Genomic DNA, 72,089 nt, shown 5'->3' with positions numbered 1-72,089 from the left:
TCACAATAGTCAGCTCACTTACTCTCCTAGAGGACATCTCATTCTTACTGGTGAGATCACTAACCCGAGCCTCTAACTGTTCCTTCTCTAGTCTAAGCTCCTTCACTTTCTTGTTCATTGCCTGGTTAGTAGCTAAGATCTTGAGGCTTTTTTCATACATCCTATCATAGGCTATTTCTAGATCTTGCTCACTTCCACTTTCATCGCCAGATTCTTTACTACTATCTAGGTCCTCTTCCCTATCACTCCCCTGTTCGGATCCACTTTTACCCCTTGCAACGAATGCCACATATTTTTCACTCTTCCCACGGGTAGATTTCTCACTCTGATTGTCCGAGCTAGACTCGTCATCAGTGAGAGTAGTATTCATAGCCTTCTCTTCAAATCTCTTAGCACTAAGGCACTCATTCCTCACATGACTGAAATCACGACAATTATGGCATCTCACAGATTTGGATTTCTTCCTAGATTTACTCGGGCCACCTCTTTGTTTCTCTTGAGGCTTCTTTTTATTCCTAAACATTTTTCAAAATTTTTTAGTTAGGTAGGCCATATCCTCATCATTGGGTGAATCAGAATCAGAAAATTCCATCCGGATATTCCTAGTGGTTTTCAAGGCTATGGATTTTTCTTTAGCGGGATTGTCTAAGGTCAATTCATAGGTCTGGAGTGATCCAACTAACCCCTCTACCTTGATAGTGTCTATGTCTTTACTTTCCTCAATTGCCGTGACTTTAGGCCTAAAACGCTCAGGTAAGGATCTAAGAATCTTTCTCACTATCTTAGGTTCAGGGACTTTCTCACCTAGGTTGAAGGATGAATTTACTATGTCATTTAAATTCGCATAAAAGACATCAAACATCTCATCGTCTCTCATTCTTATCTCTTCAAACCTAGTGGCCAACATTTGCAGCTTAGAACTCTTGACTGCCTAAGTTCCCTCATGTGTGGTTTCTAAAATATCCCAAACTTCCTTTGCTACCTCACACATGGACACTCTACTAAACTCCTCGGGAGAAACTGCAATAAATAAGGCATGGAGGGCTTTTCTATTTAAATTACAGCTATCCAATTGAGCTCTAGACCAGTTCTCGACAGGGGTGGGAGTGACTACACCATCTATTGTGGTACTAGGTACTGACCAACCATTTACCACAATCTGCCAAATACGCTCATCTAAGGATTTCAAAAACACCATCATTCACACCTTCCAATACGCATAATTGGTCCCATCAAAGTGGGGTGGCACATTCAACGGCATACTCATCTAGACTAATGTAAGGTCAAGATTCGCACTTAGGCTCTGATACCACTTGAAAGTTCAGGGAACGTTCTACAACCACTTGAAAATTCACAAAGAACGTAATGTTACGTCAAATTCAAGTTTTAGATATTGCCAAATTTACATTCCAATCAATTTATTATTCGACCTCACTGCGGAATTAATTAATCAAAGCAACATGTCACTTTAATTAATTGTCTAGTTGATTAAACATACAGTCCAGTTAATTCCTATGTTGAACTGCCGATTTGCGTAAAGTAAATAAAATAATACAAAACACAACTCACAATATGATGACGGAGAAACCCCAACGTGGATAAAACTCCGAGACCAAGCCAGTAAGTTCCACTATACCAATTCAGCAAGTACAAGTTCTGCCAAACTCCGTACCCAGTCAGACCCGCTGTTCCAGTCTCAAGATCTACTACCGTAGATACTACTAGTCTCATGCTAGCTTCTCGATCTACCTCCTGCAGCCCAATTTGCGATCCAATACAACCTCCTGGTCTTTAACTAATTGTATCACCAAGTGGAATTTCAAGAACCTCCTATTCTTGTCCAGTTTCTGCACTTGTCGTCCACCTCCCTCAATTTCCCTTTGAGAGAGTTCCTTCCTCAATAGATGAAAAAGTACCGGTGTTTTGTTTTCACAAACTTGATGATTTTCCCCAAAATATTGGTTCTCGAATCACAAGAATAAGATTGATGAATTCTCCAGTTGGTTGTGTTCTTGGATCTCTTCACAACGATATGAAAGTGTTCTAATATGAAAGCACAATGAAGCAACCCCCTATTTTCGTTCACGGCCTTTGTATTTATAGTTGGGGGGCAATTTGGAGTTCTAAGCCATGTCAAACTTTCCAAAAATCGAAAATACGATTTTCCATATAACACTGTCGCTCAAGCGAAAATCGAGCGGAGAGCGAGCGACAGTACTTCACTCGAGTGAAGTCGGGGCAAAGAGCGAGCGACGTTCATTCTACTTCTTCTCACTCGAGCGGTGGCAGGGTGAACAGCTAGCGAACCTCCTGCGCCGTGTTCTTGATTTTGACCTAACACTCAAACCCTAGTCCCTGACTTTTATAACATTGTACAATTGAATCCCTGACTTTTACAAATTTACAATTTAGTCATTTTGTCCACAGAATCGCCAATTATACCTTTAGACCTAACACATGTTGGTCCCACACTTGTTTAGTATTGAATATTCCAAATGCATTTGGGAAATTTCATGTTGGTCCCACAGTTGTGAATGTTTTTCAAATGCAATTTGAAAAATTGCATGTTGGTCCCAAAACTGAATGTTGTTTATTCCAACACCAATTTGAAATGTTGTATGCTAGTCCCAAAATTATTTTCTTTTGGAAGTTGATTATTCGAAATTCCATTTAGAAGATTATAAATTGGTCATGCATATGAGGATGCATGCGAGACCCGACTTCAATTCTGAAAATTACAAATTGGTCCTTCAAATATTCTTGATTTTTGTGTGCAATTAAAATTAATTTTCAAATAGTCAATAATTTTTTTTTTTTGGATTCAATAAAACTCTGAAACTTTTTATAAAGATTAAAAATATTTGTTCAGTGATATTTGCCTAGTGGGAGAATTTTTTTTTTTTTTTTGAAATGTTCCATTTTTGGAATGAAAAATACTCCGAATGTATTTAAAATACCACATTTTGCATACGTTCATGAGTTATATGGGTCTTGATTAGGTTATGTGATCCATTATGACTTGTTTTCGATTTTGTGCTTGATCATATATTATTAGATTTATGCACACTTATAGCATCCTTAGAGGGAAGGCTAGAGAAACAATAGTTATGAGACTTGTCGAAAAGCTACGTGCTTACTAAAATTTAAAATAAATGGATCTAAAATGTAACCTAGTGGAATATGTGAATATTTTTGGGGACATTTTATGGCGATAAGCAAAATATGAAATTTCTGATGTTACTGCCCATTCGTTGGGATTGTGTTGTAACAGATATTAAAGCATGGTTGACAATTATGATATATGTCATAATTGCACATTATGAAATTATATTATTGGATAAATGTGCATATTTATGGAAATACATTATATCCATTGACTCGTGTATTGTTATAAATGCTAAGGTTAGTAGAATTAGTGAGATTCTTACTTAGACCTATTGATTGTTAGTTGAGTGATAGTTCGATGATTAGAAGATTTAGATAAAATCTCACCAAGAACTATTTGATTTATCAACTGAGTGGGAGTTCTGAAGTTGGAAGAATTAATGTGATTCTCACTTAGAATCCATGAAATTTTGCATTATGAAATTAAGTTTATGATAGTGAAACAATAGGATTGTAGACGATGATTGGAAACATAGTGAACTTTCGACTTTGTGCCTAACGTTGAATTATCTAGACGTTAATTTGCATTAACGCAAAATTAAATATGTGCATAAATGGGCATTGATTGAGAATAAAATGTCTCTAAAAATCTAATAGATCATGAAATTAAAAGCTATATTAATTAACCTTAATAAAGGTAATAAGCTAAATACGATAACATTTGGCATGATAAGGTTTTTAAGTGTACTAGAAGGACTGATGCTTTAGAGAGCACCAACCACGCAATAGAAGACCTTATGTAGGTCATACTGCTCTAGAAACTAAAGATCAAAACTTTGTCGAGTACGGGAAAAATGTGAATTTTAGTACTCCAGAATTTAAGTTGTTAAGTTCTGTTATAAATGATTTTTTTTTTCTCGAATGTGACTTAGTTGGTGGTTAACATAGTGTTAACATTTTCATTGGTCAAATTAATTTTAGATGAGTAGTAAGTTCAAACTAATCTCTTCTCAATATATGGAATTTTGAAAGTCATTGTGACTTACAAATTGAAGAGTCAATTTTCTCTATTGACACTACCCACTATCTGAGTTAAAAGATGTGCGACTTGATGTTGCTACGTCTCGAGGACATGCTTATGTACCAATGTTCTAGCTTGTATAAAATTTTGAATCTTAAGCATTGAATGAGCTAGAACAAATGCAGCATAGATGTGGGAGACTGGTAAAAGGACTAAGAAGAACTATCAGATAGTAAGTGAATGAAAGTTGTTTTGGTAGAGGATCAACGTTATAAAGGTTCAAGTGCTTCAACTATACAATTTGAATCTCTTAGCTCGAAAGCGGTTAAGTTAAAAGATATTGCACTTGAATATATTCCTCTTAGTGTTGTTTACATGTCAACACTATACATATTGGGTCTTATCTTGTGTGGATAGTGGATTCCAGGTTTAGAAACCCACTTTATATGAGATCAAAACGTATATTATTCTATTGTTGAGTCTTTGTCTTGACACAAAGAAGATATATACAAATAATGAAGATGAAATGGATGTTTATATGACTGATACTGTAATTTAGTGTTGCAAAGTGGAGAAATTGACCTCCGATTTGATATTAAGATAATATCAAACATTCCACTAAATTTGATCTCAGTTATTGTTCTTCAAAGAGTGGTCTCTTACTTGGACTTATATGTAGTAATTCTGTTCGTACTCATAGTGGTGATGTTTATTGTGGTTCTGGCTATTTGTATAAAGGTTTGAGATTTTGAGTTGAGAAAATCATTCAAAGTTGTAAGAGTTGAACTTCCATAGAAAAAAATTCATCTGAATTTCTTTGTGGACCTTGATTAAGAAAGATAGAGATGAAATTTCACTTTTCATTACATTTATAGATGGATCCAAGCACTTCAGTTGTGCGACTGATTTTCTTAAGCTGAAAATATTGTATTGATTTGGACCTTTTCGAAGTCAAGTAGAAAATCAGATTGTGAAAGCGAAGTTTTTGAGAATTATCTGATAGCGTGAATCTCTATTGTGAGATATCAACGATCTATGTAATGAAAGATATTCTTATTTGATGGACTATTCCTTAATGTCCAATAATTATAAAGTGTCTTGGATTGAAGGAATAAAATATTGCTGAATATGATAAGATTTAAGATATGCAGTACAACTTACGTATTTGCTTTTGGAAAAAGTGTTGCCTAACTACAACGTATCAGATAATGGAGTTCTCTCAATGTTGGTAACTTCAGAATATATAAGTTTTGGACACGTATATAATCGAATGTGGGTTATCATAGACTCTTAATTGACTATATATGTTCTCGATAATGAGTATGTGAACATGAGTATGTCAAGAACAAGATATGTCTCGACGACATACATGTAGTCCAAAAAGGTACTTAAGTGAAATTTTTGGACGGATATCGAGTCATAAGATATGACATTTGACATTTTTCCCAGTGAGGGAGAAAAAGATTGGAGAACATCGTTGAAATTCATATTATATGTATTGATGAATCAGTTTTGAATATATAAGAAATGATTCAAACTTCCGATTCAAGTGGGAGTTGTTTTCGAGTTGGACTTTTCTATCCAAGTGGGAGCCATTTAAAAACTGTCTAATTTTAATGATTCTTGATTTCAAGTTGGATCTAAAAGCTAATTTAGAAAATCAAAAGAGAAATTTTGAGAAAAGTGATAAAAGTGTATATATGGAGTATAAAATTTCAACCTAATCTGGGATATGGTGAAAGTTCTATTCAGACATTATTTTTACTGATAATATTCAGGTTCTTGAAAGTTTAGTGGAAGACTAATAAGTTTCTGATAGATAAAGCTTATTTTTTAAAAAGGTTATACTCAATGTGAGTGTATTGAGCCGGATAATTTTTTTCATAACGATGAGATTCGCTTCTATACATCAATGATCGCCGTAATGGTATGTTTAAATTTAGAGTTACATCAAATTGACCTAGAGACTGTATTTTTTATTCGCAATTGAAAAATGATTAAAGATATCGACATAAATCGATTTTTAGATTTCATGTTAAAGGTTTTTTTTTTTGTATTGTGGTAACTTCACAGTTACACGCATGGCCAAATACAGTTATCTCGACAGTCGTACTTGAGTTTATAACGGGGTTAAATCTTGTACAAGAATTTTTTTATATGGACGAAAATTACTGTGTTTGTATAAAAGGTCTGATGGTAGGTTGTAATTCTGATATTGATATTGATGACATTGGATTGGCTAAGCATGATAAGGAGTGTACAGAGACCATTTTGAAATGATTGTCGCCAATTATTGGGACAAAAGACATGGGTTTAGGAAATTGTTTGATTTGTGCTAAGAATACTTTTAGTATGTTCTTGCTCTATTATAAGAGTTTTATACTATAAATGCTCATGTGAAATTGCAACTGTGACCATATAAGTCTTCATAAATGTCCAAAAACTTCATAAGTGCACAAAGAAATATTCAGAAAACCATATCTAGTACGATTAAGAGTTAGGAGATAAAAATATACTATGATATATACTTGTCCTAACAATGGTCATGCCATAGATCTAATCAGTAGGTGTCAATATTATCTTTAGAAAATGTATTGTGATACCTGAAAGGTGCTGCCGTCAGTTATTATATTTCGTTGTCAATGGAATAACTTGTGATTGGAATAGATATACAATTGTTAACTAAGAATGAGAGTTAGTCAAGCACAATTAGTTATTTAACTTGTGCACTTTTGCTATATAGAGTAACAAAAAGTATATGTTGTTATGTATATCTTGGCAGCTAAAGAAATTGTTTGGTATGGATGTATTGAGCATATAATAATACTGGTTGAGAATATGAGATTCATGATAGTTACGTAACTATCTTATATGTTAAGATCTCAAATATCAAGATGGAACCAAACACTTAATGGTAATTATGTGAGAAACATTAGCAAAGAAAGTGTCTTTACAGTATATCTACATAAATGATGATATGTAATCATCATACTCTGAAGATATTTAGAAATATATTTGTTGATAATATGGAATCTCTAGAATTTCGTAGAATATGATACTTGGTGTATCAGACAAACTCTTGATTGAGTTTTGTGTGCCCATAGATGAACAATTTTGGATTTATGTGTAATCTGATGTTGAGATTACAAGATAAATGATTTGTATGCACATAAAAAGTATGTCGAACGGGTTGAGATTGGCTTACTCACACAAGCAATCGCCTTAGACATTTTAAGATGTGCTGAGATGAGACACATTGATCATGTTGTATACATGATCCAGTCGCCTTGATAGTGATCATTTTGTTTACATGATCCAGTCGCTTTGATAAGGCATCAAGATGATATTACAACAAGTAATCGAAATGGATTTCACTATCCATTAAACTCGTTTAGCAGCCAGATCGAGTTCTCGATTTGAGAATACCTGGAGGAATGAACATAAGGAGAACTCAAGTTAGATGTCGAGGAATGCTTGAATTAGGATCTGTACGATGTTATTTATTTACAAAGAATATGACATACGCCCTACGAAAAGGAGAAAACATCGTAGCATGTGTTTCATACCGCGTGTGCTTTTACGACCAATATTGGGTAAATGAGTGAATGGATCCCTGCTTCCTCATTGTGTGAGACCCTGAGGTTTATGTAACCTCATATATACCCTTTTGACTTTTGACTATTTTTTGAGGTTTTATTTCAATGTTGCTACTTTAGCATGTTGTCAATGACTATGATTGATTCGGATTAATGGGACATGTCTAGGAAAGCAGCTGATTTAAAATCGAAGGATTCAAGTAGGAAAGGAAAACTATTTTAACCAACATTTAAATTTATATTCACCGGCCAGACAATTGTATTTAACCATTTGGGGGTATAGAATGCGATTGTGAATACAATGATATAATGCGGAGTTTAAGTATGTTCCACAAATACTCGAGGGATCGGAAATACTTGAATTGATGTTGGAAAATGAGTTTGGGGTATAGCGAGATGTGATGTTCCTCCTCTAGTAGAGCTACTATATATCCCTAACAGGTTTATAGTATCGTGAGCTCTAATATTACTTGTTGGTCACACGATCTATTTGCCGTATGAATCTTTGTGAGATAGATCTTGAAAAGGATCTAAGGTATGATATTTGTTGTCACTTGTGGTTCGGATCAATCCCATCATGTGCGAGTGGTAGATGTTGGAAAATACGGATAATGGGTCGTCTATGTGGGGTGACCCAACCCGCAGGATTTTATAAGGGTTGGAGGGAGTGGTTTAAATTTAGAATTCAAATCTATAACTCCCAAGTAACCACTTGAAACTTCTAGATAGAAGTCGTGGAAAAAGGAACAAGAAGGTGGTATGAAAATATGGTGAAAATTCGTATGTAAATTCACACCAAAATTGAAAAGCCCTTAGAATCACATTTTTGGCATGAAGTTTCACAAAAAATAGCACTTAGATTGTAGATAATAATGCCCTTGCATTATGACCGGAATTTGGACCGTTGGAGTACAAGAAAATGCAGATTTTGGAGATTTGAAGGCAATGCAATTCAACCACACAAAGATCTTGGAATTCACCCTTTCAAGTAAATTTATTGACACGAAATTCATGTCAAAGCATGCTACGATTTTCCTACATATTATATTAAGTTGCTACAATCCGAATAATATCATCTTGTACAGTTCCATTTGTATTAGACTATGTTACTAAACTTAACATCTTATATCTATACACTTATTATCTCTCACTTAATGCCTCTCTCCCCCTCCACTCGTCAATTACCGTACCATCGTCTACTCTGCAATCTTGAAACTAATTGAACCTTTAAAATCGGCAAATTGATATGGCTTCATTTCAAGAATCCAAACTCAGAATGGTACTTCTTTTTCATGTATCCTTGATTTTCTTGCCTTCATTCTTCATATCTGCGTACACTGAAAACCAACCGCACAGTTATGAGCTTTTTGGTAGAAGAAAATTTCCTTCAATTGTCAAGAAAAAAAAACTACTTTAACTGAACTTCCATCATAATCATCAACCAATAACAAACCCCATTTGGAAAAGAAGCAGAGCGAGTCTAAATCCAAGAACCCAGATAAAAACCAGCCCAGTTGGACTAATCAAGATGATGATTTGTTGATGGGATCAAAGTCATGTCAACTAAGTTTCAAGAAAACATTATGCCGGATTTTAAGAAAATTTCTAAAACTTCAAAAGTTTACCTCAACGAGTACAATAAAGCATTCACCAAATGATTCAAGCCCTGTGTAGGCAACAAAGATGCACCCACAATTGCCTCTACAGTCTCTTTTGGTCTTATTTTGATTCTACTTATTCTTGTTTCATTTATTTTCAAGCATATTAAACCGTACTTTTCCCTCTAAAAACTCTTAATTTTTATTCAGATTTATCTTTCTATATATATCTCCATATTATGTTTATGTTCATTAGTTACTGGGCTCGAGCCACTTAGGGTTTCCTATGCTACTTCACAATCCACCTTTTTGTGTGTACAAGTTCTACATGCTGTTGCTTATTTGTTGTATCTCTTGCTGTTGTTCATGCACTTGATTCTGGTATTCTCCAATGTAACTGGGCTAGCGACCAAGTTAGTGAGCCTGGCCATACCATTTTGGGTTTTGCTATTGGGTTGCATTACTACACGATAGTGTTCCATAAAGCTGTGTTGCACCAATCGCCCAAGACCAGTTGGAGGGCCCATGCCCTTTATGCCACGTGTTTTGTCACAACCCAAATTTTCATAGTCAAGAATTCAAATGTTGAATTGTCAAAGTCAATTAAGCGCAAAAATGAAATGAAATATATTTTTGGAAGTTAGGACTTAAAGGGTATATTCTATTAAAGAAGAGAGACTTCCTTTGCAATTTTGAACAAGTGGGTCTTTATATTCAACCTTTCACCAATTTTTCTCTCAAAACACACACACACACACACTAAAAAATGCAGAGAAGCATAAAGGCCGAGAAGGATGTAAGAAAAATGAAAAGAAGAAGAAAAGAAAGGAAAGGAAGAATTTGATGACTTTTGCAAGTTTGGGTTCTTCATTTCTTCAATTTATGCTTCTTTTAAAGAGGCATGTTAATTAAATTTCTAGGTTTATGAACAATTCATTTATATTCGAAGTTTAGCAAGAATTAGAGATTAATAATATGTGTTTGAGGTATTAAGCAAGAGTAGATCGAGGAAATGTATTAAGAAAGATTGATGTTGTAGAAAGTGAAATTTTGAAAATTGGTTTATGAAATGGATACCTATTCTTTGTTTTTCTTGTGATTATATAGTGTAAACAACTTAATTTAATGATATGAGGTTTGATTTCTCCATTTTGAACAGTTGTAAGCTATTTTTGAACACAGGTGCTGCTTTTGTAATTTTCCCCAGATTAGTGCCATTTCTATCAATTGTTTTGGTGATAATTTTTACAGTACAGAAACTAGTTTTACAGTTCCATATTCTGGAATTTTAGTGTTGTTTTTGTCTAACCTTTGATTTTCACGTTTTAAAGGATTGAATGAAGTTATATGACAAGTATTGAAGTATATGTAGTAGACTAAATTATGTATAGGGGTTGTATAAGGTATTGATTTTAAGCAAGTGCAAGTGATTTAATGGATTTGATAATGAATGGTGTTTAGTTGATAAATCATTTGAGAGAAGAAACGATGGGGAATTGGAGACGTAAAAGTATATATAGAAATTGAGAAGTTAAGAGGTGAATTTGTATTAATTTAATTGTCAGATATTAATTTGAGGAATTATACCGTTGTTTCAGGTAGGAACGTGAAAGCTTGAAAATGCTCGTCAATTAAATCAAGTTTTCATACATAGTTCTGTCAGTGGAGAATCTATGTTTTCAAAAAGAAGATTTTCTTTTTATTTTATAGAAGCATGTTAATTACATGAAATGCTTTATTTTCGAGAATTAGTAAATGAGCATGATTGTTTTGAAATTATCATAAAATAATTGATGTAATTATCTTACTCTAGTGCATTGAGGGGCTACGATCGTGTACTAGAGTTATGTATTTTACTCCTATACACTGAGGGGCTACAGATGTGTATAAGGATGATTATGTTGTTTCCATCTTGTACACTAAGGGGCTATGGCTGTGTACTAGAGTCGTATATTTCTGAGGGGCTACAACCGTGTGTAAGAGTAACTCTTATCTAGTGAGGGGCTACGGTCGTGGGTAAAGAAATCTATTATACACTGAGAGGCTACAGCCGTATATAATGATGATTATGTTGTTTCCATCTTGTACACTGAAGGGCTACGGCCGTGTACAGATTATTGATCAAACGGTTTATGTGCATATGATTTATAGCTTTCATATCATTAGTAGATGTTTACATCGGATATATTTTGATATGAATTTTAAGTGTATAGGGGATTATTAACCTACAACTTACATTTCCCCATTTACAGTTTAGATTATGGATTTCAGATTATAGAGTTCAGTTTATTCAGTTTTAATAATAAAGCTTCCAGCTTATAATATTGAGCAACAACAATATACCATAGATTTTCATGAATATCAGATTCTTTATATTCGTTATACTTTGCAGTTATTTGTCTAGAATTAAGAACAAAGAATGTTATAATGCAATCATGCTTAATTTAAAAGTGTTGCTAGTTTAAGCATTTCTCAAAGATCTAATAGGGTTAGAATTTTCAGGAAATATGCATAAATGGAAAAGTATACTTATTTTCAATCTATCCACTCATTGTGTTACAACTCATATTTGTTACCATTTTTCCTTATCAGATAGCAGTCGAGTTGTGCAGTATTGGAGCCTGTCGGTCCACTGAATTGAGCCACACGTCATTAGTTGTATGGTTTACTTTATCAGATTAGGTAGTACCTGTTTCTTGGGTTACATGTAGTTTATGTTAGAGAAAATTGTCATGAGATCACTATATGTATATTTAGTACATTTGAAGATCGTTGATAGTAAAGCAAGTAAATATCGAATTGTCAGTATTTTATTTTGAATAGTTTGGATTTTTAGGCACTGGTGTACTTGTTTTATATTATATGTATTGATTTGAGGAAACTGATTATGGATCAGGTGGTTTTAGTCCAAATTTTAGAGGAGACTCTGTTAAAATTCTTTAAAATTTCCTCACAGTCAGACAAGTCAAGGTTGACTTGGTGGTAGGTCCGGCACTTAGCTGATATCTACAATCGGCGTACGACACGTGTCAGATTCATTAAGGTGATTCGGGACGGGTCATGTTAATTGGTATCAGAGCATGGTTCAATGATTGTTAAGCTCAGGTAATTCATGGATTTGTTTTTTTGAATAACATGTCATTGAGATTTTTAGCCGTGTGGCGTGGTAGTAGAACTCACAGGCTTCATTGTGGTATTTGAAACTCACATTATACCTGATAATGAAGATATAACAGCTAAGAAACTAGAAGGGTCTTTATTGATTTGAGCATAATAAGTATGAGGATGTGATTGAGAACTATTCGATCGTAAGGAGAGTTGTCATGTTAGTGCGATGCTATGTTTTCTATAATATATTAATCACTGTGCTCTATATCCGGCAAACAGTCAAGCAAGAAGTAGAACTTTTCTTAGTAATGGAATATACAACCACATAAGTTAGTTTTATTGGATTATGAGTTTCTTTCAATAACTATTAGAAAGAATGTCTTATAGATGCCTTGGATGATAAGTATTGTCTAATGTTGATTTATGTACAGTTGGTGACATTACAAGGTGAAATCATGATTGCTTTGTAAATGTAAATGATTGAGGTACTATGAGAATTATTATGAAAATTGTGATCATATTTAGTGTATGAAGGAAGATGCATATATTAGAAAATCAAGATGTGGAGATATGATGAGGAATCTTGTTTATAAAATAAATAAATGAAGAAAGTAAGGTAAAGTAAAGATAAAACACGAGATTTTAGGGTCAAATGATGGAGGACTAACATAGCTTGTAGACCCAGTAAAGATGATTGGAATTTATGTTAATATGTGTGTATCTAACGGTTAACATGAATAAGAAATAACATAAAGTTGAAGAGCATGAGAAAATTGTCATGATTGAATGTTGAGATTATACAGTATCATGATATCCAATGTCACAAGGTTTTATGATTTCGTAGGGCATTGTGAATAGTAGTGCATGAAATTTATAATTAGTGGTATGTCAAATAATATTGGAATGATATATTTAGATTGCAAGTGAAATACTCTTTCCATGACCATAATTGGGATTATTATTTTAGGTTAAAATCGATTGAGACATGTTAAACAGTAATTATAAGTTGAGTTCTGTGAGTTTTGTGTTGTTATTGGACTACTATCTTTGCAGTTGTGATTTTGGATTCCATGAATTGAGAAATTCATTCTCATAGAAGTAATATGCTAAGGCATTCATGGATGACACGTTACCTTATTGTAGAGACTAGGATTAAATAATGTTTATTTTAGATATGAAGGTAACTTAGCTAAGGTTATTCTAGCATAAAACTTTTATAGATATCTGAAGAACAGTAAGGATTTTGATTCACATCACGTTATCGAGATCATGGCGTTCTACTGTGGGGAATAAATTTGGTGGTCGAGATGATATTTATTAAAAAGGAAAAACAAAATCTTGGTATTATATTCTATTTCCTTATTTGAGCAAGGAAATAGATAGAATAAGAAACCAAGAGCTATTACATTCAAGTTTATTACACTGTTTTTCAGCGTTCGCAATTAGGTTACGTGACGGAGAAGTATTTGGAAAAAAAAAATATATGATTGCATATGAGGGTGGAAAGAAAGAACTGAAATTCAAGTGAGAAATTGGAACAATTAAAGACGGGTTTGACGTGTATAAGTATAGTGACTGGAATGTTTAAATATACGAAATAATGGTAAGAGACGTGTATGTGGTTATGTACTGGTTATTTGAGAGAGTGTGTGAACTAGTGAAAATTAAAGGGAACAAAAAGGATTGATGAGTTTGGGATTTAGTTAAAGAAAAATATAACCAATGGATTATGTGTTTCCCTATATGTAGTGGGTAAATTGAAGGTAATTAAAAATAAGAGTACCATAGATATTATAGTGTGCATTAGGGAGTAAATTCAGTAAGTAGATTCCAATAAGATGGGTTATAGAAAGTGGACAAAGCAATAGTAGAAAGAAATCAATTTATTGAATGAAATGGAAAATTGGCGAGATGGGTTAGAATCAATAAGGACTATGATTGCTAAATTGACTATTACCATGGAAAGATAAATGAGTTATATATACTGACTTTTTGAGATAGAACTAAAGGAAAAGAATATCACACTAAACTATTTCAGTTGTTGTTGAGTATCTAGGATTTTAGAAAATCTTGAACAAATGAATTTTTCCAGATATTATCGGTTAAGAACGGAAGTAGTTACCCTATAATATTTTTCATTTGAGGTTCTAAGTATTTAGAGTGGAGACAAAATGGTATTTGAATCATTGATGATAAATCGACAAAAGTTACAGAATTATTATTTTTAAATAATATTTAATTTATGAGATACATTAATAAACTCTATATGGATAAGATAGTGATTTATATGGTGGAGTTTGAGTATCTATCTTTGGCTAATATGGGGAGTTTCACATCTAAATTACATTGTGTAGCTTCTTAGAATGTCAGACACTATGAAGACAAGTTCAGAAGTTAGGCTATTATCTATGGTTTGTTAATTAAAGGAGACTTGGAGAATTATCTCTTTTTCATGGAATTGACCTATAAGAACTAGACACAATTGACGATGATTGAGGTTATATATGATATTGAAATACCTTAAGGACATATTTCTTGTGATGAAAATTGGCAAGGGAAATATTTGCTCTTGTATTTAAGCTGATGAAGGTTTGATTTATGATAATGAGTTATGTTAGAGTTTAGAAAGTTATTTGGTCTTAATTTGTCACCATTATTGTAGAAAAATGATTTGATTAAAGAATAGTTCAAATTGTGATATAAGATGAAATTTTGGAGAATATGAAAAGTAGTATCTTGAACTTGAAATTGGGAAATAACTAAATTTTTCCGAGATTTGGTAAAATGAAAAGTTGAGAACATCTTATATTGGTCTCTGACATTTTATTTAAACTTGGGTCCAATTGTTCAATGATGGTGTTTATAATAGATTTATCTGGTATTTAAGAATGTATTGTCTATTTCTACGGCTAGTAAGTGGATGTCAAATTTACCTTATGATTTAAGATTATTAGTGAAGTTAAATAGAACTTAATTTAGAAAAAGCCAAATAAGATGCAAGATCTAAAAGAATGAAACTATGTTTAATTAAAGGTTGCTGGAGAAATCATTCAATAAAAGATGCATTATGGCAAGTGAAGATCAATATTGTGCTCTATATCTTTACATGTTTCAATCTTAGCTAATTGAATTTCGAGGATGAGATAGTGAGCTTATATGGTACTTCATTATCTATGGTGTCTGATAGAGATCCTTGCTTTACATTTAAATTTTGACCTAGTTAACAGAAAGCCATGAGTACTAAACTATATTTTAATATAGCTTTTCATCCTCAGACATATGGCTAGCCAAAGAGGACCACATAGATTCTTGAGAATATGTTAAGGGCCTGTGTTTTAGAGTTCTAAGGTAGCTGGAATACTCATTTGTCATTGATTGAGTTGCTTACAATAGCAGTTACCATTCCAGTATGGAAATGTCTTCTTTTGAAACTTTATAGGGTAGGAAGTATAGAATGCCAGTTTGCTAGGATGAGGCTAGTAAGAGAAAGTTAGTTGGCCTAGAATGATTCAAATGACTTTAGAAAATGTGAAATTGATCAGAGAAAAGTTGAAAGCAACGCAAGATAGATAGAAAAGTTATGTAGATAGACACAAGAAAGATCTTGAATTCACAGTAAGAAATAGTTTTTCTAAAATTATCGCCCTGGAAAGAGGTTTTGAGATTTGGCAAACAAGTAAAGTTGAGTCTGCGATACATTGGGTCATATGAGATTATTAGATGGATTGGTCCAGTTGTGAATCGATTAGATTTGCCACATGAATTATTCAAGATCCATGATGTTTTTCGTGTTTCCATACTTCGTAAGTACATTGCAGATCCTTCTCATGTTCTAGAATCTCAACTAGTTCAGTTGAAAGAGAATTTGACGTATATAGTAGAGCCAATTAGAATTCTAGACAGAAAGATGCAAATTCAGCGAAACAAGACAATTTCATTTATAAAGATACTCGAAAAAAATCACAGGGTAGAAGAGGTTACATGGGAGAATGAGAATCAGATACATGCTCAATATCCCCATTTATTCATTGCCTAGTTAGTTACTACTTGAATTTTGAGAACGAAATTCTTTTAAAGATGTAAAATTGTCACAACCCAAATTTTCATAGTCAAAATTCAAATGTTGAATTGTCAAAGTCAAAGTCAATTAAGGACAAAAGTGAAATGAAACATATTTTTGGAAGTTTAGGACTTTAAAGGTTATATTCTATTAAAGAAAAGAGACTTCCTTTGCAATTTTGAACAAGTGAGCCTTTATATACAACCTTTGACTAATTTTTCTCTCAAAACACACACACACACACACACTAAAAAAATGCAGAGAAGCAGAAAGGCCGAGAAGGAAGAAAGAAAAAAGAAACGAAGAAGAAAGGAAAGGAAAGGAAGAAGTTGATAACTTTTGCTTCAATTTATGCTTCTTTTAAAGTATGTTAATTAAATTTCTAGGGTTTATGAACAATTCATTTATATTCAAAGTTTAGCAAGAATTAGAGATTAATAATATGTATTTGAGGTATTAAGCAAGAGTAGATCGAGGAAATGTATTAAGAAATATTGATGTTGTAGAAAGTGAAATTTTGAAAATGGGTTTATGAAATGGATACCTATTCTTTGTTTTTCTTGTGATTATATGGTGTAAACCACTTAATTTAAGGATATGAGGTTTGATTTCTCCATTTTGAACAGTTGTAAGCTACTTTTGAACACGGGTGTTGATTTTGTAATTTACCCCAGAAAAGTGCCATTTCTATCAATTGTTTTGGTGATAATTTTTACTGTACAGAAACTAGTTTTACAGTTCCATATTCTGGAATTTTAGTGTTGTTTTTGTCTAACATTTGATTTTCACATTTTAAAGGCTTGAATGAAGTTATATGACAAGTATTGAAGTTTATGTAGTAGACTAAATTATGTATAGGGGTTGTATAAGGTATTGATTTTAAGCAAGTGCAAGTGATTTAATGGATTTGATAATAAATGGTGTTTAGTTGATAAATCATTAGAGAGAAGAAACGTTGGGGAATTGGAGACGTAAAAGTATATATAGAAATTGAGAAGTTAAGAGGTGAATTTGTATTAATTTAATTGTCAGATATTAATTTGAGGAATTATACCGTTGTTTCAGATAGGGACGTGAAAGCTTGGAAATGCTCGTCAATTAAATCAAGTTTTCATACATAGTTCTGTCAGTGGAGAATCTATGTTTTCAAAAAGAATATTTTCTTTTTATTTTATAGAAACATGTTAATTACATGAAATGCTTTATTTTCGAGAATTAGTAAATGAGCATGTCTATTTTGAAATTATCATAAAATAATTGATGTAATTATCTTACTCTAGTGCATTGAGGGGCTACAATCGTGTACTAGAGTCATGTATTTTACTCCTATACACTGAGGGGCTACAGCGGTGTATAAGGATGATTATGTTGTTTCCATCTTGTACACTAAGGGGCTATGGCCGTGTACTAGAGTCGTATATTTCTGAGGGGCTACAACCGTGTGTAAGGGTAACTCTTATGTACTGAGGGGCTATGGTCGTGGGTAAAGGTATCTATTATACATTGAGAGGCTACAGCCGTGTATAATGATGATTATGTTGTTTCCATCTTGTACACTGAGGGGCTACGGCCATGTACAGATTATTGATCAAACGGTTTATGTGCATATGATTTATAGCTTTCAGATCATTAGTAGATGTTTACATGGGATATATTTTGATGTGACTTTTAAGTGTATAGGGGATTATTAACCTACAGCTTACGTTTCTCCATTTACAGTTCAGCTTATGAATTTCAAATTATAAAGTTCAGTTTATTCAGTTTTAAGAATAAAGCTTCCAACTTATAACATTGAGCAACAACAATATACCATAGATTTTCATGAATATCAGATTCTTTATACTCGTTATACTTTGCAGTTACTTGTCTAGAATTAAGAACAAAGAATTTTATAATGCAATCATGCTTAGTTTAAAAGTGTTGCTGGATTTAAGCATTTTTCAAAGATTTAATAGAGTTAGCATTTTTAGGAAATATGCATAAATGGAAAAGTATGCTTATTTTCAATCTATCCACTCATTGAATTACAAGCTCATATTTTGTTACCATTTTTCCTTATCAGATAGCAATCCAGTTGTGCAGTATTGAAGCCTGTCGATCCACTGAATTGAGTCATACGTCATTAGTTGTATGGTCTACTTTATTAGATTAGGTAGTGCCTGTTTCTTAGGTTACATGTAGTTTATATTAGAAAAAGTTGTCATGAGATCACTATATGGTATATTTACTATATTTTGAGGTTTGTTGATTGTAAAGCAAGTAAATATCGAATTGTCAGTATTTTATTTTGAATAGTTTGGATTTTGAGGCACTGGTGTACTTGTTTTATATTATATGTATTGATTTGAGGAAACTGATTATGGATCAGGTGGTTTTAGTCCAAATTTTAGAGGAGACTCTGTCAAAATTCTTTAAAATTTCCTCACAGTCAGACAAGTTAAGGTTGTCTTGGTGGTAGGTTTGGCACTTAGGTGATATCTACCATCAACGCACGACACGTTTCAAATCCATTAAGATGATTCGGGACAGATCGTGTCATGTTTCCTTGTGATTTGTCTGTTAGGTAGAGCTCATGGAAGGAAGAAGCTTTACTTAGAAGAGGGTGGTGAGGAAGGTAAACTGAACTAGTGAATTTTTTTCATTTCTTTTGCGGGAATATATGATTTTTCAACTCGAGTTTGACAGTAATTTTTGAATGAAAACTATTTGATCAAAGGTTGGAAACAATCGTGCAATTTTTAATTTCCTTTGTAATTTGTTTGAAAAGATATTTACATATCATAAATAAATGGTCGAATTTACTTATCTTTGTCATCCAATTTTCCTTTATATACAGTTCAAGGCATATGTAAAATTTGCCATGGTCCTACGTGATCTTAGAGTCGACATAGGTGTCAAACCGAGGTCACAAAGAATATAAATATGTTAAAAAAATTTAGAATCTACTCATTAAATTACACGTAAAATGAATATTCCAAGTTTAAATTCTTTTAATATTGTGTACAAAACATTTGAGTCAATAACTTAATATTATCTTCAAATATGTTATAATAAATTACATGTTTCTTACTTATAAATACAAAATTTACTTTTGAAAATACAAAATTATTCATTTTGTAGAAATGTGAGAAATGGTCAAGATCGGATCAAATACAAAATGGGATCTATCTGAAGGTTTGTATTTCATGGAGCTCGGAGCCAATTAATGGATGCATGGTTGATTTTATTTAAGACTGCGTGGTTCTATTCGATTCAGTTTCTACGAGAAATGAACAAATTGAGAAATAATGGTTTTTTTATAATAAAAGCATTAGTTCCATATATAATTATGGAATCGAGCCGAATGATTCCAATTTGATTTGGTTCTATTCGATTCTATAACCAAAATAATTACTGGACAAAATTCTTGTTAAGAAATATAGGATTATTTATTATTTATTAAGGGTAGAATAGTCCTTTTTAGTTTTCTTTGTTTAGCCTATATATATTCTCTTTGTATTTAGATTAAACCATCGTTTAGCATTCAATTAATTACATAGTATCAATGAAACCCTAGCCTCCTCCTTTTTCTTCTTTATTTTCTTTGGATTGTTTAACAATCCTATCATGGAAACTAAATACTTACATCCAAAGTCAAAACAACAAACTTGAAAACGACAAGTTTCATCTTCATACAATATATTGCCTAATAAAAATCATTCATCTTATTAAACTCTTGTTTGGTGGGGATTAAAATAAAACTTTTAGTAAATTTTGATAAAAATTGATAAAATGTGTGGTTGAAAACTTATGAAACTCATAATATATATTATTGAAATAAATTGTTAACTTTGACTTAATTTAAAATTTTAATTTTAATTGGTAGCAAACAGTAGTTAACAAATAAACATACTCATCAAAAAAATTGATTGGATTGGAACCGGTTCTAGTTTCTTCGTTCTAATTACTAGGACTGAAACCAGACCAAGATGGGATGCTCTTGGTTCTAGAAATCAAAACCTTTAAAATTTAGGTAAAATCAAACGAACGAATGAATCGAACTGAATTTTGATTTGATTCCAATTCATTTGTCCATCTCTAATTTTATCCCTCTTTTACTTTGAGCGACCTAACAAAGTCAACCATCACGAGATCTTCCTTTATATTGTGTGTGAATGCGTTGAAAAATAGAAATTGTTTAATTTTTAAAGTAGTTTTACTCATCTCCACTAAAATATTATTGACATTGTTACAATAGAAGATTATGTTCCGTTTGCAAGTGGATTAAAAGTAGGATTAAACTCCTTTACCAAGGCCTATGAACTAAAAGTGGGATTAAACTCCTTTACCAATGCATCATAACTCCTAAAAGTATGTTATCATTTTTTCATACGATATTTGTTGAACTCAATTTTGCAGACGCATGGTTAACATAGCCCCACCACCTCCCTTCCATGTACGCATCACTTGTGCACTCAAACATCCTGTTATGAAGCAAAGTTTACTAATTGAGAAAAAAGTCTAACAATCATTAACCCTGTAGATCAAGTCTATGGTCAGACGAGAGATAATGAGTGCAAAAGACGGGATAGGAGATTTGACTAGAGATAGAAAACATTCATTATCTTTGGTTTGAAATGGAATCGCTGATATAAAGGGAGGAAAATGGGCCTATATGGACCGTTGAACAAGCCGAAATATAAGAACATGTTGATTACATAGGCTCAACTCAATTGAGATAATCCCTGATCGAGTAGGTAAATGTGAAACCCTTTTGTCATGCGCATGTCACATAATATATAGATGTAACATTCTTCTTATTTTGATAGATAAGACTCATGGGTTATAGAAGTACTAAGAATTTCCTTTTAAAGATATTATTGAACAGTAAAATATTTTCCAATTCATGATTCACCTGCAATTTTTTCAAATGATCCTTTAATGGTCAAAGCTAGTGTGTTTTAAAAGACATTCTTCAAAGACCAAATGTCAGCCTCAATTTTGGAAGAATTTAAACTGTTTAACTTAGGCCTGGACATTTTAATCGGAATTGAATCTCCCAAATCGAAACTGAATCGAAATCAAAGGTTCGTGTCCGGGTCCTCGAAGAAATAAACTAGGAAACGAAACCGATAACCAACTGGATTTGATTCAATTCTTGATTCCTGAACCAAAATTGTAGGTACTCGAGCGAAACTGATTTTTATTAAAAAAAAAATTTATTTACAATTTATAGGCGGAAAAAACATATAAAACCTAAAAATCCTAATTTTGGTAGTAATTAGTTTAAAACTTTAAACTCTCATCCTAAAAAATAAGATTGGCTCTTACTTTTTTACATCTCATCTTACATCAGACTGTTGAATTTACGAGGTTATTATATGTTAATGTTTACAATTTGAGTTTTTTACAAATCAAAAATTCCAAACAAGTTGTGGTATAAGTTGATGAATCAAAGCGTTTATTCTTTGCAATTCAAGTTTTTTACCTTCTTGTATTGTTAATAAACTTCAGTGATTTTTTTTACTTTTTTCATAAAGAGTGACAATTGAATTTGATATATTCATTGCTTATGTTGTGTTATACCTTTTTTAATCTAAAGATCGTGGCTCTCTTTTTAAATATATATTTTTTTATTTTTTATTCAAATAGAGTGACTTCAATATGTGGACTGTAATTTTTTTGATATTATATTAGTTATGTATTTAATTAGTATTTTTTTTATATCAGTTCGTTTTAAAAGTAGAAGAATTTAAGCATTATTCATAATTAAATTATATGCCTAGGATGCTTCTCTTATAGATCGAATAAGATTTGTTAAAAAAAATAATTTTTTTTCAAATTATAATTTCATTTTTTATCTTTATTTTATTTTCTCCTATTTTTTGTGATTTTTAGTATCCAATATTTTGCTCATTGAAAATTTCTTAACTGAATTTTCTTCATTGCACAAATATTTTTTGAGTAGCAACATATTGGTATATGTATCAAAAGGGTCTATGTAAAATATTTATTAAATAAATATATATAAAAATGCTATGGGTAGAATCGAAACTGACGGTTCAGGTTTGGGTCTGGTTCTAGTATTTATAAAAATTCGGTTTCATTTGCGAAATAGCCGAAGTATAATTGGTGGTTCTGGGAATTAAAATACCCGGACCGACTCACCCAATGCATAGGCTTAGTTTAACTTATAAATAAATAACAATGAGAGGTGAATAAATAAATAATAATGCTACTCCTGCACACTTGGGTTACAAAGTAAGTTAACAAAGTGACGTGGATGACCAGGATTAAAACGCTACGGACGACTGGGATTGAATCATCAAAATAACTGTGAAACATTAGGCGCCAAACTGAAACAATCTTCTGCTCCGGGCCGTCAATCTCAATCAAAACAGGGGAGAAAGAACTCAGAAAATAGACCGAGAACGGGGTAGTATCTATGACCACCATTTCCCCCGGCAGTTCGAGATTGTAGTAGTACGAGCTCTATCTCCGGCAGTAGTACGAGCTTTATGTCCGGCAGTATGAGCTTTATCTTCGACAGTGTGAAACTGTATCTGTGAAAGAATGTTCTCATTCTTTTCTCTTGCCCTCCTCGAGCTTTATCTCTGGACGTTTTCTATTCACACTTCCTGCTTTATTTTCGACGTTAAACATTTCTAATCCATTGTGTCGGAATCACAGGCAGAGAGAACTCAGAGAAAAGAGAATGAAAAGAATCTTGGTGTCCTGGTAAAAAATTTGAATGGGTATGTATCAATTTTTTGCTTCTTATATTTCTCACTTTACGTTTCTGTCAAAGTTTGGCTCCTTGAGTAATTTGTTGGCGCTTTTTGTTCAATTTTTGGCTCATAGTTTGTCATTACAGTTTGTTGATCTGTGGTTTAGGGAAAACTCATTTTTGTTGTGGTTTAAGCCTTCTTAGTTGGCTAGCTTTCTTGGTATGTAGAGGTCATTCTAGATTTGTAACAATGTGATTGCATTTTTCAGAAAGAGAATCGAAACAGAAATAGAACGTGCAGCTCCGAACCGAATCACTTATGTTGAGCTAGAATATGTTCAATCTAGTTTAATGGACATGTAATTCTCTTACCATTATTCTAGCTGCAAAAATAATTTTACAATTGTTGTTTGTAGTTTTGTGTGCACGTGTACTTTATATATGTAGTTTGTAGTTTGCATGTATTTATCTATGTATTTTTATATAAATGGATGGCCTAAATTTCAATATCCATTTACTAGAAGAAGCAAAATAAATATCTTGCCATAAAGAACATTTTTAATATTTGAGTGAACATATTCTGAAGACAATTGTTTTCTTCTTAAAATTTTGAATTTGCATAAAATGTAAAGTTTACTTTCGTTGATTGATATTTATTCTTTTTTCTGGAATTATCATTATTGATGTTAATTATATGAAGTTTTCCCCTTTTAAAAAATCTGCTACCTATTCAGGATATAAAGTCTTTACCTTTTTCACCATTTCTTTGAGTTTCAAGACATATGGTTTGAATAATATGTATATTTTTCCTCTCAGCTTCAGACTGTTTCAAGTGAGGATGTGGGTCGCAAGCTGCTTCATCTATATATATATATATATATATATATATTTATGAAACACTTCAAAACGATAGTAGAATTCAAATAGTCAATGGTCAGATTTTTGTACTGGGTAGTGCTTGTATAGTTCAACAAAATGGCCACTGTAATTGCAAAATGAGGCCGGGTGGCCATCCAGACAATTTTTCGACCTTCAACATTTTTTGTTCTCGTTTTGTTTTTGCTTGTTTCTCTCATGGTGAACCACTTCCATCATTTTCAAAAAATCACTCCCCATTGTTGATTTGAACAATATCGAATATAATGTTGAATTATTGCACAAAATATTTCTAATAAAAACTTCAAGGTTGGCAATGATTGAGACAACCCTTTTTCATTCTTCACCCCGTCGGGAATTTTCAAGATGTGGAATAGAGAATGATCGAGTTCAAGTTAAGGATTAAAATATTCTTTTTTTAGCTTAATGTCTCAATTAAGTGTACGTTTGAAAGCATTATAAGGAGATTATAATGAAGATGAGTAATGAATTTAAGAATTTTCTAATTATAATTAAAATTAATATTTTACTTTGATAAAAGGTTACAATTTTAGCCAAAAACAAACAAAGCGAGACCTGACATTACCAATAACAAAAATAATAAAGTTACTCGTACAAAGTGTGCACTGCGCCAGTAAAGAAATTCAATCACAGCAGACACGTGGATGAGGCGAGATTTACGTTCCCATCCCATCATCTTCACTCATAACCCCGCAACCCAACAAACATAAATACACGCACTCAGAAAGATCAAAACACACACATTCACAAATAGCTACAGAGTGAATAATGGCAACTCTTAAAGTCCCTTCAAGTGTTCCTCCTGCAGAAGAGGATTCTGAGCAACTAAGAAAAGCTTTTGCAGGTAACAAATTGTACAGCTTGTGTTTTCTGTTTATTGTCTTTTTTATTTGCTCTTATGCAATCAGATATGTGTGATGGGTTTATATCTGTTTGATTATACGGTAACACACTAGAAATGATTCTCTAATGGAAATGTATCCATAACTGGGTTTGATCGGGTATTAGGATCTTGAGATGGTGGAGAGTTTTTGACCATCTGATCTTGGAAATTGATCTAAATTGAATGCGTATCTTTAGTTCCTCATTTTTAGTTATCATTTTCTGAAACAGCGTTGTGATTGTCATGTAAAAATTTGACCAAATAGTGATGCTTGGGTGCTGGTTGGGGTTACACGTAGGAGGGAGAAGATGTACAGTGAGTTTTTTTCTTTGGTGGGGTATTTAGGTACTCAGTGTGTGTCAATATGTTGAATTGTATTATAATGACGAGAAAAAACGTGGAAATTTGGATCGGTTACATTAATTCCGTGGAAATTTGGATCAGTTACATTAATTCTTTCTCACCACTTCAATGGGTTCATTGCTAGATCAACTGAAGTATCCAAATCAAATATGATGATCTGCGCCTAACAATATTTGCAGGATGGAGAACAATGAGGCACTGATTATCCAGATCCTGGCTCACAGGAATGCAGCACAACTCAAGTTGATTCGGGAAACATATGCTGCAACTTATGGAGAAGATCTTCTAAAAGACTTGGACAGTGAACTTTGGAGTGACTTTCAGGTCACTTAAGATGATTCTTATTCTTTTTAGTTGGATGACTAAGTGAGTCATTGCAATAATTTTAGAAAGATAATTATTCTGCAGAAAGTTCAATGAGTCGTTTATGTACACCTTGTCTGAGAGGGCTAACACTTACCTAAATTTCCACCTATTCACTTAATGTAACAGCGTGCATTACTGCTGTGGACGTTGGATCCGACCGAGAGAGATGCATACTTGGTTAATGAGGCTAATAAACGATTGACTTCTAGCAATTGGGTCATCATGGAAATTGCATGCACCAGGTCCTCCAATGATCTCTTTTTGGTGAGGAAGGAATATCATGCTCGTTATAAAAGATCTCTTGAAGAAGATGTCGCATATCACACAACTGGTGATTACCGTAAGGTAAATCACAAGTTTCTCGTTTGTTTTATATTAAATATTAATGTCTGTGTACCATGGACAATCTTTGTTTTGTGAATTAACTCTTTGTTCTTTTGGAATCACATAACTCTTGTTAATTACAGCTTTTTTTAGTTGTGCACAAGACATGCCAACAACCAGTTTCCTTCCGTGAATTTATTCTCCATTGGTTCCAACCTAATCTTATTTCATCATTCTAGTATAGTGACAAATCCATCATAGAATTTGTATTTGTGCTAATTAGTCTTGGGAATGCTTATTGTCTGATGGCCTGGCACTCAAATCATTTGGCATAGTCGGTCTAATAACCATCCCATAAAATTTTCTTTTTAACTTGGTAGATACTTCCAGTTGAATAGAGTCACGGTAACACTTCTCCTCGTTTTCCAAATCCTCTCTAGACTCTAATCTTATGCATGGCATCCTCTTCAAGTCACCTGTCAAATCTAAATACCAAAATAATTACTCTTGGGGACAGTATGATCCTATGTTTGGATTATACTGTTATACTTATCGTTATAATGACTAAAATGACATTCTTTGCATTGTCTTACTTGTATTTAAGTAGAAATTTTATCATCCAAAGTTATCTAAAATGTCAACTTACAATTTATCTCTCTTAACTTTATCATCTAAGGTTGGGTCATGAACAATGACATACCAATGAATGGTACAAGGGAAGGGATCTCATTTTAATGTCTGAAGTTTATCCATGATTTAAACAAAATGACTAGAATTCAGTGCATAATATCTTCAATAACAACTATATAATTAATAAAAAGTAAATATTTTTTTCTCTAGCACCTTCCATATCACACCGTTGTCACCCTATAATTTGCTTTACCTAAACCATGTGCAAATCTCATTTCCTTTTCATAACATTTCAATCTATCTATTGCTGTGACAATATTTTATATGGTATGTCAACCTGCTACAACATTTTCTTATCGAAGTCTGGGACAAGGTATCTCTCAGAGAACATAGGTAGAGTAATTGTTGCAAACAAATAATGCCCCTGCTCTTTTACTATCTGCTAATTCCCCAGCAGCTTTTGGTTCCTCTCGTAAGTGCATTCAGGTATGAAGGAGATGAGGTGAACATGATGTTGGCAAAATCCGAGGCTAAGATACTACATGAGAAGATCTGTGACAAGGCCTACAATCATGAGGAAGTAATTAGAATTCTCACAACAAGGAGCAAAGCACAGATCAATGCGACGCTTAACCAATACAACAGTCAATTTGGAAATGCTATCAATAAGGTACATCTCATGCTGTACTATGATAATTCCACTTTGAAAATTATTGTTTAAGAATTAAGAGTATGTATAGCTAAGCTTAAAAGTTCGGCAAAGTTACTTTTGCGTAAATTTTGGCTTCCAAAACATGTTTAAATGAGTTTCTTTTTTTTTCTACTTATATAAGTAAAAAAGTTGCTTATTTTGATAATGACTCTTACCATATTGTCAATATAATTAACTTTCTTTATTTCTTTGATGAGTATAAAACAATATTGTTTTCAAACATACTGATTTGCTAATAAGTAAAATTCAAAGGTTAGAAAAGCACTCTTGGTCACGAAAATCATGGTTTACCATGTGTTACTTAAGAAGTTTAATTTCACTGCCTCTAAATATGTCAGCACTCGATCAATACCATCGTGATGTTTTACAGGATCTGAAATCTGATCCCAAGGATGACTATCTCAGCTTACTAAGAGCAACAATAAAGTGCCTGACCCGTCCTGAGAAATATTTTGAGAAAACTCTTCGTTTAGCCATCAACAAGCTGGGCAAAGATGAATGGGCTCTCACTCGTGTTGTTGTTACGCAAGCTGAGGTTAATATGCAGTGTATCAAAGAAGAATATCATAAAAGGAACAGTGTACCTCTGGAGCGCGCTATTGCTGGAGACACTTCTGGAGACTACGAGAATTTGCTTCTTGCCTTGATAGGTCATGAGGATGCTTGAGTGACTGTGCTTACTCCTTTTTGACAGCTTTCCTATATATATTAAACACATATCTTGAATTTGCAGTTTATTTTCTTGTTGTGTGCTTGTAGACTATCGATGTTCCAGTCAGACATCATAGCCCAAGTTACTTGTCCTTTTACTTTTTATGCATTAATATGTCTACTGGTGAGTCGAGCTTCCTTTGCAATGTGCAATATTTGGTTAATTTTTCAGTGAGATTTGGATTGTTAGATCTGCAAACTACTGGCCATGAATTTTCTTTGCTGTTTCGACCAGAGGTTCACAGAGTAAGATATTACTTTGAACTCTTGCAGTAAATTTAAACGGCTTTGAAAGGGATGATAAGACCGACAAAATCCATACCAGATGTAGTGATGGCAATGGGCCGAGTTAACCTACGAGCTCGGCTCGTTGCTCGGGGTCAAGCTCGGCTCAGCCCACGAGCTCGCCCGGCTCACAAACCATTTGCGAGCTCGTGATTTTTTTATTTTTGGTAAATTTTCACATTTTTTTGACTTTTTTTGGTAAATTTACATCGGCTCGTGGGCTCGTTAGTGCCTACGAGCCGCTCGTGGGCTCAACGAGCCGAGCAGGTTCAACTCATGGGATTGAGCCACCTGCTCTGCTCGGAAATGACGAGCCCGAGTCGGCTCGGCCTATTTGACATCCTTAACCAGATGTGAAGCTATGTGATGAAGAACATGGGACTAGAGAAAAAAATATGTATATAATCTAGGGATGACAATTGGACTCGTCGGCTCGGGCAGCTCGTGGCTCTGCTCGTAAAAAGTTTGAGCCAATCCGGCTCGAGGCTCGAAAGAACCAAGCCAAGGCTCAGGTCAAACCTCATTTTTGGGTGCCGAGCAAAGCCCGAGCCGGCCCTTGTGGCTCGTCAGCTCGGGCTTACAAGCCTATCTTTTAAAGGCAGCAGCACGCTGGCTTTTAAGGCAGTGTCCTGCTGCCTATTTGGCAGTGTCCTGCTGCCTATTTTAGACAACTGCCAAAAAAAATCAACAAAACATTGAATCGAAAGCTCGAGTTGAGCCTTTTTTTTTTTTTTGGCCGAGTAGGCTTGGGCCCAGAAAAAGGCTCGGTCATTTTACTCGAGGCGAGCTCAAGCCTAAAATTTGGGCTCGCAAGCCGGCTCGACTTAGCTCATTAACATTCCTAATAAAACCTATGTGCCTATAATATTCATCTCTTATGGCCTGTTTAGGATAACTTCTATTTCTGCTTCTTGTAGACAAGCGTATCGAGTAAGTTATATTAGACCAAATTTGTCTAAATGCTCTTCTAAGCATACGAACCACTCTCAAAAAATTATTCAAATAGGCTTAAACCAACTTTTTGGTCTCAGAAACAATTTTTAACTATTCAAAAGCTCCATCAAAAGGTTTGTGAATTAAATATCTCGACAGTGGACTGAATTTCAAACTCAACCATAGATAAAATGGAGTTTCAATAAGCTTCGACTACAATTTGACCACTTTGATTGACATTCATATTTTGTAGGTTTGTCACTTGTCAATTTTCAATAATTAGTTCTTACTAATTACTCAACTATAGATCAAATCGTGCACATTTTGATATTTCTACTATTCTGTCGAGATGATTAGTTGCGAATGGTTTCTATTGAATGCTATAACCTTGAAATTCAATGTTAAAGTATGCATCGACCTTAGATATTGTTAAAGAACATGACGAAGCTGTAGCTATCCATCACTACTTCATGCAATGAACTAATCATAAATACAGGAGATTGAACATGACCATTGAGTCCTCTTTCCTGACAACATATACAAAAGAGTTATACTTTAATAATAAATGACGATTTTAAGCATATATAGAGCACTTAATTTAAAGAAAAAGCAATAAATATTTGACTTGTTTTTAAAGTGAATTCACGTATATTTAAAATAAGTCAATATAAACCACACATTTGAAGCTTGTAAGCCATCCTAAACATGCTTATAATCTCTCTTCCCATCTTCAAGCAAGTCGAAAATCCATTAAACTCTAAAAGTTACCATGTCATAATGTGATGTGCTTTTAATGTCAATAAAATGTAAATTCAACAGTATTTAATATTTAAAAAAAAATTACTCTTTCATTGTCCGTACTCAATCTTATACAAAAGAAATGCCTTAGTTTTTAATGAAAGTAAAATATAAATTAAAAATATTAAGTGACCCCCACACATATTGCTGTTGTAACTCTCCCCGTAAAAGCAGTATGTGAGGGACAGGACTGGAGTAATAGAGTGCAGAGAGAAATTATTTTTTCTCTTTTTTTCTTATTTATTTTGAATTGAATTTAACTTTTTATTGAATTAATAGACCAAAACTGTCTATTAAAATTACTAGTGCGATGTCGATTGAGAAAAAATAATACTCGGTAAAAGTTAGAAGACAAATTCGCAACAGAAACCATTGATTAGGGATAAAGCGCCAATTTTCTCAAGAAAAGAAAAATGAGAAGAGTCAAAAGACCATAACGAAAAGAAAAGAAGAAAAAAAGGGAAAAGTACTGTTGACTCTTTCTTTCTTGTCACAAAATAAAAATATATAATAATAATAATAATAATAATAATAATAATAATAATAAGATGGTGAAGGATAATCTAACGTAAATAATAAAGAAAAAAATTATAGGGTCACTTAGAACGCACCCTTCATCCTAATCTAATCCCACGCGTTAGATGTTAGCAAGGATATATCGGGAAAAAAAATGTAAAAGAAAAATAATAGGATATATTCTGGGGCTTGAGCTTTGATTATATGTTTATTGCAGAATATGTTCCAAATTCAAAGATAGTGGAAATCGTATCATCATAGCATAAATAATCAAGAAATATATAGGTATATTTGTAGTAAAAATGGGCAGGGAGCATCAAGAAAAACAAGAAGAAAAACAGCGCAAGAATTCACTGAGGAGTAAAGCAGCCCACTTTTTATCTGATCTAACTACTGTTTATCTCAATCCCATTTCTGAAAAACCCTCTAAGTCACCTCCTCCACTTGTAATTTCTGATACCTTTATCTGTTTCTTTATTATATAGGACTTTTTGTTTGTAGAAGTAATGATCTTTTATTTCAGGTTCCTTATTGTGCTAATATATTGATGATCGGTTTATCATTCTTAGGCTAATTCTTGAAGACCCACCTTGAATTATGTGCTGTTGACTAGAATTAAAGGATTTCGAGTTTATGGTTATGCTTATGTTGGTGTTCTGAGTATCAGTTCTTTAGTTTTAGGCTTAGAGTTTTATGGTGCCTTCGTTTTAAATGGTTAAATTTGTTAAGGGAAATTTATTTTATTTTTTTTTTGCCAATTTGATTATTTATGATTGTAGGGATTTTTTTCTGAGCAGTGCTATTCATAGTCAAAAACTGCATAGTTGTGATACGTTGCATCTTTCATGTAGGATGACTACTGCCGTCGCTGATTATGCATAAAATTATTATTATTATTATTTTTCCTGCAAGCATGCTTAGGAATGGTGCGATAATATGGTCTTATATTTATTAGGAATCAAGTTCATTGGTGCCTATCTCAGGCTGGTTAACTGTTGAATTAGAATTAGATAATTACTCATGCCATTTGCCTAATTTTGAGCTTAATATAGAAATCCATGCCTTGATTAGAGGTGCTTTAGGTGTGGACAAGTATGGATCAAAGGAAAAAAGAACAAAAAGTAGAGACATGAGAAAAGGAAAAAAAAAAAGAAGGGGAAAAGAGCAGGAAAAAAAATAGTAGGATGAAATTTGAAGATAAAATTTTAATTTGAAGTGGTGCAGTCCCATAACCAATTGACTTCACTTGTTATATTGGGCGAACAAAGAAGCTTCATCTTTGAACTTAAAAATCTTAGGTCCATTATGTCTTTTTTCTTTTGTGCATCTTATAAAATCCATTAATTCTAATGCCAATGAGCATTTGCTTTTGGTTTTGACAGGAAGAGAAGAATGAAGGTAGTCAGCTAGAATCAGACTTGAAGGACAGCTCTGGGGACTCTGTTGATGGTCCTGATACATCTTCTTTCACTGCCTTTTTATATTCTTTAGTAGCATCCTCAGAATCTCAGACTAATTCTAAGTGTGATGGAGAAAACATGTCTCTCGAGGATCAGTTTAAGCCATCATCTGAACCAACAACGAAAGAAAATGGCAGGAAGAAGAGTTTGTTTTCGAGGGGTAAACAATCACTTGGCAAAGCTTTCTATCAAGCAGCTAAATTAAGTGGCTTTCGAAACCAAGGCCCTAAAGGCAGTTCTGTTATGGTAACTGATGATGGAAGTAATTTTAAGGCTTCCCAAGATGAGGATACTCAAATGAATACTTCGAAAGATACATTGGCTTTGGAAAATCTTCCAGAGACTTCACAGCCTTCGTTGCTTCTCTCGGAGAAAACTCGCAGTGTTCTTCATGCTGCACTCCCAGTGACCATACAGGGACTGAAGTGGGTATTGTTATACAGGTGAAGACACATGTCAATTTCCTTTCTTGTGTGGATCGTTTGCATGTGCTATTTTGTTTTGAGTTTCCTACACATGCTATCTTCAAATCATAGACTTTAATTCCTTGCTTTGATCTCTCAGTACTTGGAGGCATGGTATATCACTTTCAACGTTATACAGGAGAAGCATGATCTGGCCCGGCCTTAGTCTGCTGGTAACATTTCTAACTTGTGACCTTGCATATACTTTTTCACTATCGGGACAACCTTAAACTACAACTTCTTTGGCTATTATGCTTGTGAAACCTGTTTCGTTTTCAATTTGAAGCATGCATGACCAGCTCTAAGTCTCCTGAGAATCAAGCTCTTTTTTTCCTTTCATCATAAGTAATCTATTTTTCATCATTTCCTTTCAATGTATGAACCAAGTTTTATATTGACTTTTAGACTAGTGCTGAAATATTATATTTATTTATTACAATTTTATGCTAATTACTCTTATTTTTATTTTAATAATCTTTTTCATAACCTCTTTATTTCTTAAAACGCTTATTTCTGAATAGTCCAGAAACTCTCGGTGGATGATGGTATAATCGTCAGAACTTTGTATATTCTTGTTATGCCCAAACTCATGATGCCACAAACGGGAATGCTATAAAAATGTAATTCTTTTTGTCCTGATGCCAAATATAAATATTTCAACCAAAAGATTATACTTCTTGACGTTTTACCAATTGTAGATGGCTTCTCCTCCAGGTATGATATCAACTTTTGTCTCTGTGATAAAGGGTTCTCATTTTGATTGCTGTGATCCTCATGCTTGTGACGATTGAAAGAGTAACATAATTTCCTCATAGTGTAGTGCGAAGGATATCATACATTACAGTGAGCTTACTTAATTACTTATTTTTGCAGCTATTCTAGACTGATAAGTACTATCTTAACATCCATCATGATGTCATATATGTAACCTGTATTTCATGTTTAAGATTTGAAATTCTTCTGAGTATTGTAGATCCTACGTCTCATTTCTTTTCTTTCTATTATCTGGAATAAGAATGGTGATTCCAGGACACGGTTGAAGAGTATTCTTAATGATGTGAAATGTGTGCTGCCAAACTAGGTTGACAGTCGAGAAATCATGTCATCAATCAAGAATCAATATTTTGTTTGTCCATTTTAATTGTGTAGTTCAGGCTTTTTGTCTGCTCTCACGTGTGCATTTATATATACTGAAATGAGACTTACCAAAGGCCCCTCTCTCTATATCCCTCATTAGTTTATTTATCTTTTAGGTTGTTGGGGACCGTAATGGCACGGTTTTTGGTGGCTTGGTTGAGGCGCCCTTGAGACCATCAAATAAGAAGTATCAGGTAATGATGCTTTTTTTTTTTTTTTTTAATATGTTAGTACATACTATGTTATTCATCCATTTAGATTAACACTGAACGAAAAACAGGGAACGAATGATACATTTGTTTTCACAAATATATCTGGCCATCCTCGTATATTTCGTCCCACAGGTATTAATTCTTCTTTCTCTGATCATTTGCCTTTACAGTATTGTATTTGTATTTTACATTTTTGACTATCTCTATCCTTCAGTATTTTAATGAATCCAACTTCGTTTTTTCAAGTTAAAATGTATACTTGCTTTAAAGGCTATAGCCTACAAGTGCATTCTGCTGCGTTTTTTATATGCAATTCTTTATAAAAATTAACTTTTAAAATGACTTTGAAGTTTTTCGATTTAATAAAACTGGAATTGTACAATGCCTGTCCTCAGATAAGTGGAAGTTGTTCCAGTGGTTTATTATGACATGATATATAGTTGGCCTATCAACTATATTAAAATAAAAGGCGGTGATGCACTAGTGCACCGTGTTAGAACTTTCGGTTTTGAAGGATTCTGTATTTAGTCTAAATATATCTAATCTATTCTTTTGTTTTCTTGGAAAAAATTCGACCTTTTGGAATGCCTAGCAGTTCAGGTTAATAGATTTGAATATATTCTTCATATTTCATATTGAAACCTACACATTAACAGGTATGAACCGCTATTTTACTTTGTGCTCTACGGATTATTTAGCCTTAGGTGGGGGTGGTCACTTTGCTCTCTATTTGGATGGAGATCTGTAAGTTTTCAACTTCCTTTATTGTTTAGTTTCTATAGTATTTATTCTAACATACGTGCCTATTTATCCAATAATTAATGGAAATACCGCGTCCTTATTTCTTTTCCCACCCTTCTCAAGATTGAGTGGATCAAGTTCGTCCTCGGAGACATATGGAAATCCCTGTTTGGCGAACGCTGAAGATTTTGTAGTGAAGGAAACTGAGGTATTCCTATTATTGAAGACTTAATTTAAATATAACACATCCCTGTTCAAAAGTTTTAAGTTTTTAGATGGTTGAATATGGCACTAGAGCTACCCAAAAGACAAAGGTTCAAATCTAGATGAAACTCACCCCCTACGCACACCCCCGAGTCACACACGAGGTCGGTTGAATATGTCCACTTCATGTCGGCTTAAGTGAGATAATTCAACATTCAATCTCCACCCCCACGCATCCCACATGCACACCCCTATCTCGCATCGTCGTGGCATCATCACTTGTATACAAGTGAGGTATTTATGGGAGATTTTGTGCTAGAATTTTCCTTCACTACGATGATTAAGGTTTGGTTATTATCTTGTATTCTACGCAGCTATGGGGCTTTGTGTATGCTTCCAAGTATGACGAGGTGATGTCTTCATTGCAAACAGAAGTTCCAGGAATTAGCAGGCTTGTTTCCATCTGATGATTACTAGTTCTTCATTCGGTTGGTTTAGTTTTCGAGCTAATGGTGACCTATTTTTGTACACATTTACAAAGCGTTTTCTAAAGATTTGTGACACATGCAGATGCAAACCACTTTATGTAAATAACGGGCGAGTCTTGGGCGTGGCATTATGTTTATGGAAAATGCATATTGTACGTCATCATTTACATAATCTTTTAACAAATTAATGAGATGTAAAGTGGGGAAGAATTTTTTTTTTTTTTTTTTTTTTTTTTTGGGGCGGATTTTGACCCAATTAAATCTCATCACATCATTTCTTGATAAACTAATATGCAAGTTGTGATATATATGTAGCACAATTGTATGTTTTTATCTCGTGTGATGTTGAATCCAAAATGTTTGTTGCATGATGAAGGACACGAGCCTTACAAGGCCAGCACTTAGCGTTCGTGCATCAATGGTACGAACATGAAGGATAGATTGGATTTATGATAAGCGCAACTTCATTGAGCATTCTTTGTTTCCAAGGATTGAGTCTTTGTAGTTCAAACAAATTACTAAGGGACTATATCCAAGAAGGGGGTTGAAACTCAACAAGTCACAAATAATTACTATCAAGCGTGAAGAAGTTGAATAAATCAATTACGACTTGGAAAAAATGCAACATCTTTGATTTCACGCAGTTTATATAAATAAATGATGCAAAAGAAATTATCAATTTATTGAGAGGCAATAAAATCCACAATTGGATATCACTGCCAGAATAAGGGTAATACAAACGGTAGAAGCTGAATCATTGTATAAAGACTAGACCCTTATTGTAAAGAGATTAGCCTGATGGAATTCAAAACCCAAAGAAAACCAAATATTAAGGCCAGAACCCAAGCCAAACCTGAGGCCAGTGTTGCCCAGGCACCTATGTTCATGGTCGAGAGCACCAGCCAAGGTTAAAGTGTAGCCCGAGCATCAATTTCTGAGGCCAAGAACACTGCATGAAAACCCAAGCATCTAGGCCTCATTGGTAAGAACACCAGAACACCTGACACCAGCACCTTTACCATCAGACCACTGTTACATGCTCCCAAAGAGAGGATCTACACAAACAGTCATCTCTTAGAATCGCGTTGTCTCTCGACACACGGGGAGGGGAGCCCATCTGTCCATTGGAGCACATCTCCAAGCCCACAGCCCTAAGAAGGGGTTAGAATGCTAGTTATTCTATTACCGTAATATTCTGATTTGCAGCACCATTTTCCTTAGTAAACTGCATGTTTTGGGTGTAGGGGTTTCTCCTGCGGAAAGGTTCGCTGGAAGAAAAGTTATTCTTCAACCCAAGTTGACACATCATCAAGACCATTGCAGAATATTCTCAGAAACAGTAATTATAGATGCAGAATAAACACAAATAGCTTCGATGGGCCTTGAAGAATGCTTCTTGCAACTTACAAGTAAAACTCGACTCCAGCATTGCTCCATGTCAATAACTGCCCGATTTGATAAGGGTCAAACTTAAAAAACATCTTCCCAGCTAATTATATCAAAGTATGGGCACGCTACCTTTCCAAAAGAATAATGAAAGGAAAAACAAGTGACCTTCACATGCATCAAACTCCATTTATGACTAAAAAGCTCGGACTAAGTGGCGCCTCATATACCTCATGAAGGCAAAAGTAAATATTCTTCGGTGACGACCTCACAATTTCTGTGATAGTTTTTGTACAACTCAGGGTGTGCAGCTTTCAGCTGCAATGACCAATCTTGCCTACCCAGAAAGGTAAGAATTTAACTATTTGTTAAATGTACCAAAAATAAACAAATATTCATAAATAAAAATGACTCAATGTGCAATTTTAAGGAAACAAGCAGGCATACTTTTTGAGAGAGAAGTCTTAGAAAGATGACTAAAACACCACAACAGCAGCAGCGTACCAGCTGGTTTGCAATGACTGACGCGTAGGTCTCCGGAGACACCAGAAATACAGATTTAAAGAACCACGGCAGAGCCTAATGCAAGCAGCAACTAAAGATAATTAAAATTTTGATTTTCCAGAGCCAGTTCATGCTTAAATGTCCATCTCTTTCCTGTGATTACACGAGAGAGAAACAAATAATATTAGTTTGAAGTAGTTGAGTCATCTATAGAACAAAATATTAGCCACAACCTGAAAACTAGGCATCTTCCAGCAATAGAAGATAAAAGTAATGTTAAGTAGCACAACTGGTGCTAATCACCCGTATAGGTGGCATCAATTGATAAGACAGTTTAAACATTAAATGGGATCTATGTTTCTATATTTAAAATATCAATTAATGACACTTCTAAAATATCCTATATAGCATGGTTTCGGAAAATAAATCAAAAAATCATTTTTCACAAGCAAAAGATACCATTTTGTCATTTCAAATTTACATAAATTTTGAAAACCCAGCAAATGAATGCGAAAGATTGTCATACCCTAATGAGAACCCTGGTGCTAAACATTAGTCTAGATGGCAATAAAGTGGTGATATCAACTGATAAGATAGATTAAATTGGACACATTTTTCTACATTTAAAATGTCCTTATCAATTACTGACACTTAAGGCTGGCATCATTTGTGCTACATAGAATTATTCCAGACTATAAATCAATATCATTTTCAATATTTCAATTTGCCCAAGTAGCTTCAAGCTACATAACCACCAGCAAAAGATATTTTGTTTGTCATTTCAACTTTTCATAAAGTTTGAAAACCCCACGGAATCAACGCGTGAGGTAGTCACACCCCAGTGAAAATACTGGTCCTAAACACTTTTGTACAGGGTAATCAAATAACGAAGTCGCATTACTCATTTTCGATGCTCTGTTTACAACCGTCGGTATAATCAACCGAAAGGAGCTTGCTCTTTGCCTCTGCGAGCAATTGGATAAGAAAATCACACTTATTGTCTGAGTCCACACCAAGCTGTTGAAGATCAAGCAACAATGGAGTCAACTTCATGCGCCGCTTATCTTGATCATCGCTATCAACATTGTCGTACACCCAATTCAGAAATTCGTACCCATGCTTTATATCTTTCTGCCATCTTTCTAAAACATAACAAGGGGGAACCTCATTCACCTTTTTCTTGATAAACACAGATAGTGCATGCCTGCAAAGAATCCCCTTGAACTCAAAGAGATGGCATAAGCACTGCACTTTACAATCAGCTTCATTAAAGAGTACCTCAAACTTCATCTCTTTAGAGAACATTCCATCTTTACCCAATATAGTTTCTGTCACCTCAAATACTGAAATAAGCTCTTCTGTCATTACAAAAGAGGCATTGCAAAAGATCAATCCTCTTAATTCATCCTGAAAGAGCTTGAAAATTTCATTAGTATAAATTTTCTGAAACTGCTTTTCGATGAGATAATTTGTTATTGTTGGATTGCAAGAGTTAAGAGAGGCGAAATCTGCATTGTTCTCTTTCATGATCTTACTTTTCATCGCACTGTCATAAAGCTCAATAAATTGCTTCACTGTGGTCTTTGATTGAACATGGCTATCAAAAAAGGCATCTGTATCTTCTCGTCTTTGAGTTGTAGATATCCCAGCCAAAAAAGTCTTCTTCACATACACTGGGGCCCAATGATGACGGTCATCATATAAAGACTTCAACCACTCGTTATCATGTAAATTGTGTTCATCAATCAAGTTTCTCCAATTTTCCTCAAAATCACTAGGTTTAATGGAGTCATAAATGATATTCTTCAAAATCTTCTTGATTGCTTTATACTGAGCAAGCTCTTTTAATTTTGTCAGAAGCTTTTTCATTATATGCCAAAGACTTAGACAGTGCCGAGAATCTGGAAAAACTTCTCTAACCGCAACCTGGACAGCTCTACACTGGTCTGTGATTACAGCTTTCGGAGAATGGCCCAACATACATGTTAACCATGATCTAAACAACCAGACAAAAGTATCTTTATCCTTGCCCAATATTAAACCACAACCAAACAACACAGACTCGCCATGGTGGTTCATGCCGACAAACATAACTAGTGGCACATCATAACCATTTGTTAGATATGTGGTGTCAAAAAAAATCACATCACCAAAAGACTCATATGCTGCCCTGCACCTTGCATCAGCCCAGAAAACATTTCTTATATGAGATTCCTCATCCCTATCAATCGTATAGAAGAAGTTTGAATTTCGAGCCTGCATTTTATAAAAATATGTCATTAACGCTTCCGCATCTTCATTCCCAAGAGTCAACAGTCTTGCATTTGCGATATTATTGCTGCATTCCATCTCAACAACTGAATCATTTACTTCTAACTTTCTCTTGAGTTGAGAGGTGACCATCTCACTGCATCTAAATTCTCGAGGCTGTCCTGGATTAAGTTCATGATTGTGATCAAGACAGACACGAGTCACAACATACCTTCCATCATCATATACTGCAATATTCATCCTGGCCTTACAGTTAGTCTTACTAGAATTCCTTGCACGTGAGGAGTTCTTCCCAGCTGTCGGAGTGGCTGTCCTACCACTTCGAGCACATGCCAGCGAAAAATATTTTTGCTTTCCATCATCTCCATTCTTGGTGCTAACTTTCGCTGTATTGAAGCCAACAGATTGTGCATACCGATTATAAAATTTACGCACTTCTTCATAGGACAGAAAAGCCATACCAACCTCAGGAATTTGCACTTCTGTAGGCGATGTTTGTCCAAACCCTTGAATATTCATTTTTTCACCAGAATCATTTTCATCATTGTCCAGCTTTTCATTCTCATTCTTCAGAGATGCATCCATTTCAAGATTTCCTTCCATTTTCTGTAAAAAATCAAACCCACAATGAGCATTACAGTAATTAAATGGAAGGTTTAAAGAAACAATATATGCACTAACTTAAGAAGAGTGACCAAATTTGCCGAATTAATTGTTATCTAAACAAAGAAAGAGTATGAAACATGATAAATGTTCATGCATTTGTATGGAACTAGTAGTAAAACCTGCTAGTTTAGGAAGATGAAGAAGCAATATATAAATCATCAATTGTACCACTAAAACTGATTGATATGCAACAGTTATATAAACTAAGAACACAAGTAGCCTTCCTTTCTCTGAGTTGAAAAGAATGATTTAGCAATTGGTAAGAAAAAGGTAGTCCGTCAGCATTTTAATCACATGCAATAACTACAAGAATTTGAATAATCACATCAAGTATATCTGGATGAAACATTAAGTTTTTACAGAAAAACTTAAAGAAGATATCCAAGTTTGTAGCTCTTTTATTTTTTTATTTTTTGGTAACCGCATAAAAAGAAAAGAAAAGAGAAAAAAAAAATTCCATATTCAGCATCTGCAAGTGATCAGATGATTCACAAAAAAATAAACCAGAATTTATGATAACAACAACACTCTAGACATTTTGGTCAAAGCATCATTACTTAAATAACCAAATCAGACATTGCTATGTTGAGCAATAACTCAATAATGGATTTTTTAGATTTTTTGAAAGAAATCTGACTGTCATTAAAACCACCATAAAGAATAACTCTCGATCTTGAGAAATGATGTTCAGATAAGCAACAAAGAACCAAATGGTGAGATCCAATTATTACAGTAATTGCCAAAAATATAACACTGATCTACATACACCTAAGATGATTATTTACAAGTTCTATAGTGTGTGCAAATAGAAGAAAGAAAGAAGCTCACTGGGTGCGGTAGCAGTAGAAAGTGAGGGACTGAACTTCGAGAGAGTGCCGATAGAGAAGGGAAGATGCCCTAATTCGATTTGGTTAACGAATTGAGGAAAAGGAAGGAATTAAAGTGGATCAGTCTTATCTCTATAACCAAACATGAGTACTCTATGCCGCTTCTTCGTAATGTCCGCAGATTTAGCCCCTGTTTGGCCTCCATTTCTTGGTAATGAAAATGGATGGAATAGTATTTTTTTGAAAAATGAGTGATTGAAAAAGGAAAAAACTTTTCGATTTATGTGTAATATTATTTTATGAAAGATTGTATGGTTGAAAATAGGAAAGAGAAAAATAAAATGTAATGTAATGCAATTTAATGGGAACCAAACGGGGGCTTAAAATAGATTTTTACATTTTTATAAAAGTAAATAAATGGTTGATTGAAAATTTATGAATCTTATATAATATATAATTAAAATTAATTATTGAGATATTAATTTAAAAATTTTATTATCTTTTAATTTACACCAAACAAGGGTTATATGTGTTTTGCCCCATTTGTTTCCCATTTTTTGGTCAAAAAAAAAAATATATGACTGTTATCCATCACATTAAATCACCATATTTGACTTCCTCTTTTTTTTTTGTGGGTTTCATAACGACTATACTTTTCATTCTCATTCTTATAAGAATAGAAATCAAACGGGAGCTTTATTTGAATACTACCCTGCTTAGAAACTTAGTTGAGCATGCAGACTAAGGGTGGTCGCGGGTCGATTCGGTTCGGTCCGAACTTTTCGGGTATATAGTAAATGGAACCGTCGGGTCCAAATATAATTATGGAACCGTTCGGGTTCGATTCCGTTCGATTCTGTACTATACTTAAATTTTTTAACATTTATAACAATATTATATAAAATACAACTAATGATACATTCAATGGTTTTGAAATGTCAGAGATTAGTAAACTACCTTATTCAAATGATCGCTACGATCAAAGTTTCGGTTGGCGAAGGTCACAGTTTCGATCGGAGGTCACAGTGTCGGCCGATGATTGTATAGGCTTTGGAATATTAGCGAGGCTGCGAGAGTCGAGATACCGTTATGTACTTTAGTGTTGGTGTTTAGGGTTATTTAGTGGATTTGTTCTTACTTGGCTAAGAAATGAAACAATAAAATGGGTTGGGCCAAAAATTAAAAAATTAGAAATGAAACAAATTATTGGGCCAAAAATTTGGATTTATAAATCGTTAATTTGTTAATTTGTTTAGAAAAAATTAAAATTAAAATAATTTGATTTACTCAATATAAAAAAAATAGAAAGATTCGGTTCTTATTCGGTTCTTGGTCTAGAACCGAGAACCTAATCGTACCCGTCGATTCTCAATTTAGATACTCGTTTGGGTATTTAATTTGACAAGAACCGGTTCGGTTCGGTTCGGTTCGGAAAATTTGCCCAGCCCTAATGTAGACGATAGCCTTGTAGTGATTTCTTTCTGCTAAACCAAAAGGCACCAATTCACTTAAAGAAAAGGTAGGAGAAATGCATACTTGAAGAGCAGGGATTACAAAAAAAAAACTTATTCAATCCGATACTTACTGACCCACCCCGAATGGGATGGAAATTACTCGCATAATAGGATTTATGAGATAGGAGTCATTGCCTCGAAACGTGTAGGGGCCGGGATGGATACGAAAAATATAGTCCCCTTCTTGCCATCCATCTAGTTTAAAATTAATTTCAAATTTAAATTTTTTATCAAACAAAACAAAAAAATTTATCATCATTTTTTAATAAAACATAAATTTAAAGATAACAAAAAATAAAAGCAAAAAAAAAGGGGGTGCGATAAATAAGGCATGGGACATGTTCTACCCTGCTCCTGAACCCATCCTGTATCGTTTTAATCACATATGGAGATAGGGTAAATTAATAGAAATACCCAACGAGACGAAGCTGGTAATGTCTGACCCGTCCCATGCCATTACCCTCCCTACTTCCATCCCTACTAAAGAGGTTCGAGTTCGGCTAGGGCAATGTAATAAGGTGCTAAAGGCTACATGAAACCAAAATGAAAAGATTGGCGTATATTAAATATAACACTTAATAGCACAATACTCCTTATCTATTACTCAAATTGTCAAAAATCCCTATCTTTTGAAAACTATACAAAACGTCCCTATTTGAAACATTTTTGTGCAAAAATACCCCTATCGTTCAACTTCCATCCATCCTATTGTTAAATTCCAATAAAATTGGAGAAATGGGAAAAATTAAAAGGGCAAAACCCCACTTATTATTACATATGATGCGTAAACCCCCCTCCCCCCACCTATTAAAATTGGTGGAAAAAGGTCCCTAACGTCTATTTTTTAAATGAAAAGATTGAAAATGCAAATATGCCCTTCTATTTAAAAAAAAAGAAAGAAAAAAAAAGAGAAGAAGAAAAAGAAAAAGAAAAATAAAGAATTGATTGTAATCATAGTCCTAAAACTTATATTTGTACCGCCCATAATCCCAAAACTTTAAAATTTTATTTTCCCCCACCCAACTCTCCCTCAAAACTTCATCTTCTTCCCCACCCCCCACTCCTAAAAACTTCAATTTTAAAATTAAAGAGGAAGTGCAGTGGAAAAGCTTGAAAAAGTTGTCATAAGATATTTGGATAATGTTAGGTAGATACCCATCAACACTAAAACAAATCTCAATAAGATATCACACGCCATTGTCACCTCACAAAACGTCAACAGAAATTTGCTGAATTTCACCTCCTTCCCTTCCATTACACCTTTAACAACATTCTCATGATTCAAAGAAGCAACTTTTGCATCCATTACTTCAAATCAATCAAAGTAATCTATTTACTTTTAATCTGGGATTCAGGAATTTCAAATGTTGTTGGCATTTATCATACGAGTGATGACATGAATATACTTATATATACATAAATACATGTAGAGATATATAAACATATATCAATTTAAAAGGTTGAACACCAACCTCAAGGGTCTTCCACCGCCTCTGCCCTGGAGTATCGTGAGAGAGGTAAATTGCAGGTTATGCCTCCAAGGGTATAGGGTGGAAGGCTGCTTGTACACTTGTACTTATCCAAGAGCCAAATCCATATTTCAGGATTCGAACCTTTAACACGCCAGTTTCAAGCAAAGTTGAATTTCTCCACCCTCCCCTTTTACTACTTGGAGATGTGCCCTGGGGGGCAACATATATCAATTTAGAGAGAGAAGAAGATGGTTTCTCTTTCTTCTTCTCTTTGGGGGCACTCCTTTTTCTCGCTCTCTAAAATTTCAACTGAAAATGATGATTGCCTAGAAATATTATTGTCAATTTATTGGACAATTGTTCAGACGTTGATTACAGCTTCCTCAAGCTTTTCAGTGCGCTTCCTCTATAAGTTTAAATTTGAAGTTTTTATGGGAAGAAGATGAAGTTTTGAGGGTAGCGTAGGGTAGGGTGAGGTGGGACGGGATAGGGAAGAAAATAATATTTTAAAGTTTTGGAATTGTGGATGGTACAAATAAATATTTGAGACTATAATTGCAATTAATTCTTTTCTTTTCTTTTCCTTTTGATTTATTTGAATATGATGACATATTCATCATTTTCAATCTTTTTATCCGGAAAATAGATGATATGACCCTTTCTGCAAACTTTAATGTGTGGGGGACTTTACACACCATGTCTAATAGGTGGGGGTTGCCCTTTTAATTTTTCCATTTCCCCCCTTTTTATTAGAAATTAACACCAGGATGAACGAAGGCTGACGATAGGGTTTTTGAAAATTTGTATAATAGATGAGGTATTATTCTATTAATCCTAAATATAAAACATAACTTAAAGTGTGACTCATAGTAAAGTATGGTTCACTTCGAAGTCCAACAACATGATTAAAATGTACTCAATACATCATATAGAATATTGTTCATCCCGAATTTAGCCCTCTTCTTTGAAAATGGATATGGATCGTGTTTAAATCATATATATAGTAATATTAAAAAGAATAAATAATTAACAGAAGATAAATAAAAAATATATATTATATTTCCCACCCTATTATGCCCCACGCTTTCGTCCTACCTCTTGAAAATTTTTGACAGTACAAGAATGGGAGGACGGCAGCAATCTCGTCCATGTCGAGTTAATACCTTTTCTTTATATAGACCAAGGTACCATTGCGAAAAGTATAAAGTCGCTCACGAGGTTGACTATTATCGAAATTCCATCACTAACTTAGAATTGACCATTCTTTATAGACCAATATAATATTTTACCCTGCAATTTGAAGCACGAAGTGAGTCACCCGAGGTTCACGTTACATTTTAACGCCCACTTGGACCAATTAACTACCATTAGAGGTTGACGATATTTCAAATAAGTTTGGGACCTTTTTTGTAATTTTACCCAAAAATATTATCGTTCATCCCCAGCCACTTTCTAGAAAATTTTCCATTTCTGATCACAAACGAACCAAACACGGTCTTAATCCTCCTCCTTTTCTATACCGCTCAAACCAAGGTCGCCCAACAATGGAAGCGACCAAGCTCAGACCGATCAGCCCGAATTCAAGCACGAGCACAAAGGTCTGGCTCTTCTCTTTATTACTCACTATTCAGTACGGAGCTCAACCTCTCATCTCCAAACGCTTCACCAGGTTATAATTTTTTGCTTCTATTACTTCTGTGTATCTGATAATTATTATTATGTTATTGTAAAACCGTGATCAACACAATTTATTGTGTTCCTCTCATGAATGAATGCTTAATTGTACTAGTCTGTAATTTGTTCTCCACTGTTGCCAGCGGAATGCCTTGATCTGAATTACGAGCATTTTTAGGACCGCGATTTCATGTTAATTTAATTAGTATTTACATTCTCATCAAATTCACAGATATTAGTAATATTAAGAAAATCTTTTGAATTGGAAAAGTTGATTACTTTGTAATGAAATAAGTTCTAGTAATAGTTGAAGAAACGGGAATTCTTTTGTTTTTTCTTTCTTTTAGTTGCTTCTTATGATAATAACGCGACAACATGTTTGCTGGCGTTGAAATGGGGCTTGAAATTGAAATTCTGAAATGATCTATTCTGAGTTTCAAAATCAATGTATCTATTCACTATTAAATGTTTCTAAACATGGGAGAGTAGAACATAATTAAGATTTATATTTTCTCAAGTTGTGGCTATTGGTTTCAAGCATCTCACATTACAGTATACTCTGTATGGGCAATGCAACTTCTAGCTTCAGTTGAGTACTTTCTGAACTGTTAGTTGCATGGAAAATTGAGACTTAGAAAAAGAAAATATTTTGACATCATACCATATCGTATGCCTTACAGTATGATTTGACTGATTGATCACATTGGACACTTGAAACATGTACTGAAAACTCGCACCTTATGCGCAAGTTGAGAGTTTTTTATTCAACCAGTCCAGGAAGTTTTCCACCTAGAAAAAGAAGTGTATTGATACTTTTTATCTAAGCTGTTATTTACGTGGAAGAGATTAATTGCCAATGTCAAACTTCGCATCAGCTGTGGCACAGTATGTTAGTTGACATGATTGTACAACATAAAAATTGTATCAGCAAACACAACCATGAATATTTGGTTTTTACTTTTCACTTGCATCCCCGTAAAATCAGGATTGTATATGTACACACTAGTAGTTCTCACTGTATCGCGGAGGATCGAAATGGGATGAATTTTCCATGGGGATCTGCCTGAACCTGAACCTGAACTTGAACCTAACGGGTAGCATATTAGGATATTGTAATCTGGCTACAATTGCTTATGATACTCATTATGTTTGAAAATTGGACTTAGGTTTCCAATGCCCTACTTTGTTTTAACATGGTCATAAGTTGAGTTCTTATATGAAAATGTTAATGTGGTAGTAGTGTTACTCTTTAATTAACTTGAACTTCGTGAAGATATTTAAAGACTTATATAGAATTCATGTTTTCTCCTAATATTCTTATTAAAGAAAATTGTACCACATTTTCTCTCAAGTAATTTTATTTTTTCGCCTAGTTATGAACTACAAAACTTGAAGGATTAATTAGCGGATTTAGGTACATGTGTGCCCTCGTAAGAAAAATAACTTGATCTGATTTTATAGATAGGATATAAGGCTCCCAATATGGTTTGAGAAGTAGGGTCCCCTAATTTGAGAAAGTGTCCAATCCACTGCTTCCCCTATTGAATTGATCATCTATATTGCTTAAGAGAAAATCTTTTCGTTCACACCAGTAGAAAATTGTTTATTAATTTGTGTCTGCACAGAACTGGTTATAAGTTACTATGCCACAACTTCATATTTTATTCTGACTGCAGGAGAGAAGTGATCGTGACTTCATCTGTTTTGGCATGTGAGGTGGTAAAGGTAACTATTTTCCTTCACTTTCTTTTCCACCGTTTTTAATTTGTGATTCATGTGAATGTTAGCTAACAAAGCTATTTAATATACATAATAGGTTGTTTGTGCCTCTATTCTTATGGCAAAAGATGGTACTTTGAAGAGGCTATACAAGGAGTGGACTTTGATTGGCTCTCTAACTGCGTCAGGACTCCCAGCTGCTATATATGCACTGCAAAATAGTGCTTACAAGTCTCCAGACGGAACAGCTATTAGACAACGTGGATTCTTTGACGGCTGGACTCCCCTGACATTGGTAATAGTCGACATTGAATAACCTAGGACAATATAGAGGTTTTCAAATTATTTGAACTTGCAACTTTGCAGGAAAAGAAATGCCGTTAAGCTTCTAAGTTCTCTTGGTTTCATTTTTTTCATGCTTATTTTATTTGAGCTGAAAAATTGTCGATGACGACTGATCTTTTAAAATCAAAGGTGCATTTATCATAATATGATACCATCAAATTTTGATTTATACTAGAAAAGTTTCATGTCAAAGTAATAATTTTGCCCTAGATCATTCCTCCAAAGGATCATGTATGTGACCAACTGATTATAAGCTATTGAACGTAATTTCTTAATTTTGGATACTACATTTTTTTGTTTCAGATCCCAGTTTCACTAAATGCTGTTGGTGGAATTCTTGTTGGTCTTGTGACATCTTATGCTGGTGGTGTCCGAAAGGTACGTCTTAATAACATCACATAAAATGTATAGAATTTTGTAGCAATATATGAAACCCAATAAAGATTAAAGACCAACGGGCTTTACTTGCACCATGCACGTCATATATTGATTGGTAAAAAGTTAAATCCTCGAATAAAGTTGTAAGAATTCCCATTTGTAACAAGCACCCACAGCATCATGATACTACAATTTTCCTGTTAAGTAGCTGTCTGTACGATGTGATTAGCCTTAGGTGAAACCAATGAATTATCTGGATACGGAAGGGTGTGGAGATGTATGGCTAAAGCTCCATCGCAACTTGTTCTACGTAAAATACAAAAGTATGAAGTTACTTAGTTATATGGGGCATGTTTGGTTGTATAGAGTGGCCAACATTGGAAAGTATTAAGAAAGAAAAAGAAGCTAAAATCCTATCGATGAATTTAGACATGCGCTAACTGATTAAGCTTTGTTAGTGATCCAACCACAGAGTGATTTATATTCGAGCTGTTCCAAGTTGTCGAAGTGCGTAGAAAAGAAAAACAAAGAGATGAAATAACACATTTTATGAACTTTGAACTGTTCAGTAGCCACGTACATGTGTGAAAATGATTGTTGCACTCTATATCGTTTTGCTCTTATTCGTTTTCCTTCTATATTTATGTAGGGATTTGTCATTGTGTCTGCACTACTTGTCACTGCTTTGCTACAGTTCGTCTTTGACGGGAAACCACCTTCTCCGTACTGTCTTGTGGCATTTCCACTCGTAATCACTAGCATATCGATATACCAAAAATATCCATATCGTCTTAAAAAGAAAGACCAGTGAGTCTAGAAACATGTGCATAATTAGAAGTACCAAATTCTTTGTGCATCGAAACATGCTAGTGATTACTGAGATCATTCGTACCTTGTAACGAACATCAGTTGGCTAAGGATACTTGCTGGTGATGGCTAGTTTATATTTTAAAATGCTTGGGCAAGGTTTTCTTCCTTTCCAGTTTCCACCCATCTTTTCTAATTTTATTATTCACAAAGAGAGCGACAAATAGCAGCTTAGAAGAGTTCTCTAAGTAGAAATTAGATTACAAGAGAAGGGGAAAAGAGTCAAGTTACTTTTATTTAGCTCCTGTTTGGTACCACTAAAAAATTTGATTAAAATCTAAAGAATAATGTTAATTGCAGTCGCTTAATACTGTAGTAGTCCGGCGTGGTATAAATGTGCGGTCAGTAATTTGATGCATAGCAATACTGAAATCTAAGCCCCTGTTTGATTCCCATTCTTTGGGAAAAAATAAGTTCTTTTACAGTGTTTTGATATTATTTCAACTATGCATTCTTCAATAAAATAATATTATACGTAAATCTAAAATTTTTTCTTATTTTTTAATCACACGTTGTTCATTAATACACTATAAAAAAATTCATTCTCTTCCTCAAAATGGGGCTCAAAAAAGGGCTAAATTAAAGTCAAAAATTATTTTTTGTCATTTACCTCATTTGGCTCTCATTCTTTCCAAATTTCAATAGTTAGAATAATGTTTTTTTGAAAAATGTGTGATTGAAAAATAATGAAATTTTTTTTATTCACGTGTAATATTAATTTATTGAAGATTGTGTGGTTGAAAATAAAATAGAGAAAGAATGAGAAGGACAATGGGGGTCAAACGGCGTAGATTCACAACTTTTTAATTACATTATATCAATTTTTATCAAAACTTACTAAAAAAATTGATTATAATATCTATCAAACAGTGGCTTAATATATTAATATAATGTTAATAATATGGCGTGAATATCTTTAGTTAAATAAAAAATGTGATATTTCCCCTGAACACTTTAATTATACAATTTCATATTTAACAAATTTAAGTACATTTATGGGTTACAGGTGGATTGAGAGAAGGAATTGGGAATAAAATTCAAAAGTGAATTTATAATATGCATAGGATTATTGCTCGGGGAAATTTGTCAACAAGTACAAGAATTTTTCAATAATTTAGAATTTCTCAACTCCTTTGTGTGAAATTGGGGGAGTAATTCCAAATATATTTTATATTTTTGGTTCTATTAAGTTACCCTACTTTAAAAAAAAAAAAAAAAAAAAAAAAAAAAAAAAAAAAAAAAAGTTACCCTACTTGAACATAGAAAATTGGAAGGAAAAAATGAAAAAATTAACCTCCTTTCTCCCTGTATTGAAATTCTACTCCGAGGACCGAGATCGATAACGACGATAAGCATCAATGTTTTAATTTATTCACATGTATATATATTCTGATCAATAGCATTTAATACCATGTCGGACGTCATCTTGACAGTACAATATGTTTAATAGTTACGTGAAGGCAAACTAACTTAATATGATACAAACAAGAAAGAATAATGTTATTTAATCATTAGAGATACGTCAAGATGGTAATGTACCGCTATACTAATGACTAGTAGCGTTAGACTATGAGAAAGGTGACTGATGAGGTTGATAAAATTGTAGTTTAGATCAAGGGGAGAATCACAAATGAGACTGCAAAACCTAAGTTCGAGTTCGAGTTGTAGCTCTTCCAGATGAGAAAGGTTTTGGAGATTTGATCTGAACCCGTGTAGACAAATGCTACGGAACCCACGAACAAGATTGAAATCTTCTCAAGAAAGTCAAAACAAGGTTTTGGATTAAATTCAATAGATCTGTAACCAAGCAACTCGAATCGCCAACGATGTGCGGACCTCTTGATTACACAAAAATACGAAATCTCACCCGGTTGATTTGAACTCCACAAGATTAAATCTTGATAAGTTCTTGAATTGTTCAATTGTAGAACAAGAGTTGAAAGCAATATAGCTTCTCAAATTACGAAAAATGTCAAAAGGTTCTTACAATTGAAAATAAAATAGTATTTATAATAGGTCTAAAAAACTATGTTAAAACGTGCCTAATATTTCAAATATGGTAAGAAATCTACTAAGTATCAAATTCAATCAAAAATAGGAAATTCGAGAAAAAATAAAAAAACGAGTCAAGTTTTAACCATGCGGTGGCATGAAACATTTTTAAAATCCCGAATAATTCCCTACCTCACTCCGTGCGAACGCAAGACTATTTTAACCATGCGGTCACGTGGTACTTCTCTCCAGTTCCAGCTCTATATTCAGCTGCTTGTATCTTGTTGATCCAATTGGTTTCGGCTGTCGACCCGAACACGAAACTTGTCCCATTTTGAGTCCCGAACATGATTTCATCGATGGTTGTCTTGACGAGTAATCTTATCGCCTCTTTCACTCGCTTTGTCCTCGCTCGTGTCATAGGTCCATCTTTGACTTTCAACGAATCTTTTCCCGGACTTGACGTTAGACTTGATTTGGTTGCTTACGGCTCCTAGATCACATCAAGATCATTAGAAATGATAAAGTAAAATGACTTTCGATTCATTATTATTCCTGACATTAAATATTTTCCAGTTTTACATAACTTTATGAGTTGTAAGTCCACTCAAGCGAAGAAATCGTTTACACCAGAAGAAGATGAATGATTTAGTAAATAGAGAGAATTCATGCAATGATATTGGTGAAGACTTTGGGGTAGATGACTCCAATACTAAGCCTTTGTTTTGGAAGAATTTATAAATAGATTTTTAAAAAATAGTGAATAATATGTAGTAATCATGGTCCATTAGAATATGTGATCGAAAACGAAATTTGATCCATTTACAAATATTTTAAAAATTTACCAAACATAAACTAATAAAAATTAAAACTTGATTAAAACCTACTTTTCGATTGTTTATGTTTGAAAATATGATGTAATGTAACTCTTGATCTTTATAAAGTAGTTGCCACTGTAATTTTATTGTTCGATGTTAGTTACAGTCGATAACATGTCGTAAAGAAAAATCTAACATGCCTCTATTTCTAATATTATTTTAATATTTACTAGAACCTTTCAATTTAACGATTCGATCAACGAAAACGTTTACCCATTCGATACAAAATTACGAATTTGGTTGACACGAGATGAAATTTCTTTGTAAATTTAAGCTACCATCAATGGTATATCCCAAACCTTTTTTGGTTTCCAAACATTTTAAATGTATTGTTTTACTCTTACTTTACCAAAATACACCAAATTTTATTGTAAAACCTCTCCAATGTGACACCAAAAGTTTGCACCAAAATGGTGCAAAGTCAAATTTACCATTTTCTTCTATTTGTCAAACTAATTGGTAGAGGGCATTTGTGTCATTTATATTATTTATTTTTAACACAATGAATTTTTATTATTATAGTTCTTATTATGATTAATAATAATAAAATATATTTTAACAATGAAAAAAATATATTTTTTTATATTTATTAAGGAATTTAATATTTTCGTTGATTTAACGTAATTATTTATTTAGTAATTTATGTGTTTGTAAAATAAATAAAGAAATAATTTTTCAAATAAATAAATTATTGAGCATAAAAAAATAGAAAAAAATGATTAAACACTATTCATTTGGTGCAAGTTTTGGTGTAATGATTAGAGATGATTTTTGGTTTGATGTAAAATTTGATGTAAAATAGTGCAAAACTTACCTCAAATTTTGGTGCAATATTGGAGATGGCCTAATTGTCGAATAATCAAAAGTTATAAGTGTTTTGCAAACTCAACAAAAATTAATTGTTGAACATTAAGACGTGGCTGCTTCTCCAATTATCTATAATTCATATATCAATTTTGACAGTAATTAATTATTTTAATTCCTGCTACCACATGAATTATGTTTTTATTTTGTAATTTTATAAATTTTGAAATTTAATATATATAATATTGACGGTTTAACTAAATATTAAAATTTTCAAACTCTTGAAAGAATGGGTGCATGCTTTAATGCCTATATTCAAGAAGATCATTTTGCTATTGATGCAACAAATAATATTATTCAAGATTTTGCAAGACAAATTAATAATTGGTGGTTCAATTATATTACTAATTAAGAAGAAATTCAAATTTGGCAAGCTATAAAACCTTATGGCTCAAATGATAGTTTTAATACTTTAGATTTTAGTATTATTAAACATTTTGTTGGTTCTCCAACAGATATTTTAGAAAAAAAATTCAAATATTTTAAGGGCTTTAAATTGTTAAAATTTACAGAATTTTCGCTGGTACAAAAATATGTTTTAAACATATGTATTTTTACGAAAAGATTGTAATCTAGCTTAATGGAAAGAAATATTTTTATTAGGACTTCCAAAATTATTTTCATAAAGAGTTAAAAATTCAATAAAAAGGGAATATGAGAATAATATTCCATATGATATTCTTACATATGGAGAATTAAGTAGTTTCATTAATACAGAAGGATTAGCTCTCTGTAATGAAATTAAACTCAAATCTAAGTTGCAATCAGAAAGATTAGACAGTCGAAAAGAACTAGGATCTTTTTGTGAACAATATGGACTTGAGAAAATAATCCCTCCCTCAAAATCAAAAAGAAAAAAAATTTCCAAAACGAAAAATTTATTCAAAGAATTTTCAAAACCTTCTTATTCAAAAAATTATTTTAAAAATAAATTTCAAAAATGGAAATTTTCAAAAAAGAATAATGTTACTTGTTGGAAATGCAGAAAATCAGGGCATTGTTCAAATAAGTGTCTCCTCAAAAGCAAGATTAATAATCTTCAAATTAATGAAGATATTAAACTTGAACTCCTCGATCTTATTGATTCTGATTCCACTTCTAATGAAGAAAATATTTCTGATTTAGAACATGTTTATCAACATCAAGAAGATTTTGATGTTGAATCAAGTTCAAACTACTCTTCTTCTTCCAATCAAAGTAAAGAGCTTTGTGATTGTAAAACTATAAATGTTCTTACTAAACAAGAACTTATTAAAAAAATTGTAGATTAAATTGAAGATCCACAGCTCAAAAATAAGTTTAATACTCTTTTACCTTCAAATTCAAAACCTACTTTTGAGCCTTTCAATACGCAAAATATTTTAAATCGTTTTGAAACTTCAAAATCTTCCGGTACTGATTTAAAATCAAAAATCAATTCAATGAAATCTCAAATTTGTATTCTTGAACGTCCAATGAAAGATGTTCGAATAGAAGTTGCTCTTCTCAAAACACAAGATTTAAAGCAAAAGTCAAAAGTTTCTTCGTCTTCTAATTCCTCTAATGAAGAATTTATTCACTCAAATCCTCATTCTAAAGATGAAATGGTTAATGTTATTAACCGTATTCAATTTCAAAAATGGCAATGCAATATGATTATCGTGATCAATAAAGAATTCAAATTTACTTCTAAAGTCCTTATTGATTCTATAGCTGATCAAAATTGTATTAGGGAAGGACTTATCCCTATAAAATATTTTGAGCGCCTTTATGGAGCCAGTGGTAATAAAAAAGCTCAATATTCAATATAAGCTTTCAAAAGTTCATATTTGCAATTGAAATATTTGCTTCAAAAATATTTTTTATCTTGTAAAAGACTTAGACCAAGAAGTAATTCTTGGTACTCCCTTTATTGTTCAAATCTATCTTTTTCAAATTAATTCAAAAGGTTTTACTACAAATACTTTTGGTTAAGAAATTTTATTAAATTTACAAATCCTCCTTTTTATAAAGATGATAATTCTTTAAGAGAAGCGTCTATTTAAAAAATTATTAATAATATAAATCTCAAAAAGAATCATATTAAATTTCTTAAAGAAAAAAATAAATTTCAAAGCATTGAATTACAAAATCCTTCAATTCAAAAAAATAAATAAATAAATAAAAATTTTCAAAAACATATTTAGATAGAAATTTGTTCTACCATTCCAAATGCTTTTTGGGATAGGAATAAACACGTTGTTTCTCTTCCTTACAATTTTGGTTTTCATAAATCAAATATTCCCACCAAATCTCGTCCTATTCAAATGAACAAGGAACTCTTAGATCACCGTATTAAGGAAATCAAAGATTTACTTGATAAGGATCTTATTCGTCCGAGCAAATCTCCTTGGAGTTGCTCTATATTCTATGTCAATAATTCAGCTAAAATTAAAAGAAGTGTTCCTCGTTTGGTTATCAATTACAAACCTCTCAATAAAGCTCTTCAATGGATTAGATATCCATTGCCTCAAAAGAAAGATCTTCTAAATAGATTATTTAAAACTGTTATCTTCTCTGAATTTAATATGAAGTCAGGTTTTTTGCAAATTCAAATTAAAAAAGAAGATAAAACTGATTTCAATGTTTTTTTTTTGGTAAATATGAATGGCACGTTATGTCATTTGGTCTTAAAAAGGTTCCTTTTGATTTTCAAAAAATTATGAATGGTATTTTTAATCATTTTCAAATTTCATTATTATTTACATCGATGATGTTCTTATATTCTCTGAAAGTATAAAATAGCATTTCAAACATTTAAATTATTCATACATTTAGTCAAGAAAAATGGTTTAGCAGTCTCTGTAAAGAAAATTATTTTATGTCAAACAAAAATTAGGTTCCTTGGTCATAACATTCATTTAGGAACTATTACTCCAATTTAAAGAAGTCTAGAATTTGCTGATAAATTTTCAAATGAAATACTAGATAAAACAAATTTACATCTTTTTACGCCGTCTCAATTATGTTGTTGATTTTGTCAAAAATATATGTCAAATCTGTTCCTCGCTTTTCAAAAGATTACAAAAGAAACATTGATCCTTAGAGTCATGAGCACACAGTAACCATTCAAAATGTCAAAAAAAGCAATAAAAAAATATTCCCTGTTTTTTAATCCTTGACCCCACCGCCTCTATTATTATTGAGACTGATGTCTCTGATAAAGGTTATGGTGGAGTATTCAAACAGATTTCAAACCAGTCAAGTCAAGAACGGTTCGTTAGATATTATAGTGGTGTGTGGACCAGCCCTCAAATGAATTATTCCACTATCAAAAAAGAAATCTTATCAATTTTACTTTGTATTTCAAAATTTCAAGATGATTTAATCAATAAAAAATTTATTTTAAAAATTGATTGTAAAGCATCCAAAGATATTTTACAAAAAAAATGTAAAAAATTTTGTTTTAAAACAAATTTTTGCAAGATATCAGGCTATTTTGTCATGTTTTGATTTTGAAATCTTATATATACAAGGCAAATCAAATATTCTTGCAAACTTCCTCACAAAGAGAATTCATAAAGAAAAAATAGAGTTTTGAAAATTCAAAAGTGAGAGAAAGTTATTCATAAGTTGGACAGATCAAGTTGAGAAAAAATATTCAAAAAAAAATCTTCAATGGCTTCCTCTGAAACTCAATATCTTTTTCAAAAGAAAAGTAGTAAAAGAAAAATTCTACTCTGTATTTTCAATTGATGACCTCTTTAAAGGATCATCTTCAAAATTTGAAGGAAAAACTGCTTTTTCTTCTTCTTCTCAAAATACAACCCTTTCAACTCTTATTTTCAAAAAACCAAACCAAAATAAAATCAATCCAGAAAAATCCAAACATTCAAATTACAAAAAAAGATGTTCAAGGTTCTAGAAAACTTCTTCAAATAAACCCTCCTCCAACTTTTCAATATTTTCTCATAGCAACTTGTGAACCAATCCTTGAGATGGAAACATCTTTACTTAATAAATATACATCCCTTGATGATTGTCTTGTAAGCCTTTTTCCAAAAAAAAAAAAAAATTATGTTTCATGCCACCAATATAAAAAAATTCCAAGAATATTATGAAACTATTCTTAAGAAAACAAGATCCTCTATAATTTCTCATACTCCAAATAAACAAAATCCAAATAAAATTGATTTTTCCAAAATTAGTAATCCAAGGGTGTTGTCATACGAAAATTGGGGACAACAACCATGCAATGAGAAACGAATACGCCTTTCTGGAGGTGAATCATTTGAATATCATTTCAATTACTTTGATTACAAGGATGCCTGGTATAATGTTTTTTACTTTAGACCAGTGACTCATTTATGGTTTATCTTTTCAATCAAAATTGCAATCCAAATTTTTTCAAAATGGTTCCAAAATTGGTTCGAATGTTTTGGAATTGAAGAGAAGATTTTACCTAGTTTCACTCTTCAAGGATTCAAACACTTCAAAAGAGAGGCAAAACCCTTTTTTAAAGCCTCAAGAAAATCTTTTGTTTTAATTTGTATTCAATCTGAAAGTCTCATGGATTCTCTGCTGGGACTTCTTCAAGGGATGTAGAGAAGAAGTGGGAAAAAAAAAAGAAAAAAAAAAGAGATAATCTTTATTGAAATATAAAAATTGATATTACAAGATAAAAATCTGAAAATGAAAAAAAAAAAAAGATAATTTTTATTGAAATATAAAAATTGATATTACAAGATAAAAATTTGAAATAAAGTTTTCAATTACAGAAAGTTTAAGAAAACAAGGTTTTCTCAAACTATTTTGAGGCTGATTTGTCCCGTTAAATCAGTTCTAAGAAGATCTTGAGGTATTAATCTGCTTAAGTACTTGAATTCTTTAGTTCTGGACTTGAAAATTTCTTCAGTTTGAAAAAGAATCTTGAATTATTGCACCTTCTGAATTTTGCAACGTCTTTCTGAAAAGTTTCCATCAACTTTTGTCTTTGTCTCCCATAATTGAATCTCCTTTTGACAATCTCACCAACTTTGAAGAAAACTTGATTAAAGTGTGGTTTTAATAAAGTTATATATTTTTGAAAGTGGGTAAAGCTAGTAAAAATAATTTGTTTAGTGGCAGGCAAAGTTTGAATAATATCTATTTTAACTTTAGGACCCGATAATTTTGCAATTCATCTAAATAAATGGATCCACATAATCATTTTGAATTCTTTTGTATCCCTAGATTAATTAAGTCATCAATATCTGGTTCATCATACATGTCTTCGTTGCTATATGCATGGTCTAATATTGATCTTGATTGAGAAGATTTTTCTTGATCAAACTTTGATTTCTTTGATGCAATTTCAGTCAAAAAAGCAATTTTTTCTGAAATTATTGCTAATTTTTCTGGCATTTTGCTTTGATTGAACACAACCATAAGTCTTGATTTTTCTATGAGAAAATATGCATTTTTCTCGGGATCTTCTTTGAAATTTTAGGGACAACAATATTCCTTTGTTCTTGAATCCATGATTAAAATGCTTTTGGACAGTAATTTATTTCTCTGAATTATGACCGTAATTTAACTTTAAATCTCTGATTAATTTTTTGAGTAAAATATTCAAAGTTTGATCTTGAAGGACAAAGAAGTCCCAGCAGAGAATCCATAACTGGTTTGGAATCTGTTTGAGTACTCCACCATACCCTATGTCAGAGGCATCAGTCTCAATAATAATGGAAGCTGTGGGGTCAAGGATTGAAAGACAGACAATATTTTTGATTGCTTTTTTGACATTTTGAACAGCTACTGTGTGCTTGTGAATCTAAGGGTCAGGGTTCTTTTGTAATCTTTTAAAAATTGGGAAACAAATTTGACATATATTTTTAACAAAATCAGCAACATAATTTACACAACCTAAAAAACGCTGCAAACTTGTTTTATCTAGAATTTCATTTGAAAATTTATCAACAAATTCTAGACTTCTTTTAATTGGAGTAATAGTTCCTAAATGAATGTTATGACTTAGGAACCTACTTTTTGTTTGACATAAAACAATTTTCTTAATAGAGACTGCTAAACCATTTTTCTTGACTAAATGTATGAATGTATTTAAATGTTTGAAATGTTGTTCTATACTTTCAGAAAATATAAGAACGTCATCGATGTAAATAATAATGAAATTTGAAAAATGATTAAAAATACCATTTATCATTTTTTGAAATTCAGAAAGAGCATTTTTGAGATCGAATAGCATAACATTCATTCATATTGACCAAAAGGAATATCAAAAGCAGTTTTGTATCTATCTTCTTTTCTAATTTGAATTTGCCAAAAACCTAACTTCGTATCAAATTTAGAGAAAATAACAGTTTTGAATAATCTATTTAGAAAATCTTTCTTTTGAGGCAATGGATATCTAATATATTGAAGAGCTTTATTGAAAGGTTTGTAATTGATAACCAAACGAGGAACACCTCTTTTAATTTCAGCTGAATTATTGACATAGAATGCAAAGCAACTCTAAGTAGATTTGCTCGAACGAATAAGATCCTTATCAAGTAAATCTTTGATTTCCTTAATACAGCAATCTAAGAGTTCTTTGTTTATTTGAATAGTACTAGATTTGGTAGGAATATTTGATTCATGAAAATCAAAATTGTAAGGAAGAGAAACAACATGTTTATTCCTATCTCTAAAAGCATTTGGAATGGTAGAACAAATTTCTTTCTCAATATGTTTTTGAAAATGTTTAAAAAAAAAAATTGAATTGAAGGATTTTGTAATTGTTATTCAATTATTTTAAATTTAATTTTTTCTTTAAGAAATTTAATATTATTCTTTTTGAGATTTATATTATTAATAATTTTTTAAATGAATGCTTCTTTTGAAAAATTAACATCTTTATAAGAAGGATTTGTAAATTTAAAACAAAGTTCTTGACAAAAAATATTTGTAGTCAAGCTTTTTGAATTAGCTTGAAATGGATAGATTTGAATAATAAAGGGAGTACCAAGAATTACTTCTTGCGCTAAGTCTTTTACAAGATAAAAAATATTTTTGAAGCAAATATTTGAATTATAAACATGGACTTTTGAAAGCTTATATTGAATATTGAGTTTTTTACCACCGACTCTATAAAGACGTTCGGTAGTTTTTTAAAATATTTTGTAGGGATAAGTCCTTCCCTAATACAATTTTAATCAGTTCCTAATTAATAAAGACTCTAGAAGTAAATTTAAATTCTTTATTGACCACGATAGTCATATTGCATTACCATTTTTGAAGTTAAGTACGATTAATAACATTAATCATTTCTTCTTCAGATTGAGGATTTGAAGAAATAAATTCTTCATTAGAGGAACTAGAAGACGAAGAAACTTTTGACTTTTGTTTTAAATCTTGAATTTTTAGAAGAGCAACTTCTATTCGAACGTCGTTCATTTGACGTTTAAGAATAGAAATTTGGGATTTCAATCAATTGATTTATGATTTTAAATCAGTACCGGAAGATTTTGAAGTTTCAAAACGATTTAAAACATTTTACATATTGTAAGACTCAAAGGTAAGTTTTGAATTTGCAGGTAAAAGAGTATTAAACTTATTTTTGAGCTATGGATCTTCAATTTAATCTAAAATCTCTTTAATAAATTCTTCTTGTTTGATGAGAACATTTATAGTTTTACAATCACAAAGTTCTTGACTTTGATTGGAAGAAAAAGAGTAGATTGAACTGGATTCAACATCGGAATCTTTTTTATGTTGATAAATATGTTCTAAATCAAAAATATTTTCGTCATTAGAAGTGGAATCAGAATTAATAAGATTGAGAAGTTCAAGTTTAATATATTCATCAATTTGAAAACTATTAATCTTGCTTTTGAGGGGCCACTTATTTGAATGATGCATTGGTTTTTTTACATTTCCAACAAGTAATATTATTCTTTTTTGAAAATTTTCATTTTTGAAAAATTACATTTTTGAATCTTTTTAGAATAATTTTTTGAATAAGAAGGGTTTTAAAAATTCATTGAATAAAGTTTTCTTTTTGGAAAAGTTTTTTTCTTTTTGATTTTGAAGGAGGGATTATTTTCTCAAGTCTATATTACTCACAAAAAGATCCTAGTTCTTTTCAACTGTCTAATCTTTCTGATTGTAATTTAGATTCGAGTTTAATTTCATTACAGAGAACTAATCCTTCTCAGTTAATGAAACTAATTAATTCTCCATATGTAAGAATATCATATGGAATATTATTCTCATATTCCCATTTTATTGAATTTTGAACTTTTTCTGAAAATAATTTTGGAAGTCCAGATAAAAATATTTCTTTTCAATAAGCTTGATTACAATTTTTTTGCAAAAATACACGTGTTATAAATATATCTTTGTACCAGCGAAATTCCTATAAACTTGAACAATTTAAAGTCATTAAAATATTTGAAATTTTTTCTAAAACATTTGTTGGAGAACCAGCAAAATGTTTAATAATACTAAAAACTAAAGTATTAAAACTATCAAAATGTTTAATACTACTAAAAATTAAAGTATTAAAACTATCATTAGAACCATTAGGTTTTATAGCTTGCCCAATTTGAATTTTTTTCTTGATAAGTAAAATAATTGAACCACCAATTATTAATTTATCCAGCAAAACCATGAATAATATTATTTGTTGTATCAATAGCACAATGACATTCTTAAATATAGGCATTAAAGTATGCATTAAGAGTTTGAAAGTTTTGATATTCAGTTAAACCGTCAATATTCCAAATAGTTATACCTTTGCCAAAAAATGTTGTGGGGATTTTGAACTTTTCTTCAAAAAGTAAATCGGGAGGAATAATTTTTGGATAGTAAGGAGGAATATTTGAAAATTGAACATTTTTGCTTTGAAGTTTATTAACCTGAGGAACTTCATTATCAATAAATTGGTATTCAAGATCATCAATAATATTGATATTATTTGATGTAGAGATGGTGATAGTTTCGATAACTGAGTTGCTAATTCTTTTAGAACATTGACCTCAATTTTAAGAGGATTTTTGGAATAGCCTCATGCCTGTTTATTAAAAATGGCTCCATTGACTTAATTGATTTTGAAGAAGATGGTGTCTTAATTTCATAATTTAATTCAATTCTATTGAGTTGAGAACACATAAATTGAAGTACTACATTAGTGTAGTTATTTTGACATTGAATATTTTTTATATCTTTAGCAACAACTTGAGATTCATCGGGCCATTCTTCAGATATCTTCTTAAGAGGAGGCGCAAAAATTTCAGTATTTTCATGTGGAACTACAATTTCTTACAAAGGAGGATAAGATAATTGAATAAAATCACCGGAAGATGTTTTCCAAATCTTTTTTGGAGTATTTATATTTTGAATGATTTTTCGTTCTTTGAAGTAAGTTTTTTATTGTGTGTGCGTCTCTCTCTCTCTCTCTCTCTGCATATATGTGTTTATATATATTTCATTTTAGATTGACCATAGTGAATACTGAATATAAAGTTTTAAAAAAATATATTTTACAAAATTATATATTTTTATAAAAGTAAAAAATTAATTTTTAAATATTGCCAACGACAATGACAATATAATTAATATCGTAATAATTGATGTATGTTTTAACAATCCTGCTACAGGTACATTATGGATTACACCTTGACTTACACTCTTTCATGCGGTGTTTTAATAACTATATATATTTGTTATACAAATGCAATGATAAATGATTTATATTCATGGAGCTAATTATTTCTTCATCTAGCAAAATATAAACGACCAAAACTAAGTTTAAAATCATAATAATATAAAGGGGGTGTTTGAGGGGCATTTTTATGTAAAAATGCATTTTAGAATAGTAACTTGATAGGAAGTGTGTGGTTGAAAAAATAAGGAAATTTTTTTGATTTACGTGTAATATTATTTTAATAAAGAATGTGTGGTTGAAAAGAAGAGAGGGAAAAATGCATTTTGAAAAAAATAGATACAAAACAGAATGAAAATATGAAAGAAGTTGTTTTTCAAGATCACATAAGTTCAAGCTCTGTTTGACATCCATTATTTGAAAAATTAAAGAGTTTTGAATAGTATTTTTGAAGAATGTGTGATTAAAAAATAAAAAAAAATTATATTGATTTGTGCGTAGAATATTTTATTATGCGAATATGTGGTAAAAAAGATACTATAACAATAATTTAAATTTTCAAAGGTTGTCAAACGGAGGCTCAATTTTAACTAATAAATGCATTATTTAATTTAAAACTAAACTTTTAAGCTTAGCTTCTATTAATTATTACTCAAATAAATTGCATAAACCCTTTGTCATAAATCCCATAAAAATGGTAAGAAGGACCTGTTTGAGTCACATTATTTTTAAAAAAATACATTCGTCAATAGTAATTTAACATTATTTTTACCATTTTTTTAATAAAATAATATTACACGCAAATATAAAACTTTTCCTTATTTTTTAATCACACATTTTCCATTAATTTGACATGAATAATGCATTTTTCTTCCTAAAATTTGGCTCAAACATGAAATGCAAATAATGGAGCTTTATGAAAAAGAGCAAGAGTTGCTTGCTCGAGCTTCAAATCCCCTGAACGAGCAACAGAATTGTTTACTCAAGCTTCAAATCCCCTAAATAGTTAGTAGGTATAAAAAGTAAAGTGACAAACAACTACTAAACGACTATATTAAGCCTACACCAATCCTTTCCTTTCCAAGCTTGATCATGCCCTTGGACTCGTCTACGCCCTATTCGGTCGGAACCCTCTTTGAGATTCGCTCCTCAACCTAGAACCAATTAATTGAAAATCCTACTAACAACAGTCAACAAAATAAATTCAAGGCACATCTTGACATGGAAGCCCCTACCGCGCTCTTAAAATAAATAAAACATGGACAACACGAAAACTCACCAAGATCTTATTCTCATTATTGCAACCCACATATTTAAACCAAAATTCGTATATAACTACTCCAAAAATACATACAGGAAACACCAAGAATACCAAAACACTATCTATAATATGCATCAGCCATCAAAATATACACATTATTTCCCAATGATGATTAATGATTAGTAGACAACATTCAGCAAAATCTGAAAAACATAGCAAGAATACAGTGGATCAACAAACAAAATCCACTGCAGAATCAGTGAAATATCTATAAATGGAATACATTTATCTCGCTTATTGTAAAAAGGAAAATGAGCTTCACTATCAACTTTACAGAAAACCCAAGTATATGCTCAAAAGTTTCATCACAAGCCACTACTATAAAAAATTCCCGTAACAAGGAATAACAGAAAACAGGACCAAAAAAAAAAAAGAAAAGAAAAAAATGCTTGGAAGTTGGAAATATTATGTCATACTAAAATTGGAGCTCTCCCTCTGTCAATTAGTGCTACTAGCAAACGAGTCTCTCGTAGAATAAAATGTAGCCATGATCTGTATTACTAGAATACTCCTGCGCTGCACCAAAGAAAGTCTGAACAGCAGACTCCTCAATCATCTCCACATTCTCATCGTCAAAAAATAACCAATGGTTGTGACTTTTCACGAGGCTGACGTAGTGTCCATGGTTCGGACCACTCCCTACATGGACTACCACAGCAAACAGGGAATATTCAGTATCCGCATCCTCAACTGTATTGCTCAGCCTCAGCTCGAGAGGGAAGACGACACGGTAAGATAGCTTTTTATACCGGCCAAGTTGTTCGATGAACTTAAATCTCTTCAAATGAATGACCAGGATGTGAGGTGGCTTTTTAATCTTCATTCTCTTCTGGGCCTCCTGTAAACTGCGCATGGAACAACGCTTGGTACCAATTAGTTAAAACATATGGAGCATTTCAGTGAAACTTGAGTCAAATTTGCTTTTTATTTCCTAAAATGTTTAAATAACTTACCTTTTTCTTACACTTTTAAGCGGAAAAAATTAATTATTTTGAAAGTAACTCTTACACTATCATCAAAATAACTTATTCCAATATGAGTAATTAAACAATTATTGATTTTAAGACTTGATCACTTAAAAGTTTTTAAGTGTAGCCAAAATTCCTTTTTAAGTTTTTTCACAAAGAATCAAATTGAGCACTTTAGTTCCTACCTCGAACTAGAATGCCAAATGATTCTAGCTACCTATCCTAATACAACATCTAACAGCATCACCATTGAACCACCCTTGGTCCCAAGAAAATAAAAATAAATTAATCCTCCAAAAAGTAATAGAATAGACCTTCCAGAGAAGAATAGAATGGAAGAGAAACTTTCGAGAGTTTGTGTGTGTGTGTAGCAGGGGGAGGGGGAGGGGTTGTATTCTAACATTTATTTTTTACTTCTTAATTTAGAAAAGTTAATCTCAGAAGTTGAAGTTAAATTAAAGACATTAAATATATGGGCAGGTTTTCTGATCAGCAGAAGTCAGACATTACGAAAGCAATCCAAGAAATAGATAGGTTCAATCCTTGTCAAAGCTATTATCACGTCTAACCTCGGTATCATCAATGAAAAACAAGCTCAACCAATGAAAGATTATCTGATAGTCAGGTTAGAACATACACAAATTCATGATATCTATGTGAAATGAAAATGTTGTTTACCTGCAACACTTGTCACAGAAAAATTTGTCTTCTGCATTTAAAGTCTCAGTTGAACTAAAATTTTTTAGACAACTTGTAATAGAACTGTTCTGTTCAATATCAAGGCTCAAGTCCAGAAATGTTTCGTCTCTTGCTGTCACAGTCTCGCAACGTAAGCACCTCGTTTCATTTGTCAAAATACCCTGGAGAGTAACAGACATCAATGAATTCCTTAGTAGTCCAATGATGCTACGAAAATTTAATGCATCCAAGAAGACCTATCTAGTTGTTTGATAAAAAACAATAGAACTGAAAAATCAGCAGGCACATAAATACCAGCCACTGCTTTTGTGGCACCAGCTGGTAAATAACAGTGGTGCAACTTAACTTTTCATAAATGGAGCCAGCAATTACACCTAATTCACAGAACCTAGAAAATGAAGAGAAGCCACACAAATTTGTAGTTTCTTCCCCTTGTTATGCATTATAGCTCACAAGAAGCAAAAAAATGAACATGGAAACAAAATTCACCTGGAAATTTTTGTGCACCCAAGTGACTATAGGCTCCTTTTGAGGACCATTAGCAGACATATTATTTGGTCCATTAGAAATCTTTTCCGATGGAGATGAAGATTCTTGATCACTCTTAGAAGCGCGAGCCTCTTTCTCCAGTATGTCAACCAGTTCATTTAACAAATAGTTGAGAAATTCATGAGCATCCTAAAATAAGATATGAACAACATTAGCAGATCGAAGCTGTTTTTACATGACATTCCAAGAAAACAGGCATTAATTAATGCAATTCTAAAATCCAGGGGTAGAAAAGACATTCAGAGATTTATACAGTGCATAAAGGGTTGCAGTGTATTTTGACTTCACCCAACATATGATTTCATAAAAAATGCAGAGCAATAAAGTAAATAGGGTCAGACAACTGTTCAGGAGCATGAGCATAATAGAGCCTATTAGAAAATTTCAAAGATAAAGGCCACCAGAACAACGATCCCAAATATCTCAAGAGCATCAAATGTCTCCTCTTGCACTTCAAAAGAAGAAATGTGTAAGTGCAACTATTAAATTGAAGCACAGTAAAGTACCTCAGTTTATATATGAAAAACATTGCGAAGAAAGTTGATGCTTTCAGTCAACCAAGAAGCAAAATATATTTACGCATACACAATCGATGATAATCACGGGAAAAGTTGAGAAGTTCGAGAAATTATTAAAGCAATCAATAATAAATGAATTTTATATTTTAATGTAATACATATGTGTCCTAAGAAAATATGAATATCCATGGTGACACATTGCTTTAGGAAATGTACTACAGATGGCTGAACATAAATTGATGTGATTGGGAATTGGTCCTCAACAATCACAACATTTTCTGTTCTTTCCTGGCAAATATAATTTGAAGTTTTCTTGTACCTTTGAACCCCCATGCCTTGAATATTGAGACCTAACCCCTATCTTCCACCAGTCATCAATTCCCAATTGCTTCTAAAAAATCCCTCCGTCAACTTTTATAATCAGATCAAAATTCAACATTTAACAAGCAAAACATTAGCAAATTTGACCAAATTCACATCAAAGAATGAAGTCTACGGAAAAGCCTAAGACAAGAGCTAAATGCAGTGCAAGGACATTACAGGGGATAAAGACGAACACACTATTGCATAGTAACAGATTATTGCCATATCCGGGCAGTAGCTTTGCCATACAAGGATTTTGGAAGTGCAGCATAGCAATCTGTTGACTTCACCATTCACTAAATTCAATTAAATTTAGATTATCCAAAATACCCAATTCTTTAGCATTCAAGTCTTAATATGTGTTCGTCAAAGTATTCCTATATCTGACAACCAACTGGCAAGGGACTATGACATTAAATATCAAACTCAACGGATGTCAATATAATTTCTACCATGGCATAATATATCCATGACTTCCATTTTATGCATTACAAGCAAAATTCATCCATGTGCTTTTGTTTCGATATTTTCAGCAATAGGACAATTTGTAAGGTCCATATCTAGCATCCTCAACGAGGGTTACACATACCTGGTGCATAAAGCTACGAAAAATTTCATTTTGCTTCCTCAATCTCTGTACAAACCGCTTTGGAGCAATTACACCAGTTTTTCTCTTTTGCGAGCTTATCTACATGGAGAAACACATGTAAGCCCACAAGAAAAGAAAAGATATTTCTGGGAGTTTGTATGTGCAGAAGCAAGCGTTAAACTTCGTAGCCTTTTAATATAGATGAGTAAGAGCATTCCAGAAGTCATAAAACATAAATGTTATGATCCAACAAGTCACATATCATCACAGTTCTTATGCAAGTTTCAACCTACAGGCTACAATGAAATTAGCAACATTTAATTCGACTACCTTAATATTCCTCAACCCCGACATCCACATGACCCCATTCGCTTCATGCACCTCATCACTGCTAACAGAACATTGTACAAAGATCTCCAAATAGTGACTAAGATTCGTGTACAGTTACAAAGTTAAACACCAAGTCCTCCTCAAAAACATTCACTAGATACAGGTTCCATTAGACTATTAAAGAACGTGCTTTAAGAATCACAACATGGGTCTTACAATACATAATATTAGGCAACGTCAATTCTGACATCACAAAGTTTCCTTCACTATTTAATCTCCATCATATTTATTTTCTAATGATATTATGTGATGTTAATAATCCTAATTGTAACCTATTTCTTGAATGATTTTTGAAAATAATTTTAATGATGTTAGGGAAAATACAGTTCAAAATTGAATACAATTAGTGGTCTGTACAATCAATCGGGGGGCAAACGCCTACGAAAAGATCGCTTGGATTTAAGAAATGGTCGCTTGGATTTATCCAAGGTTTTTTGTGTTTTTTTTGTTTAGTTTAGTTTATTTCTTAATTCGAATTAGGAAAAGCAATGTCTCATTGCATAATATGGATTCCATACATTCATAATTTGGCTGTGAATGAGTCAAATTACTTATCCTTCGGTCTATTTAATACATATGCTCCCATTTTTAACAAGATTCCGGCTAGAAGCACACAAGTACTCTAATGCACTTATCCATGGGCATCTGATAACCGTGTATGTAGGGGTAAGCCCGTGGATATTGAGGTTCCATAAGCAGTATTTCCTAATATTGTATTTGAAGCAGTTGTTCAAATTCCTTATGATAAGCAACTGAAACAAGTTCTTCAAACTTATTTAAATGTTCCTGCTATTCTATATTTCCTAGAAAAAGGTGCTCAACCTACAGGAACGGTTTAGGACTTAGGAAAGGTACTTTTGGAACACCAGTAGGTATTAATTGAAAGAAAAAAAGAACTAAGTACTATATTTTACTTTGACGTGGAAACATAACAACATTGTCTGTACAATCTTAACAAACTTATTTGTTGTCCAAGTGTATGATATCCACAGGTCTTACAAAATGAAATGAATTCCTTCAACTGATCAATTTGCTAAACCAAGTTTTTCAAGATGGAATTCAGCAACAATATAAAAATATTTTTCCCAGACTGTTTTAGCTTCCACGTAACCAATTCTAGAAGGTTTATCTAAGAAAGAGAGCCATAATTAACTTTAATAAACAAAAAGACAATGAGATAAAACATAAAACCCATGAATTTTCCAATCACATAATTTGTCGAGATAGTCGGCCTTCTCCAAAAGAAGCTTACCTGTGTAAATAAATCTGCTAGGCACGTCAAGAGATTTTCATCTGCATCAGCCGGACTTTTGTTATTTGAATAATATTCTAGCAACTGCTCGCGGAATGGAACACAGAAATAAAGAGCCTACATTAAATGGAGAATAAAATTAAAACGAATTTTGGAAAAAGAATAATAATAATAATAAATTATTATGTTCAGTATGAATGGTTTATTAACTGTGAAGACGAAACACACTAAAACAATATTTGGAACGAACTTCAAAAATCACAAAATGCCCAACTAATCACAGCTACTATCTAATACTGATGTGGTGTGCCGACATCTTATGATGTATATATCTCAATAGAGCGAGGATCATGAATTCATAATTTACGCACCTCCAACCAGGGTCATCATTACTAGAGAACAATTGATAAACCAAATCAATTATTTGTTAGACACACTAGCATAGGATAAACAAAGTGTGTTCAACCAAGCACTACAGACAACATATTTAATTGACTCAAGTATTGAATTAAGTTTTACACTTCAATTGAAATAAAGGGTGAATACTTTAATCTAAACCAAGTATAGAGCAAAGGATCCATGACATAGAGGCATGTCATGATCTGTCCAGTAATAAAAGATATGGAAGTAAAAGAGTTAAAGCATGAAAGAAATAAGATGTAAAGTACAGAGATATAACTTAATTTTTCCATTCCTAGTAAAGTAAAACTTAACTTCAATAAGGATGCTATCTTAGTTCAAAACTATGGAAGAAAGAAAGGCATACTTCGTAAATTCTAAATTTTGTCTCGTGCTTTTTTCATTTTTCTATTCCCCCCATTTATTCCTTCAAACGCTTAGGGTGCATTTGGTTTGCATTTCTATTTTCTGTTTTTAGTTTTGAATTCATTTTTTGTTTTCTATTTTGAGGGATTATTTTAACATTGCAGAAAGAGCATTTGGTTTGTAAAAACTGTTTCTCAAAATAAAAAACTAAAAAACACGTTTGATTTAAAAATTTTAGAATAGTTTTATGACATTTCTTTTTTTTTCATTTAATTTGATTATTTAGTAAAACACATCAATTTTATCCTAGTATGTGATCAAAAAAGCATAAATTTTAATGTTGGTAAAAAAAGGGAATCATTGTAAATATATCTCCAACAATTGCATCAAAATCATCCGTAAATAATAAATTGAGAGAGAGATGGGTATTTGTATTGGGGTAGGTTTTGTGTGATTTTATTAATATTTTAATTTGAGAAATTTTTAAGTTCATTTTCTTGTTTTGAGTTTTTTGAGTGTTTTCAATGAGAAGACTTAAAACGTTAAAAAGTCATTTCAAGCTTTATGTTGTAAAATTTTCTTCGTTTTCGAAAACACGTGTTTGAAAATAATATACCAAACACGCTTTCAGTGTTTTAGAAAATTAAAAATGGCCTCAAAACGGCAAACCAAAAGCACTCTTAGTTTGTCACATTTGCTTATATTATCCAGCTCCAAAAAGGAGCCAGAAAAGGGTAATCTTGACATTCCCTTAAAAAACCCCTCCCACCACAATCTCTTCATAAGGGCACTTTTGATCCAATTTAAACCAAAATCAATCTGCCATCTTTATTCTAGCAATACAAGTCAATTGTCAAAAGTTAAACCACTGGGAAAAACATAACCGTCACCATCATTTCTAGTTAACTATTTAGCACAAAGGAAAATGAAATACTGTATATATCGACATATTCACTCAGAAATTCATTACATCCTATTTAATAACCAAGAAAAAAAATTCCAATCAGGCACTCATAGATAAAAAGTAAAACTTGATTGCATCTCAAGAAAGTACAGTTGACAAACACTAAGACACTTTTTGGTTCAGCTACAAAAATAGATTAAAATCTAAGAGGTTGTTTGGTGGGGATTAAAATTAGATTTTGATAGAAGTTTTTAAAATGTATGGTTGAAAAGTTGTGGGACAAAGACGTGGATAATATTAATTGTTTAACTTTGACTTAGATGCCAAACAGGGGCAAAGTTAAAATCAATAATTAATTTTAACCATGTATATCATAGTAGGAATTGAACCTACGAATTCACCATTTATGAGTTGGGCGCTTTAACCATTCAGCCAGGTCCCATAGCTTTATACCCATCATTCTATCAACTTTTAATAAAATATACTAAAAATCTGATTTTAACCTAAATCAAAAAGAGGCTAAATTCAAACATTATTAAAGTCGCATATATAGACATAGGAACACGAATAACTACATATATTCACTGAGAAATTTATTTACTCCACTTCCATTAAGAAGCAAAAAAGTAAAGAAACCCAATCACAAATAAACAGTAAAATTGATTGAAATGAATCTCGCGAGAAAACGCTAATAGAAACACTAAATCCATAAATAATTACACTCATAATAGAAACATATAAACTCGAATAACTACAAAGAGATATAGGAATGATTGTAATGCAATGGGAAGAAACCTGAAGAACGCTGTTGCAATAGCAAGTGTTGCCGAAATTTTCGAGGCCAAAATATCGCTCGCCTTCAGGGAATTGGTCTCCGAGCGCCTTCTCCAGTTTCGACCCCGCTGCCCCCATACATGCAAAATTCTATAACCGTACTGTATTTATATATCGTAATTGAATTTTTTTTTTTCCCGGAATTATTAGGGTTGGATTAAGATAGATAGAATCGGACATGAAATTGGAGGATTGGTTTGGGGGAAATGCGATGAAGTAAGGGCTTTGGATGCGGACGTGGAAAATAGACATCAAAACAATATTTTTTAAAGCAGATTTTTATTTGAACTTTTAAGCATGTTTTGAATATATATATATATATATATATATATAAACCTCGTTTGGCTTCCATTTTGTATAAATGAAAATTGGTGCAATAGTTTTTTTGAAAAATGAGTGGTTAAAAAAGAAGGAAAATTTTTCAAATTACGTGTAATATTATTTTATAGAAAATTGTATGATTGAAAATAAGAGAGAAAAATGAAATAAAAATTAATGTGGCCAAACGAGGGCTATATAAATAATTTCCTAAACACCCATACTTAACTTATATTAAGCCCCCGTTTGATACCCATTTTTTTCAAAATGCATTTTTCTCTCTCTTCTTTTCAATCACACATTCTTTATTAAAATAATATTACACGTAAATCAAAAACTTTTTCTT

The 72,089-nt window shown here is 32.5% G+C and overlaps 6 protein-coding genes across 10 annotated transcripts in view; 3 read left to right on the top strand and 3 right to left on the bottom strand.

The window, feature by feature from the left end:
- LOC111409480 overlaps positions 1-523 on the bottom strand; it is a 1,870-nt gene extending 1,347 nt beyond the window's left edge. The window contains exon 1 of the mRNA XM_023039527.1: positions 1-523. This exon is cut by the window's left edge and continues 594 nt beyond it. Within this exon, the coding sequence (XP_022895295.1) occupies positions 1-523 (523 nt within the window).
- A 24,266-nt stretch (positions 524-24,789) lies between these two features.
- Positions 24,790-28,269, top strand: LOC111409074 (annexin D2-like). Of its 2 annotated transcripts, none has more exons than XM_023038974.1 (5): positions 24,790-24,935; positions 25,517-25,661; positions 25,830-26,048; positions 27,115-27,327; positions 27,740-28,269. In XM_023038974.1, the coding sequence occupies exons 2-5, from the start codon at positions 25,518-25,520 to the stop codon at positions 28,034-28,036; spliced, it is 873 nt and encodes a 290-aa protein (XP_022894742.1). In that variant the 5' UTR covers positions 24,790-24,935; position 25,517; the 3' UTR covers positions 28,037-28,269. The 2 variants fall into 2 exon arrangements, with proteins under 2 accessions (XP_022894742.1, XP_022894743.1); XM_023038975.1 differs by having other exon boundaries at positions 24,802-24,945.
- Positions 28,270-30,719: 2,450 nt separating this feature from the next.
- On the top strand, positions 30,720-35,538 carry LOC111409072 (oxidation resistance protein 1). The gene is made up of 8 exons (XM_023038973.1): positions 30,720-31,058; positions 31,995-32,515; positions 32,637-32,709; positions 33,790-33,867; positions 33,954-34,017; positions 34,542-34,629; positions 34,750-34,834; positions 35,205-35,538. Exons 1-8 carry the CDS (start codon positions 30,915-30,917, stop codon positions 35,295-35,297), a joined length of 1,146 nt encoding a protein of 381 aa, XP_022894741.1. The 5' UTR covers positions 30,720-30,914; the 3' UTR covers positions 35,298-35,538.
- A 438-nt stretch (positions 35,539-35,976) lies between these two features.
- Positions 35,977-41,106, bottom strand: LOC111409071 (protein FAR1-RELATED SEQUENCE 6-like). Of its 4 annotated transcripts, XR_002705418.1 has the most exons (5): positions 40,974-41,106; positions 38,110-40,085; positions 37,152-37,361; positions 36,837-37,041; positions 35,977-36,763 (listed from the first exon to the last, which is right to left on the bottom strand). XR_002705418.1 is itself a non-coding variant. In XM_023038972.1 (3 exons), the coding sequence occupies exons 2-3, from the start codon at positions 40,080-40,082 to the stop codon at positions 37,343-37,345; spliced, it is 1,992 nt and encodes a 663-aa protein (XP_022894740.1). In that variant the 5' UTR covers positions 40,083-40,085; positions 40,974-41,106; the 3' UTR covers positions 35,977-37,342. The 4 variants fall into 4 exon arrangements, 1 of the variants encoding a protein (XP_022894740.1); XR_002705416.1 differs by having other exon boundaries at positions 35,977-37,041; XR_002705417.1 differs by having other exon boundaries at positions 35,977-37,041; positions 37,209-37,361.
- Positions 41,107-45,364: 4,258 nt separating this feature from the next.
- On the top strand, positions 45,365-49,051 carry LOC111409070 (CMP-sialic acid transporter 5-like). Its single transcript, XM_023038971.1, has 5 exons — positions 45,365-45,627; positions 47,309-47,357; positions 47,449-47,646; positions 48,000-48,074; positions 48,724-49,051. The coding sequence occupies exons 1-5, from the start codon at positions 45,503-45,505 to the stop codon at positions 48,883-48,885; spliced, it is 609 nt and encodes a 202-aa protein (XP_022894739.1). The 5' UTR covers positions 45,365-45,502; the 3' UTR covers positions 48,886-49,051.
- Positions 49,052-63,703: 14,652 nt separating this feature from the next.
- On the bottom strand, positions 63,704-71,690 carry LOC111409069 (ubiquitin carboxyl-terminal hydrolase 3). The gene is made up of 6 exons (XM_023038970.1): positions 71,387-71,690; positions 68,923-69,039; positions 67,281-67,379; positions 65,751-65,939; positions 65,241-65,422; positions 63,704-64,439 (listed from the first exon to the last, which is right to left on the bottom strand). The coding sequence occupies exons 1-6, from the start codon at positions 71,501-71,503 to the stop codon at positions 64,046-64,048; spliced, it is 1,098 nt and encodes a 365-aa protein (XP_022894738.1). The 5' UTR covers positions 71,504-71,690; the 3' UTR covers positions 63,704-64,045.
- Between the last annotated feature and the right edge of the window lie 399 nt (positions 71,691-72,089).

This window comes from Olea europaea, chromosome 14 (assembly GCF_002742605.1).
Source record: "Olea europaea var. sylvestris chromosome 14, O_europaea_v1, whole genome shotgun sequence".
Classification (NCBI taxonomy): Eukaryota; Viridiplantae; Streptophyta; class Magnoliopsida; order Lamiales; family Oleaceae; genus Olea; species Olea europaea.
This window is presented reverse-complemented; position numbering and strand designations above follow the sequence as displayed.

Bases quoted from the DNA above. Each gene is read 5' to 3' on its own strand.
- LOC111409074 (XM_023038975.1), top strand. From the start codon at position 24,860: ATGGCAACTCTTAAAGTCCCTTCAAGTGTTCCTCCTGCAGAAGAGGAT. The intron at 25,662-25,829 runs GTCACTTAAGAT...TTAATGTAACAG, and splicing joins AACTTTGGAGTGACTTTCAG to CGTGCATTACTGCTGTGGAC. The intron at 27,328-27,739 runs GTACATCTCATG...GATGTTTTACAG, and splicing joins TTGGAAATGCTATCAATAAG to GATCTGAAATCTGATCCCAA.
- LOC111409072 (XM_023038973.1), top strand. From the start codon at position 30,915: ATGGGCAGGGAGCATCAAGAAAAACAAGAAGAAAAACAGCGCAAGAAT. The intron at 32,710-33,789 runs GTAACATTTCTA...TTTATCTTTTAG, and splicing joins GGCCCGGCCTTAGTCTGCTG to GTTGTTGGGGACCGTAATGG. The intron at 34,835-35,204 runs GTATTCCTATTA...TATTCTACGCAG, and splicing joins TTGTAGTGAAGGAAACTGAG to CTATGGGGCTTTGTGTATGC.
- LOC111409071 (XM_023038972.1), bottom strand. From the start codon at position 40,082: ATGGAAGGAAATCTTGAAATGGATGCATCTCTGAAGAATGAGAATGAA.
- LOC111409070 (XM_023038971.1), top strand. From the start codon at position 45,503: ATGGAAGCGACCAAGCTCAGACCGATCAGCCCGAATTCAAGCACGAGC. The intron at 45,628-47,308 runs GTTATAATTTTT...TTCTGACTGCAG, and splicing joins ATCTCCAAACGCTTCACCAG to GAGAGAAGTGATCGTGACTT. The intron at 47,358-47,448 runs GTAACTATTTTC...TATACATAATAG, and splicing joins TGGCATGTGAGGTGGTAAAG to GTTGTTTGTGCCTCTATTCT.
- LOC111409069 (XM_023038970.1), bottom strand. From the start codon at position 71,503: ATGGGGGCAGCGGGGTCGAAACTGGAGAAGGCGCTCGGAGACCAATTC. The intron at 69,040-71,386 runs GTTTCTTCCCAT...CATTTAATGTAG, and splicing joins ATTGCAACAGCGTTCTTCAG to GCTCTTTATTTCTGTGTTCC. The intron at 67,380-68,922 runs GTAAGCTTCTTT...TTCTCCATGTAG, and splicing joins TAGCAGATTTATTTACACAG to ATAAGCTCGCAAAAGAGAAA.